This window comes from Cornus florida, unplaced genomic scaffold (assembly GCF_030987335.1).
Source record: "Cornus florida cultivar Cherokee Brave unplaced genomic scaffold, ASM3098733v1 CherokeeBrave_3.0.0_Hap2_Chr04, whole genome shotgun sequence".
Taxonomy (NCBI): Eukaryota; Viridiplantae; Streptophyta; class Magnoliopsida; order Cornales; family Cornaceae; genus Cornus; species Cornus florida.
Window position 1 is genome coordinate 105,154,428 of NW_026775574.1, and position 60,948 is coordinate 105,215,375.

At 36.3% G+C, this 60,948-nt stretch overlaps 2 protein-coding genes across 2 annotated transcripts; both read right to left on the reverse strand.

Annotated features, from left to right (window-relative positions):
- Positions 1–35,662: 35,662 nt before the first annotated feature.
- LOC132304482 (probable LRR receptor-like serine/threonine-protein kinase At1g56140) lies at positions 35,663–45,165 on the reverse strand. The gene is made up of 19 exons (XM_059802173.1): positions 44,341–45,165; positions 44,083–44,242; positions 43,922–43,993; positions 43,752–43,823; positions 43,512–43,583; positions 43,350–43,421; positions 43,033–43,104; positions 42,854–42,925; positions 42,691–42,762; positions 42,070–42,141; positions 41,905–41,976; positions 41,605–41,676; positions 40,824–40,892; positions 39,980–40,045; positions 39,834–39,878; positions 38,913–38,977; positions 37,003–37,379; positions 36,277–36,472; positions 35,663–36,174 (listed from the first exon to the last, which is right to left on the reverse strand). The coding sequence occupies exons 1-19, from the start codon at positions 44,420–44,422 to the stop codon at positions 35,996–35,998; spliced, it is 1,959 nt and encodes a 652-aa protein (XP_059658156.1). The 5' UTR covers positions 44,423–45,165; the 3' UTR covers positions 35,663–35,995.
- A 756-nt stretch (positions 45,166–45,921) lies between these two features.
- Positions 45,922–59,742, reverse strand: LOC132305507 (probable LRR receptor-like serine/threonine-protein kinase At1g56130). The gene is made up of 23 exons (XM_059803142.1): positions 59,278–59,742; positions 57,900–58,162; positions 57,658–57,748; positions 56,788–56,830; positions 54,457–54,541; positions 54,202–54,361; positions 54,039–54,110; positions 53,887–53,958; positions 53,631–53,702; positions 53,469–53,540; positions 53,006–53,077; positions 52,826–52,897; positions 52,661–52,732; positions 52,072–52,143; positions 51,905–51,976; positions 51,623–51,694; positions 50,597–50,665; positions 49,952–50,017; positions 49,758–49,802; positions 49,079–49,143; positions 47,018–47,394; positions 46,424–46,619; positions 45,922–46,324 (listed from the first exon to the last, which is right to left on the reverse strand). Exons 1-23 carry the CDS (start codon positions 59,502–59,504, stop codon positions 46,149–46,151), a joined length of 2,583 nt encoding a protein of 860 aa, XP_059659125.1. The 5' UTR covers positions 59,505–59,742; the 3' UTR covers positions 45,922–46,148.
- Positions 59,743–60,948: the final 1,206 nt, after the last annotated feature.

A 60,948-nucleotide genomic window follows, 5' to 3' on the forward strand; every position in this document is an offset into this window, starting at 1 on the left:
TGATGCACACTCAAATGAAAATCAAGTATATCCAGAAACCAACATAATAGAAATCAGATATAGATAAGATCCTATCATGCATCCAGTATATGATTATAATCATAGATCCTTTTTTTAAATTGTTAAAATAATAATAAACAATTTAAACCGTCCAATTCCATATAATTGACAGAACATAAATTATAACAGTTCAGCAATTAACATCCATAGCATGATATAATGATTATCAGAATTATAAACCGAGCAACAGTATACTAGAATTCCCAACCAATTCTTTCATACTGGTTCATTCACATTGATAAAACGAATACTAGCATTTAAAACCTTCTCAATTTTTGACGGCATGTAAATCAATCTTCAAATCCTATGACGTCCATTTAATCCCCAATAATAAAACCTGTGCATGGTATAATGATACTCAGAAGTCTAAATTGCACATTATATGAAATCCCAACAGTATTTTATACTAATCCATTTAAATTGGTTAAAACACAACCAGCGAGGGAAACTTCCTCAACTCCTGACAGCACGCAATTTAGTACCTAAAGTTCATGATGTCTATAACCACATCCTAAATCAACCTTTCTGGCCTTCATTAAATTATATATATCATTTATATAACATCCCAGAAATAATTTAACACCAGTCCATTTAAGTTGCTAAAACAAACTAGCAATTTACACCTTCTCCTTCTTTCTTTGACAATATGCCTATTATTTGTTTCTGTTTCACGATGCCCCTTAGGATTAGCACCCTAGCATAAACCAACTATTTTAAGGCTTTAACAAGTTAATTTTAAACATTTAAAACCCCACAACATTTTTCAGAAATTCCATTTAAGCCCCTGGACTCAGAAAATTACTCGAAAACAAATTATGGGCAATTACAAAAGGTAGAGCCGGCTCCAATTTTAGGTTGAGCCGGCTCCACCCACCTTGGAGCCACCTTAACACCTTATGGTGCCAGCTCCACTTCAATGGAGCCCCCTCCATTGGCTCCATTGAAGGGTGGAGCCGCCTCTACTCACCAAGCCTCCGTTTTTCCTTCTCCGCTTCCTCTGTTTGCTTTCTTCGTTTCCTGCAAAGTTTCAGTCCTCTGTCCTACTTTTGTTAAAGATTTTTAAGGTTCAATTTAAGTCCTAAAAATCCTAGAAACTTCTCCAATTCTAATATGAATTAATTGACAAAAACATTAACCATAATCGAAACAGTTTAGGCTTCATCTGTTTGTCTTCTTCGCTTCCGGCGAAGTTCAACCCTCTACTCCAGAGTGTTTTTCTTAAAGTTCTTAGGGTTCAATTAAGTCCCAACCATTCTAAAGACTTCTCAAATATCAACAAGCATTGCTTGACAAAAATTTAAAACCGAACAAAACAGTTTATGCAAGAAACACAATTTCAGTTCAACTAAACATACGAACAGTTTAAAGTCTGTTAACATGAATCAAAATTCCGTTTTAAAGTTTAATTAACTTCTTGGAGACTATATAGAATGCACAGAACACAAGTTTACAGGAAGGAGATAGAATGAAACTTGCCTTTAAGTTTCGTTTTGAAACCTTTCAACGCCGTCTCTAAGTTCTCCGACGAACTGACGACTACTAGCAACCCTCCTACTGCTCCTGTTTCATCTCACAGTCAACCTCTTCCTTCCTCCGTGGTACACCTTCAGTCCATAGCTGAAAGCCTAATTGGCTCTCCCAGTATCCCTCTAGATTATACAGTGTATATATATAGGCTTCCACGAAACCCTAATTCTAAACCTCAAATAAAAATACAAGTCGGCGATCACAATTACATAAAACAATAAAACCCTACGACACAAATAAATTATATAAGTTACCAAATATAATCTACCAAATATAAGCTACCAAATACACATCAATTAAAACATCACTAATCAAATAACAATTAAATTAAAATAAATTCAATTAAACCATTAAACTAAAATAAATACACCCTTAATCAATTAAGCAAATAATAAAATAAATTCACCATTAATCAATTAAGAAACCAAAGCACATAAGTCACATAATTAAATAAAAATGCAATAAAAATCAAAATTAAATTCCCATTTTATCCTTTTGAAAACTAGGGGTATTACACAATCCTTATCCCCGCCATCGCGGTGTGGCTGTGGTCACGTATTATGATGAGCTAGAAGAAACCAATCCCATGCAGCCAAAGACTCAAGCACAACACAGTGAAAAAGAATTCTGCACAGTCGCTTCGCTAAGTCAGCGCACCTCCTAACATGCCCCTTTGACTATTTCCTTTTTCGAATTTGACAAAAGGGTGTCTACTCATCAAAATCGTCCTCTCTATGTCACTGCGAAGGACAACGGTAGGGAGTTCTGGCGCGCTTTTCTAGATAATGGATCCTCCATTAACATTATGTCATGGGCAACTTTTCAGAAAGCCGGTTTGCCCCAAGATTGCCTTGTCAAGGAGGTCATCGAAGTTTATGGTTTCGGCAATAAATCCCACTAGACCCTCGGTTATGTAAATGTCGATCTAGCAGTCTGCAGATTTTGCGCTCCCACCAAGCTTCATGTCATTAAGGCCGATACTTCTTACAATGTACTCCTCGGACAAGCATGGATGCACCGTTTCGGCATAGTGGCCTCGACCTACCACCAATGTTTCAAAGGTATTTTGGGCAACAAAGTCATCACGTCCCATGCTCAGATAAACCCTTTACCAAGCTCGAGCCGCACTTTACTGAGGCCTTCTTCTTTGATGAGTTAGACGATGAGGATAAAGAAGAGGAGACGCGTATCATTCGTACTCCGCTACCCAAGTGGGAAGAGGTACAACAAGGAATATTTTACCCTTCACAACCATATGTTCCCCATCGCAGCACAAAGGTCATTATTCCTCGGGAATGTAAACGGGTTTGGCTGCTAGATGGGCGATATGTCTACTGTCTATGACGGTGTACGGGCTTAGCTTCGGTGAGCCCTGTTAACGAACCCATACTTACGGACGCAGAGTCACTGCAATCGCTAGATCTTAAGGAAGTTAATCTCGCACCTGTTGGACGAAAGCCACGGACGACTTTTATCTCTTCGCAATTGGACTCATCGTTGCGTTACATCCTCATCTGCCTCTTGAAGGAGTTTTCAGACATCTTTGCTTGGACTTATAATGAGATGCCAGGCTTAAACCCTCAGCTCATAACACACTATCTCAGTAACATCCCAGGCTCGTGCCCCGTCAAGCAAGCGCCTCGAGTTTATCGTCCAAAGCTCGAGCTACTATTCAAAGCAGAGGTCGAAAACTTACTCCTCGCGGGTTTCATCAAACCAATCCTGCACCCTACATGGCTGGCAAATATCGTTCCTATGAGAAGAAGAATGGGCAAATATGCATTTGTGTTGACTTTCGTGATCTCAACAAAGCATGCCACAAGAATGATTTCCCTCTCCAAATCATTGACACACTAGTCGATTCAACGGTCGGGTATTCGCTGTTTTCCTTTATGGATGGTTACAGTGGCTACAATCAGATACGGATGGCCGAAGAGGATACTTACAAAATTACATTTCGAACACCACTTGGCAACTTCCACTACACGGTCATGCCTTTCGGGTTGAAGAATGCCGGTGCCACATATCAAAGAGCCATGACTGCTATTTTTCATGATATGTTGTATCACACAATAGAGGATTATGTCGATGACTTAGTGGTCAAGTCCAAATAACGGGAAGATCGCCTTCAAGATCTACGTCAAGTATTCGAAAGATGCCGCATGTACGACCTACGCATGAATGAAATCGAGGCAACTTTCTGGGTTTCTCAGTGCATCGTCAGGGGATCGACCTAGACCCTACTAAAGCTCGCGCAATTGAAGACATGCCCCGCCCTTGCTCTTTCAAGTAATTCAAGAGTTTTTTGGGCAAAGTTTCATATTTGCGTCAGTTCATACCGGCACTTGCGGAAGTCTCTCACCCTTTCAGCTCACTGATCTTTGGGTAGCGCCAAATTTGTATGGACAGCAACGCATCAAGCAGACTTCGAGAAGATCAAAGCCATCCTTAGCTCCTCGACTATAATGCACCCACCAGTCAAGGAGCAGCCACTGCTGCTTTACCTCACCTCGACGGACAAGTCTGTTGGCGCTCTCATCCCGCAAGTAGTAGTAGGGCAAGAACGCCCAATTTATTATCTCAGTCGACTTGTTCGAGAGGCTGAAACTCGCTACTCGGCCATTGAATGCCACTGTCTAGCGCTTGTCTTTACTGCACAAAAATTCAGACATTATTTCATGGCCCACCCCGTCCATTTGATCACATGATGTGACTCGTATAAACACTTTCTCTCCAAACCCATCATCTCTGGAAAGGCGTAGCGATGGCTCCTGGCCATCTCGGAGTTCGATATTACATACTATGCACTGCGAGGTATCAAGAGCCAGGCTTTGGCTGTAATACCCCTAGTTTTGAAAGGGATATAATCAGAATTTATTGTTTATTTTATTATTTTCAGTATTTATTTTATTATTTTTTGGTGCTTATGTGGTTATGTGTTAAATTTGATTTACGTGATGTGTGAATTGACTGGTTGGTTTAATTTAATTATATATTTAATTGGTTTACTTGTTTATTTGTTTTATTTTGATCTCACTGTTTTGTTTTATTTTAATCTCACTGTTGTAAGGAATTGTTTAATTAGGTAATTAAGTTAAATGAGTTTTTTTTTAATAACCTTCAGTACTTAGGGTTCTTTGAGAAGTCACGTATGTTGGCCGACGTAGATTTTAAATAGGGTTTTCTATGGACCGACTAGGATTTAGCGTAGGGTTTGAATTAAACCTAGGTCTTGTGTAAACCTATAAATATAGTTATGAAGTTTTACCTAAGGATTTAGAACCCTATTCACGACAGTGGAGGCAGGGAATGAACAGATGAGGATTTCCTAGTTCGCCGGAGAAACTTAGAAGATGACGTTGAGATTTTTGAACCGAAATCTCAAAGGCAAGTTCTAATACTAACTCTATCCCGTTGACTTGTGTTCTTTGCATGTCTAATTCAACTCCAGGATTAAATAAGAATCAAACTTAAACTGGATTACATGTCTCTGTTATTTTCCACTGAAAGTAGCCATGAGTTATACTGCTTGTTTTATGGTTTTTCGTATTTCAACACATAAAATAATTCACGTAACGGGATGTATAATGCATGTGAATTGATATACAAGGAATTAAATTAGCTTGTAACACTGGAAAACATTAATTTTAAACTGGTTTGCATGTTTTGGATCGTTTACAACTGTATACATTTTTCATATTTCGTATTGCCTTGTTTTACTTCTTTTTTGAATTTTTCTATTCTAATTAGAATGGATTTAAGATTAAAGGTTTTAAAATATTTGGGGCATTGGAACTTAATTTTTAATCAGCAGAAATCATTGGAGTTAAGGACTGATCAAACAAGACGTCACCGGAGAAGATGTAGTTGAAGAGAAGAAGCAGGAGGAGGGGAAAAAGTTGGAGGCCTCTCCAAAATATTTTGGAGCCGGCTCAAAGTGACTTGGAGGGGGCTCCAAGTGGTTTGGAGCCGGCTCCATCTTGGTTGGAGGCGGCTCCAACTTGTTTGGAGCAGCCTCTCTTCAGTTTTTCAGTTTTCTGGGTTTTTGGGCGACTGTTTGGGCTGTGATGCTCGGATTTTGGGATTTTTAAGTTCTGGCAGAAGTTGTATTGAAGTGTTTTGAGATGATCTAAGTTCATATTATAACTTTCAAGAGTTAATTACTGTGTATTAAAACACCATTGTTCAGGGTGATACAGAACCTAGGTCGGTTTATGAAAATCCGGATACTGTCATTGGAGATGAAGAGTTTAATTGCTTAAAAACTAATTTAGTAGATTACTGTGGATAGTTATTCTATGTTAATCATGGAACTATGGTAGGAACAAGTATGCTTAAGCTTTAATTACTGCTAGCTACGGATTAACTAACGTATAGAATTTAACTTGTCACAGTTAGTGTTGGGTTGGCATAAAAGGAAGCATGTGAATTGGTATATTCTGTTGTGCTATCTTGGAGTTAAATTGATGGTTATATGTATGACATGTATGATCAATTACTGGAACTTAGTTACTCTGTTATGCTTAATGGGAACCTAGTTGCTAAATATACAGTATTGTGTTTTATAAACTTACTGAATATCTTGGAATGGTTTAAAGTGAGCATGTAAATTCTGATAATATTATTAATATGCTCATAGTGAATTACAGAATATATTATACATGTTCTTCGTGTTTTAATCTTATTGGAGAATCATGTATTGGTAGAATAGAACAAGCATGTTATACATATATACTGGTTATACATGTGATGGACTCTTGTTATTTTTGTTATGGATTAGTTGGTATTTATATATATATTTGTATTATCATCTACTGGATGGATGGATTGTATGCACCGGTATGGGACGGTGGCATACTAGGGATGGATTAGTAAAACACTAAATCCTACCTATTTTGGAATGAGTTGGATTAACTATAAAAAGTTAAGTCCAACTTATATGGATGTCTATGCACCGGTATGGGACGGTGGCATACATTGGATGGCTCAGTACAAAACACTGAGACCTACCTATATTGGGGATGGATTAGTTCAAATACTAAGTCCTACCTATATTGAAATAAGATGGATTAACTACAAAAGTTAAGTCCTACTTATAACTAGGTGTCAGGTCAATAAACTTTTTGAATGACACACTTGGAAACGGACTTTATATATTTATGTTACGGTGCCACGATATGAGCCTGAGTCTCAGAGTCGTTGGCTAGGGAGCGTATATGCATTGGGATGCATAGTGTGTACCCTGCTAGGTCTAGGTAGTCATGCCCACCTCAGGTGCGTTTTGCATGGTGCCTATTAGTCAGGTTGAGACGGGCCTGTAGTCCAGTAAGAGTCCTGTAGTGTGAATATATATATATATATATATATATATATATATATATATATATATATCTCTACAGACTATTTAGTTATTATTGAGTTGGTTAGAATGTATATGCGTGTCGAGTCTCTGCTTGGATTGTAGTAGGTTAGAACTTGTTCGTGGGCCTGACCCACTTCTATTTTTCAGGTACTCGTAAGTTCCAGACTTAGACTTGGTCGTGTTGAGCAGAGACTACTACTCACTCTTCCGACGACGTAGGACTTTTCTCCATGATTTACTCTGATGTTCTTTAAGTAGCTTTCATTTCAGTTTGGATTATTATTAGGGGTCCATTAGAGATGGATTCCCGAGTTGTATTAGAATTGGAGAAGTTGGATGTATCAGAATAATTCTTTATTTATTAAATTTTATTCTGAGGGTTTTTTCTATAAAGGATTTTCATTTTAGTTTCTTTCCAGCAGTTTTTATTTAATCCTGTTTATCTTAATTGTATTCTGTGTTCATTTATTACTAATTGGTTTGATATCCTCGGGTAATCGGGCGTGGGCTTGGCCAACCCGCATCCGGAATCCGGGGGTATCACATTGGCTGATCTACTTGCCCAATTCCTAAAGCAGAAGCACAAACCCCTCGATGATGCATTACCTTTTGACGAGCTCCAGGTGGCTGCCATACACAACACTCTTGGTGAATGGTAACTCGCCTTTGACGAGTCTTCCACTAGCAAGGGGGGAGGAGCAGGGATCGTCCTCACATCTCCAACTCAGCAAGTCATCGCGGCCTTCAAGCTCACTTTTCATTGCTCGAACAACGAAGCTGAGTATGAAACGCTAATTCTTGGCCTCCTCGCAGCCTTAGACAAGGGCATCTCGAGGTTCTGCATCTGTGGGGACTCCAAGCTAGCTATTAAATAGGTGACCGGTGAGTATGCCATTCGCGAACCATCGCTCGCATCTTATCGTACCATCATTCAAGGGCTCCTCGCCAAATTCTCTTTCGTCCGGTTCGCACATGTACCTCGCTCTTGTAATAGATATCCGGACGCTCTTGCAACATTGGCCTCTAAACTAGCCATCATAGATGACACGACTCAGGTCCACATTACCAAGCGCATCGGTCCGGCCACCATCACCGAGCTTTTTCCAGCCATGACTGTTTCAAACGATGACAGGCAAACCCCAATCATTAATCAACTCAAACAAATAGTAGGACCATTGCCAACCATGCAATTGAAGTTATTCCAACTTTTGCAGGGGCTGTTATATTTTTGCCTACCATGCGGAACATTGGCCCGATGTTTAGACACCCAAGAAGCTGAAGCAGCCCTCAGAGCGACTCATGAACAGCACTGTGCTACACCCCTTACGCTGTATCGACGACTCCAGCGTCAGGGTTACTATTGGTTAGATATAGTAGTATAGGACAATGCCCTACAGCGCAACTGTCCACAATGTCAAGCCATGATGGATAAGACATAGTCTTGTATTCTCCAGGTGGCTAATTGGTGTCGCCCATTCATTGAGTTCCTCTCGCATGGCACCCTTCCAGACGATAAACAAGTTGTTACAAGGATAAAGGGGAAGTCTGCACGATTCGAGCTTAAGAAGGGTGAGCTTTTTTGTCGTACCCTCAATGGTACGTACTTGCGATGTTTATCTCACAGCGAAGCCGTGGAAGTTCTCAAGAAGGCTCACTAATTAGAGTATCAGGGCTCGCGCAAACTCTTCGCTCACTTATTAAACAAGGAAGTTTATTAGTCCACTATGGAGCGCGACGCCAAGTCCCATATACAAAAGTGCGGGTTTTGCAAACATCACCATCATCAGATTCATACTCTAGTTATGCCCCTCCATCCCAATGAAGTCCCTTGGCCATTCCACACATGGGGACTAGATCTTCTTGGACCAATCCATCCACCAGTGCGAGGTCATATGTGGATCCTCGTTGTAACAGAACTCTTCACTAAGTGGATTGAGGCAGTCCCCCTCAAGCATGCCACCGGTAAGGCCGTTGCTGCTTTCATATAGAAGAATATCATCTGTCGCTTTGGGATCCCTCAGTGCCTTCTCACCGACAATGGTACTCCTTTCATCAATCGTAGAGTTAAACGGCTGCTCGCGCAATACAATGTTAAGCATAAATGTTCATCGCCATACTACCCACAAGGTAATAGCCAGGCCGAAGCCTCAAAGAAGAACATCATCCGAATCTTAAGTCGAACCTTCGAAGAAAACCCTACCACATGGGTAGAGCAATTGCCCCTAGCACTCTGCGCTTATCGCACTTCCAGCAAACGCTCTACTGGTTAAACTCCGTTCTCCCTTATCTATAGAACCGAGGCTATCTTGCCAGTAGATATTGCAATCCCTGCGGCACAGCTCGCATCGCGAAGCGGGATTCATATGTCTCGAGATAACGAATTGGAAGCCCTCGATGAACGACGAGAGGCAGCCCTGCAGTATCTCCAGTAGTATCAGCGCAGCATAGCGCGAGAATACAACAAGCATGTCTAGCCTCGACAGTTCAAGCCAGGCGAGCTCTTCCTTAAAGCCGCCCCACAAGTTATGCGAGGTCTTTCAGCCCCCAAGTTCTCACCTAATTGGGAGGGCCCCTACATTGTCAGAACATCTAGTGATAGTGGTTATTGTACACTCGGGGGCTTTGATCACAGCCCCTTTAACAATGTCTGGCTGAAGTCCTACTTTTGTTAAGCTTGGTTATCCCAAATGAAAATTTGTCTTTCTTATTTACATGCCTCACGTTTTTTTTTACTAAATTAAATCATGGCAATGGGGGGAGAGAACAAACAAAAAGAAAGAAAATCACAACTTTTCTCATTCAATGTTTTAAATTACAATTGATGAGTCCTCGACTCTTACATACATCAATAACAAAAGAGCGACCTATGAGTTTAGTCCGTATACGAAGACATTAGTGAGTAATCATCGTCGAGCTCCTGTGAGTATGCCACCATTATCGCCAAACTTTCTCGCTCCTGTGCCAGTTCCCCCTCCAACCTTTCAATGCGAGCTCGTGTTTCCTGAAGGCGTGGTTCGAGCAGTCGCTGCTGGAGGCATTTCTTAGCCACATATAGTCATTTTTGCAACCATGAAACAGAAACCTCGAGCCTCTGAACATCATCCAATAGGAGTGTGGCTTCCCTGACGAGGTCTTCATTGGTCGAGCCCTATTCGATCTCCACAAAATTTTTCAAAATCTTGCCAAGGCATAAATACATGGATTGTCGTACATATGGATGGTGCGATGATATAAATTGTGACACCTCAGGGTGGTGCGCGAAAGCTTTTTCAAGAAGCTGTACATAGGCCCGAGGGAGTTACATGTCCATCCATTCCACCTCCGCACCAGCAGCATGTGTTCTCACGCTAATATCAGCGACTTGCTCACTTACCAAAGTTAGCTCACCGAGTGGGCGTGAGGCCTGTTCTGTTAGAGCAACAACTTGTTCACCACCCGAGCCTATCGCAGTTTGCTCAACAATGGGAGGTGTGGACTGTCTCGATTGGGTACCCACGGCATCCATTATATGGGTCTCAGTTTGAGACTTGGGGAGGTCTCTCAAGGTATGCAATTCTGTCGAGAGAGAAAATGCGGACCCCCCTCTGTCAAAGCTTCACCATGTGTGAGGGAGTTTTGCTCTGCCCCTTGTGTTTCTAAGGGCAAAGTTTGACCCTCGCTATCAGGAGAGCCATTTCTCTCGGAGGCAATCTGTTCAACCATGTTTTCATCGCCAGATGGCGAAGGCTCTCGCACCTCCATGGAAGAGCTCGGAGTTATTTATGCACTTTCTCGAGAAAGCACCTCCACATTTTCGCCCCTGGGTAACTCATTTGTAGACTTGTCTCGAGAAATTGTCACCTTAGGAATTGGGGACTTAGATAGGTGCTCGCCCTGTGTTTGGATATTATCGCGAGCAGTGCTACCCCCCTCTCGTGGTAGTTCCGGCTCCTCAGTAATGTTAACATTGTCTTGAGGTAGCTCTGACGTACCAGCATAATCTCGCATCATCTCCGCCACCTCAGCAGCGTAAGTGCGCACAGGCATTTCTCGCATGATAACGAGGGGCGAGACATCCAGTGCACATATTGTCTCTGTCCCTGTCCTTGTCCTGCTTTAGGACACTGCCTGGTAATATGACCATACTCTCCACAAGTGTAACAACTACCCTGGAAAGTACCAAATGGCCTCCTCTGTTGGTTAGCCTGTGGCTGACCCTGTCCTGCCTGTGGTCCCCCATTCTGTTGCCTCTGAATAGGTGCCCCATTCCGGTGAGCATCTGAACCACCTTTGTGCTTCTTCTAAGGCTGTTGTCCTTGGAACTTGCCTTTGTCATTCTGCCGGTGACCATTGCCATTCCCCTTTTCAGCTGACTGATTAGTAGAGTCTTTATCTCCCCGCTTCTCACCACGAGCCTGTCTGATGTCCACAGTCAACTGATACTGTTGTAGAGCGGCGTCTACCACCTGAGCATAGGTAGTATAGGCTGGACTACCTGTAATATCTCTCTTGATAGACCACATCAGTATCTTGACAAAACTGTTGCGCTTCTTCTCCTCTGTATCCACCTCCTCTGGTGCAAAGAGAGACAAGCGTGTGAACTGCTGCTCATACTCCGCCACTGTCATGTTTCCCTGCTGCAGACTTAGAAACTCGGTCTTCGTAGCTGCCCTGACTGCATAGGGAAAATATTTCTTATCAAAGCGAGCACTGAACTCATCATAAGACAATGTCATCCTCTCCTCTGAGGTGGTAACTGACTCCCACCACTGTAGTACATCCCCAACTAGCTTGAAAGTAGCAAACATCTGCTTCTGAACCTCCGTGCACTGAACCAAACGAAGATGACGCTCAATGTCCTGTTTCCACTGATGAGCTGTTCTCGCATCGGTTGAGCCTGAGAACACAGGTGGACTCTCCTTTGTGAAAGAGCTCCTAGCCTTTCCCCAAGAATCCGTCTGAACCACTGGTGCTAGTACAGGTGCCGGCTGTACCTAAGGCTGATTCCGAAGTGCAGCTATTACCCCAGCCTCTATAGCCCGAGCAATGAGGTCATTGAGGTGAGGAGGAATCTCTGGATCTCTGACCTGGTCCAGAGTCTGTTGAACATTCTCCTGTTCCTCCTGAAACTGATCCATGTCATCTTGAAACCCAAGCCTTTGCTGCTCTTCCTCCATTTGCTGACGCCGTAGGAGATATTGTTGCCTACGTGCCGTTCTCCTTTCCTTCCTAGTTCCTTGCATGTTCTGTCCATTTCTAGCGTTAACCATCTGTTAACACGAAAAGACAGACGTCAGTACCCTTTCTATACGAACCATAAGGAATACAATGAATCCTAACTTAAGCTCTATTCAAGAGAAAACGCTACGCGGAAGACTTAATACGAAAACATCCTAGAGACACTTGAACCTGGAGTGCTCTGATACCAACTGTGATACCCCTCGGATCCGAGACACGGGTTGATCAGGCCCAGGCCCAAACCCGAGGGAATATCAAACAATTAATATTTTATAATGAACACGGAATACAAAATAAATTAAGAAATGAAATTAAAGCTGGAAGGAACTAAAAATAGAATCCGCAAAATATTATAATTATTAAAATCCATCAAACCCAAACTCCAAAACTCCATTAATTTACAACTTGGGAATCTATCTCTAGTGGACCCCTATTGAACATCCAAACGGAAGATAGAACAAATGTAATAAACGTCCAGAAATAAAACTATAAAGAGAGCCCTACATCGTCGGAAGAGTGAATAGAGACCTCTGCTCAACACGAACACGTCTAAGCCTGGAACTGTCGTGTACCTGAAAAATAGAAGTGGGTCAGGCCCACGCGCAAGTTCTATACTACTACAATCCAAACAGAGGCCCGATACGCATGTACATCCTAAACAATTCAACAATAGCTAATAGTCCGTAAATATATATATATATAGTCACACTAAAGGACTCTCACTGGACTACAGGCCGGTCTCAACCTGAATAGAGGTAACATGCTAAAACGCACACGAAGTGGGCATATGTACCTATACCTAAACAGGGTACACCTCCAACCATCGTAGCCAGCTACACATCTCGATACATATACGCTCCCTAGCCATCGGTCCTGAGGCTCAAGCTCATACCGAGGCACCATAACAGTACATATATAAAATCCATTCAAAATCCCTGGTATTGCCGCTCAACAAGTAGTTGCCATGACAATACAAATCCACGGGACTTTTAATCTCCTGTGATACCCCTCGGATCCGAGACACGGGTTGATCAGGCCCAGGCCTAAACCCGAGGGAATATCAGACAATTAATATTTTATAATGAACACGGAATACAAAATAAATTAAGAAATGAAATTAAAGCTGGAAGGAACTAAAAATAGAATCCGCAAAATATTATAATTATTAAAATCCATCAAACCCAAACTCCAAAACTCCATTAATTTACAACTTGGGAATCCATCTCTAGTGGACCCCTATTGAACATCTAAACGGAAGATAGAACAAATATAATAAACGTCCAGAAATAAAACTATGGAGAGAGCCCAACATCGTCGGAAGAGTGAATAGAGACCTCTGCTCAACACGAACACGTCTAAGCCTGGAACTGTCGTATACCTGAAAAATAGAAGTGGGTCAGGCCCACGCGCAAGTTCTATACTACTACAATCCAAACAGAGGCTCGATACGCATGTACTTCCTAAACAATTCAACAATAGCTAATAGTCCGTAAATATATATATATAGTCACACTAAAGAACTCTCACTGGACTACAGGCTGGTCTCAACCTGAATAGAGGTAACATGCTATAACGCACACGAAGTGGGCATATGTACCTATACCTAAACAGGGTACACCTCCAACCATCGTAGCCAGCTACACATCCCGATGCATATACGCTCCCTAGCCATCAGTCCTGAGGCTCAAGCTCATACCGAGGCACCATAACAGTACATATATAAAATCCATCCAAAATCCCTGGTATTGCCGCTCAACAAGTAGTTGCCATGACAATACAAATCCACGGGACTTAACTTTTAGTTAATCCCATCCTTATTCCAAGTATTTGGGTAATGGTATTGTTTTAAAAACCAAACCCATCCTTAATATGCCACCGTCCCATACCGGTGCCTACTTTCCAATCATCCAGTAGTCAATAATACCAATAAATCAAATATATATCAACTAAATTCCAACATCCAACATTCAATGTTAGCAGTGATAAAATAAGCATTGATAAACAGGGTCACAACAACAACATATACATGCCCAATTTAAGTTGTTCCCTTTAGTCTGATATAAAGACAGAATTAATTAAAACTTCCATTTAACACCTTATAAATGACATACAGATATGTAGGGTATGTATCACAAAATCCTAACCTCCACAGTTGATACTAACTGTGATAATGTAAGCATCAAAACAATATTCACAGTATGTATGTAAACATGCTCAAATTATAGTGTTCCACAAAACCGATCTAGTGTTAAACTCAAATCCTCCTAGTATTTAAGTTCCAACAATTGCTATTACAGAAGTTAAGATAGCTATCATCTAAACCCATCCTTCCAATAATTTATACTAGCAGTGGTAAGGAAAAACGTGAACCACAGAACCACAATGCATCCACAAACATGCTTAGTCTAGGTTGAACAAGCATACAACACTACTGTAACTACCAGTTTCATAGCAAAACAGATATCATTTTAGTTTGGTTTAATCTTCATTAATCCTGAAATCATTTAAGAGTGCAAAGAGTATGAAGCCTAAGGGAAAGAGTAAGGATAGAATATTGCCTCAGAAACTTTTGTTCGAAGTTTCAACGTCGTCTTCTTAAAAAATCTCGGCGAGTTCCAAAACCCGATTACTGTTCATGGGTACGAAATACTATTCCTAAACTCAAAATCTGATCTCCACCGTTCAGATTGTGCGACACTGAGTCATGAACCTATCCTCCAAATTTCAGCTCGATCGGACCACGGACGAAGCGGGATCGGATGCTTGATGAAATCTGGGCAGAATGGAAAAAAAACTTGTGCGACCCAGTTACTGTTCACGAGTACGAATCACTGTTCCCGAGGTCAAACTCTGATCTTCACCGTTCAGATTGTGCATCACTGAGTCGGGAACCTCTCTTCCAAAATTCAGCTCGATCGGACCACGGACGAAGCGGGATCGGATGTTTGATGAAACCTTGGCAAAATGTGAAAAACTGCGTTTTTCCTTCTCCACTTCCACAAAACGTGTGCTTTGTTTAAAAAAACCCTACACAGACGTCTACCTTATACTTATAGAGTTTTCCTAAACCCTAGGTTCATTTAAGTCCAACTCACAATCCTAACCGGCCCATCCAATTAACGTAGAAACCTACGACAGCTATAATATAAAACCCTAATTTATACTGTAATTAAAACCCTAGTTAGATGTATTTACCTAATTACCCTATTCACCATTAAATACTTAACAAATAATCTAATTGAATAAAATAATAATTAGTAAACCAAATTAAACCAAATAAGACGTACATAAAATAAGACACACATAGAATAATTAAACCAATTACACTTAAACCATTAATGCCAATTAAATAATTAAAACACTAACAAGTAATTCCAATTAAATAACTAAAATAAATATCATTTAAATAAATTAAATCACCACAAAAGAAATAATTAAGCACCTAATAAAAAAATAATGACACATAATCAAATAAAATGCACTAAAATAATAAATTAAATACCATTAAATACCAGGAATATCCTTTTTAAAATTAGGGGTATTACAACACCCCTATCAAAGGTTGTAGGGGGCCTCAGTGAGTAGTCCTCCACATAAATCACTAACGCCTTTGCGCATTGGGCAAGACTTGAGTAAAAATCTTTCCAGCCCGCTAGCTCTATAGCCCAGAGCGAGCGAGAAACCCCGTACACCTAGGGACTCTACCTTTCCCTGGCAAGAAGAGAGCGTCAACCCCTACACGAAGCAGCCCAATGTGATCCATAACAAACCTCGCAAAGCTGCCCTTATAGGAGTCCTCACTCCCGACAAAGATGTATTGCGAAGGCACCCCTTTATCATAGCCAAATTGCAGAGGTACTCTGCGAGGGTTGTACGTCTTTAATATTTGACCACCCTCCCAAATGGTAGGCAAATAGCCAGGGTTGGTGACTAGCAGGAATACTAGAACCTCGCTCGCATTTAATCGATGAGCACCTGCTGAAATATGCTCATCATCATCAAAATACATGGGCATGGTCAATGCCCCAGGCAGGATCACAGCGTAAGGGCGAGCAACAAATTGGAAGTTTTGATCTAAAGCGTACCCCAGCCACCCTCGCGGAGAGTGTCCATACCACCTCATGCCTTGCACCACCTCTTCATCCAAAGCCAAGTATGCCGGGATGGGAGCATAAGATTGAAATCTCTCGTATAAAAACATCTGTAAGAAGAGGGTAGATGCATAAGAGCAATGGACATAGCGCCCCACAGACCGTACCATGTCCTCTCCCACCATATCGAGGCGATGGTACAATGTCCCCAAAAATAGAGGCACGAGGGCCACTTTCACACTGCTCGCTAGCTTTATTGCGAGGTCTACAAGCCGCGGTAGCGGAGCATCTTCAAGGGTGCCCTCAAAGTACGTCTTAATAGCCAGCATAGTAAGTAGGCTGTGAGACCGGAAGAGTGGTCAATCCAAGGACATGGAATTCCTTTTATTCCCTCGTCTGAGAGATTTTTCCTCGACATTGGAAAATCTCTAAAGTAGTACCGCACCAAAGCCGTGAGAGTGGCTTTGCGCGTACCCTTACTTCGATCAGCATGGCGAACACCCTGTGTGCCCCACAATGACCTGAAGTCCTTGGTTTTCTCCAAGGCTTCCTCGAGGTCCTGCGCTAAAGTCTCTTCAGTTGGCGAGAATTCCCAAGAGCCAGGATTCTCCACCCCCTGAAAAGGTAGACCCAATAGCTAGCTCACATCCTCAATAGTGGGTGTAAACTCTCCCCACGTAGTAACAAAAGTGTGCGAGCTCGAGTTCCACTGTAAGGTCAATTCCCATAAACCGGCAGTGTCGTGAGGAATTTGTATTTGGCAAAACAGCTTAATATAAGGTGTCAAGCTAATCGTATCCAAAATTGCCTTGTACACAGGGTTAGCGAGGATTGTATCAGTCCATTTTTCCCAACTATGGGTAGGACTAATGTGATTATTGAAATTCATATAAGACCATGGATATTGCCCTTGCTCGACCCCAAATCGTAAAATGGTATCAGCAGGGATGCGAGGAGCTAGGTTCATCTCAACCTCCTCCTCCATTAACTCAACCACTTCAAGTGGTTCGCATGCAACCATAGTCTTGCTTGCCCGACGCCAAAACAAGTCATTCTTCCCAAAGAATGGTGCCCACCACCATTCTGAATCTTCTGGCACTTTAGGGGGAGGACAATCCTTCTTAGCTAGTTCTTGTTTCTTGCTAACCATGATGGTAATCCTATAAACCGAGTAAATAAGGGCAAAAATTTTAAGTTTTTGTAAGCACTTTTCGCCGGCGACAATGGACACAAAGGCAAGAACAACAATTTTTAGTTCTTTTTTTTTTCACGAATAACCCTTTACATCGGTGCCCCCCCTTTTTAATAACTCCCTCACCTCGAGAACCCCCAAAAAAGAAACGACAACACACGGCGCATTAATGACTGGAGGCGACCTTTCAAGGTCCCGTTCTTTCAATCTCCTCGAGAAAATAAATGACCTAGCCTTGCACGTGCAATAATTCATTCTGAATCGTCGCATGTGCAGGGGGGCAAAATGTGGGCGTCACTTATTAGAAGCTGACATGGCTTGTTGACAAGTCAATACGACCCTAGCCAAATCCTCAGTGGCAATTTGAAAAGTCAAAAGTCTCGAAAGATCAAACTTCGAATACCTCAATCCCTGGTATCGCTCCAGGCCCATCAAGCCTCGAAAGATCAAACTTCGAGCACCCTAAACCCTAGCATCGCTCCAGGCCCATCAAGCTTCGAAAGATCAAACTTCGAGCACCCTAAGCCCTGGCATCGCTCCAGGATCATCAAGCCTCAAAAGATCAAACTTCGAGCACCCTAAGCCCTGGCATCGCTCCAGGCCCATCAAGCCTCGAAAGATCAAACTTTGAGCACCCTAAACCCTGGCATCACTCCAGGCCCGACAAGCCTCAAAAGATCAAACTTCGAGCACTCAAAACCCTAGCATCAGGCCCAACAAGCCTCGAGAGATCAAACTTCGAGCACCCAAAGCCCTAGCATTGCTCCAGGCCCATCAAGCCTCGAGGAGCCAATCCTCGAGCACCCTAAGCCCTGGCATCGCGCTAGGCCCATCAAGTCTCGAGAGACCAACTCTCGAATACCTTGAGTCCAGGTGTTATGCTAGGCGATATCACTTTGAAGGATTGGAGCCCTAGGGGGTTCGCCATCAGGGGATTGCGTATAGTACGAGACGAATGTAGGGTCTTCGCGACTATAAGGAATCTATGTTTGGGAAACTTAGGAGGATCTTGAATTGGTGGATGAGAAGTCAAGAAATGACTTCGCTCTTAGCGAGGCCCGATTAACAAGATGATGGGATTATATGTGATACCCTCGGATTCCCGAATGCAGGTTGGCCAGACCCATGCTCGAATACCCGAGGATATCAAAAACAAAATCGGCAATAAATGAACACAGAGTACAAAAGAATAAATAAAATACTAACAAGAAACTAAAATGATAATCTAATAATAAACCTCAGAATATATTTCCATTAATTAATAAACTCTTCTGATACAACTGATCCTCCAAAATACAACTCGGGAATCCATACTGTGTGGACCCCTAGAAAATCCAAACTAAACAAATAACAGCAATAACTGTCTAAATCAGGAAACTGAATCATAAAGGAACTCCTATGTAACATCGGAAGAATGAAGTAGACTGATCCCCGCTCAGCACGAACAACCTCTACTCCTGACAAACACCTGAAAAATAATGGTGGGTCAGGCCCACAAACAATTTCTACTCTACTACAGTCCAAGTAAAAATCCGATACACGTATACATCCTAGTCAATCCAACAGTAACTAGTAGTCCATATATATATATATATACACACTAAAGGAACCTCACTAAACTATAGGGTTGTCTCAACCTGAATAGTAGGCAACATGCAAAATGCATATATAGTCGGCATGAGTACCTAGACCTATCGAGGTACACAACTACACTATATTTAGCTACACATCCTTGGCGATATACGCACCCTAACCACTGATCCTAAGACTCAAGCTCATATCATGGCACCATACTTATATATATATAATCTAGTAACCATCCTATTCAGTATAAATTAATCCTCCATAAGTCATTCAACTTGTTCAGCTGACCTGACTTGAATATAAGTAGGACTTAACATTTTAGTTAATCCATTTCCTTATATAATAAATTAATCCTCCATAAGTCATTCAACTTGTTCAGCTGACCTGACTTGAATATAAGTAAGACTTAACATTTTAGTTAATCAATTCCCATATATAAAATAGGTAAGACTTAACTGATAAGTTAATCCGTCCTTAGAATGCCACCGTCCCATACCAGTGCATTAAACCACACAATCCAACAATTGATGTAACGATTAAGGAAATACATCAAACAATCCAGAAATAACTATGATAATATGATATCAAGTTATCACAAAATAAGAATGACTTATTATTTATTTAAGCTTCCTATATCATATGTCCTACATAAACTGAATCTTATACATATGATGATATTTTATTATACCGTCAAATAAGCATTCTCCATATCCAATTCATCCTACACATTTAATCTCAATTGCTAAAATATATTAAAAGATTAAATCCATTCGTTTGTTTAAGAAATTCAAATAGCAAGTATCATTATGATTGAGTCTATTTAAATTTATTTAAACCCAAACCTAGTTCCTATTTAATGTTCAGGAATCCTAGGCATCTTTCTACGTTCCATCATTCCACAGATATGAAAAATACATAATTTAAACATGTAAAAATTCACACCGGAAATTGTGATACCCCTCGAATCCGAGACACGGGTTAATCAGGCCCAGGCCCAAACCCGAGGGAATATCAAACAATTAAAGTATTTTAAAGCGAACACAGATGACAAAATGAAATAATAAAGGAGTGGGTCAGACCCACGAGCAAGTTCTAATCTAACTGCAATCCATACAGTGATCCGATACGCAGATACACCGTAGACACCTCACAATATCTATCTAGTCCATACGTATAAATATATCTACATTAAGGGACATTCACTAGTCTATAATAGGGGTCTCAACCTGAATAGAAGGCAACATGCGAATACACACCCAAATGTGGGCATGAGTACCTAGACCAAACAGGGTACACCTCAACCTATTATAACCAGCTACGCATCCACCGCATATACGCACCCTAACCAACGAGTGTGAGACTCAAGCTCAGCTTGTGGTACTATAAACATATATATAAAATCCATCCAAATCCAGGGTATGTAGTTCAACTATTTGTTAAACTGACATACAATAAACCAACCAGTTAGTCACTCAACTTATTCAGTTGATATAACTTAACTACAATCTATTAATCCAGGAAGTCATCCAACTTGGTTACAGTTGATCTGACTTAGTCACAATTAGGATTCGATATCTTTCAATCCATTCCATTAATCCATTAGGTTAGGTTTAGGCGTTTTGAGCTAAACCGTCCTTAGTATGTCACCGTCCCATACCGGTGCATACAATCCTCCATATCCTTGTAAATTACATCATATATAACATTTTAGTAATTTACAATCCAAAACTAATAACCAAATAATTGCAGAAAGAAGTTTAACAATCTAGCAATTAAAATCCCATATTAATCCATGTACTGCATTGAATAATATCATATTCTAACAATTAACATCCAAAAACATGCATAGTTTAAATTTGATATAACAATGACCCTATCATGTTTTTTTTTTAAAATCAGTTCAATAATAATATTATAGTCCAATAAATCGCTAAATTAATTTAAGCGATTTAGTTCCTTCTACCCGGTAACAGCGTACTAAGTTGTATACTTATTTTCTGTTTTACCCTTTAGCACCGGGCCACACACTAAGCCACAAGTCCAAAATATTAAATAAAAGACTTCATCATACATCTAAAATTTAATTTAGATTCATATTATAGCCCCTTAAATTGTCAAATCAAAATTAGACAATAAATTTCCTTCCAGCCGTTAACCGTACACAAAGTTGATAAATAATGCACTATTAATTCCACTAATACCAAGAGAGTACTTGATGCAATTCAAGACCTTTATTACATCATAAATTATTTATTTAAAAGCCCATTAAATTCTTAAAACTGTTCAAGAACCACAAGTGCCCAAACAATAGCCAAAAAACACTGTACGCATAAAAAATGAAAGAGCCTGCTCTAGAAAAATAGAACAGGCTCTAAATCAGCATAGAGCCGGCTCTACCACCACCTTGGAGCCGGCTCTAAGCAGGTGGGAGCCGGCTCTTGGCATTCCAGAGCCGGCTCTCTCTCCCCCTGCGAGCTTCTCCTCTGTTTCAGCTTCGTTCTGACCTCTGTTCCAACTCCGGCCAGTTGCAATCTTTCTGTTGGGTTTTAAAACTAATTTAAGAGTCATATTTAAGCCTAATAGCATCCCCAAAAATTTAATACAACAATTTGAAACCAATTACAGAGATTAAACGAAGCCATTAAATTAGTATGCTTGAAGAACAACACTGAAAATTAATTTAAGAAAATTTCAGTTATCTTCCAAACCCTCTATTCCCCTTTACCACTGAACCTAAGGATCTTATTTCAATCCCAATAACATCCCCATGGTTCATTTACAGAGATTAAAAGCAATTCCAAAGACTAAAGTTACAATAGAGCAACATGCTTAAAGAACAGAAAACTGAAACGAGACATGCATGAACTGTAACAGATTGATTTTCAACATAACAGATCATTCACATGACATATATTAAACATATATATTCCAATTATTGATTGGTTAAACCCTAGAGATTATCTAGGTGCACAGAACACGAGCTAAAGAGAAGGAGAAAGAGAAGAACTTGCTTGTGATTTCAGTTATGAAATCTCGGCGTCGTCTTTAAGTTTTCCGGCAATTACTGCAACACTGTCTAGCCTCCTATAACTCCGTCTTTAAACCTTACACAACCTCCTTGATCTTCTCTGTAAAATTCCCCTCAAGCCTTGCTCTGTTTCTCTCACAACTGCTCTCTATTTCTCCCTCTGTATCTTGGGTACGTGACAATGTTTTTGTATTCTAGAACCCTAAATCCATACACTGTTCTATTTATATATAGAGACGTAAAATAAACCCTATTGCCTGTACGTGTAGAGACAGAGCCCTAATTATAATCCCCGTTGGCCCATAACAAAACCTACGTCGTAAAACAGTGTCGGCTACATACGAACTCCATTATACAATTAACACTATAACCTAATGCAATAAATAAAACCTTAAACTTTATCCAATTAAAATAACCCACGAAATTGAAATAATTAAACAAAAATAATTAACTAAAACAACCAACCAAACTAACACAAAACAAATAACAAATAATTAAACAAACAATCAAAATACAACAATTAAAATCATTAAATAAAACAAACAAAACAAAACAATTAACAAATAATTCAAATTCTAATTAACACAATTAAACAAATAATTAAATAAAATGCAACCAATAATAAAATAAATTCCAAGAATATCCTTTAAAAATTAAGGGTATTACAGAAATCAAATCAAAATCATGCATTTATCAATTCATAACATAAGAACAGATATGAACCAAATTCATAAAACCTATGTTCTAATCCAATTAAACATGCATAATTATTTAATTTTACATGTTTAATAAATCCTAGAATTTCCTAGGTATGTACAGAAACACGAATCAAAGGGAAAGAGATAGAAGAAGAACTTGCCTTAAACTTTTGGATCAAAAGTTAAACTTCTTCTTTCTTGATCTTCTCTCTACAGGGTTTTTTTCCTCCTTCCTTCATTTTCCTCCTTTCCTCTCTAACTCTCTAGAATATATCACGTGAATATATCTAACCCCCTTTTACAACCTATAACTATATATTTATAGGCTAAATAAAATAATCCTAACCCTTTTTCCAATCCAAGTCAACTTAAAAAAAAAAAAAATATTAAAATATTAAAAAGGTAAGTAAAATATGTTACGTATATAATTTATGTATATCTTTATTAAATAAATAAATTATATATATCCCATTATTTATTAATGGATTATCCAATAATACTTAAATTACTGAAATATTATAAAGTAACTTAAAACATAACACGTATCAAATCTATGTGTATTTTTATTATTTAAATATAAAACATATAAATTAAATATTACTACCCAAGTTACCATAAAAGTAATTAAAAAATTACTTTCCCTTTTATATATATTAAAAAGGTAAGTAAAATATGTTACGTATATAATTTATGTATATATATATATTAAATAATTAAATTATACACATTCCATTATTTATTAATGGATTATCCAATAATACTTAAGTTACCATAATATTATAAAGTAACTTAAAACATAACACGTATCAAATCTATGTATATTTTTATTATTTAAATATAAAACATATACACCAGATTAAATATTACTACCCAAGTTTTCATAAAAGTAATTAATAAATTATTTTCCTTTTTATACATGTATATAATATATATCTATATATATACATACACAACTATCCATGGGTAATAATCCATACACATCCAACCTCCTATCCAAGTAGTCCATGGAATCCAATTGGTTGGCCCATTACTACTAACCATAACCATAAAAGAAAAATAAAATAAAATAAAATAATAAAAGAAAAGAAAACATTTAATTTACAATTAATCAAAACATCATTTAAGTACATAATCTAATTAAACAATTAACACATAGACAAATACAAATAATACATAGACACATAATCAAATAATCAAATAATACATAATTCAATTAAACACATAAGCAATTAGTCAAATAATCAATTAAATAATTAAAAATATAATTAAAACAAACAAATAAATACTGAGACTATCCTTTTAAAATTAGGGGTATTACATTCTTTCCCCCTAACAAAAGGAATTCCGTCCTCGGAATTCGCCCTTACTTTCTTTCATTATGCTTGGAAACTGTGAGCGAAAAACATCCTCATATTCCCAAGTAGACGCAACCTCACTATAAGAGCTTCACTTAACTCCAATATACCAAGTGGTATACAGGGTTCCTATATTTTAAGAAACACAATAATCATACGATGCGTAGGTTGTATCAACGTAATCCTCCCATGTCGACAAGGGAATGATTTACATGCCTCCAAGTGCCATAAAATATGGGCACAAACTCCTATGCACCCAGCGCTAATAATTTGGTAATGCTAATTAAGAGGCGACTGCCTTAATTGCGAAACACAATCCTTTAAAAGTCAATGTAATAAGTAAAATTGACCTTTCTCCAAAAATCGCCTATCTTCCTACATGGAAAACAGAACGAGCAAACTACTCCCTGATAGAAAAACTCTAGTATACGAGTTCAACTATTTACAACATCCCACTGTCGCCTCCCAACCGCGCGCAGTTCAATACAAAGGAAGGTATCTCTTTTCGGCATATTTTTAAATAAAGTCGAGGTCTGATTGTACAACCCTTACTTCCATTTCCAACCAACAAATGAGAGGTATGCATTGTGAAAGATAGAAAACCTCCAAAGTTATCACACTAACCCTCCTTGTGCCAACAATATCACAGACAAAATTCCGACAAGTGAAGTAAACACTTCCAACTGTCCATGAAATCTAGGATACACACCTCAAACATATCCTGTATGGTCTAATTTAATCTCTCGATTAATTCCTCCGTTTATAGATATGAAGTAGAGCTGTTGTTCCAAAATCTTCATAAAGCTTATTCGAAATAGCACTTTGCATCCACTAATATGGACATCCACATGCTATAACACCACTATCACTGAACTATAGAACTACTATGAAGTTCTAAAATAAGCATTACTTAAATTTATGTCCTCAAGCGATTTTTCTCAATCCACCACTCGGATTCCATATGAAAAATTAAAATTCCAAATCAATGTCGATCCTTCCCACCGACCGTCACTCCTGTTTAGTTCAACTTCTATATTTGTTATAGGAAGTGGCTAAAGATTCTTATGATATCCGATGATCAACTTTCCGCCTTTGTAACAGGTTTTACACTTAGGGTAATTATATACATGTCCCTATCCATACCTGTTCACCAAAACTGACATTTAATGTCGTGATGTACCTTCTAACCATTTGGGTGTACCAAGAAAAATTATAAATTTCCATCTCAATCGCCCGACCGTCATATCACTATTTATAGAAACTACTAACTCTCCTCCAGTACCTTAAACTCCTTCTCTAGGGTCAGCTCCAATATTTAAAATTGACCCTCTGAACTACCTTGGTAATAACAAGTGTTATTATTACACCTGCTATACATTCAACTGATAACTCATCAACGTACCGAAAGATTTAAATATCTTATCGGTTGTTAAGAGCATCCACTTCCATAATTGCTTCCACCAGACGGAACTTGATATAAAGTGCGAATCACCACTTCTATCTATCTAAACCGTCTCGTGATCCATTCTATTTGTATGAACTAAAGTCTTACCAGTTCGAAATAAACAAGAACTAAGCTGACCTAACTTATCAGTCAACCAATATCCCATCCAGAATCATGACCCTTGTGCAAAGTCAGCAATCCTTTAACTAAATTCGTGGAAAATGCTTTCTCATTTCCACTTCAATATAGGGAATAACTGTAAATGATCTAATGATCTCTGATGGTCCATCTTGACTATCTAATAAAAATTACAATGGGAGACAAAATCACTATGTCCCCCCTCCTGCCTGTCCTCTAAACGTCTGCTTCATACCGTGAAGCATCATGTTTCCACTAGGATAAATAAAGAACTAAGAGTTGTGAATTTCATTCCTTGCACCCTCCATCCAATTTGTCTGCAGAAAGTATCGTTAATCCGGCACCTCCTGCTTTCGTCTGTACCCATTGTTTAAATTGGAGCATCTTCAAAAGCGAATTCTGCAACTAAATCTATCTACCACTGATCTGTGATAAACTTACCGATATTGAAAATCATTCGGTAATTCCATTTATCAATAGTCAACTATGACTTTAACTCAACAAAAGTCAACAAATTACGACATTTCCATACATACCATGCACCTCATCTTTATATAAGTGTTTGGTCTCACCAACTTGTCTTTGACACACCCTGCTCCTTTAAGACAAGTTAATGACAATCCGACTTCTTTGTCTAACTTCAAAAGAATATGAAATCTTTCCATCCTCTACATAAATCATCAATTTCCTAGCAACAACTAATTGTTGTAAATTGTGACTAAAAAAATAATTCCATATTATTTATGGAAATGAGGAGACTTAGTTTCCTCCTCCATGTGCAACATCGGCAAATTCCTCCTAATGACACACCCTTGTGAATAAATTCTTGATTAAGAATTTACAGATGAATATTTATTCAGTCTCTTATCCTCACTCGGTGTCATTCCAATAAGTACTTAATTCAGTACTAAATCCTCCTTCCGACTTGGTAACAACTTCTGAAATTTTCAAGAAGATATTCAGCAAATCCAGCACCTCTGATAAATCATCATGGTGTTACAGTGATCTTTATTTACCACCACTTCACGTATACCGAAACATTAACAACCACCAATATCATGGCGTTGTAATATGATACGAATCCATACTTAACGTAAAGTATATCAAACTAATCGTTCTAGATTGTTTGACTCGTAGTGATGGTTTAACTATCCCATCCCAAAATACACCATAATGACACATGTCCAGGTCCAATAGATTGGCTATATTTATGTATATTTACCAAATCCTACGACTGTATGCTCACAAATCTAGTGTAAATAGTGCTATTACTCTATGTTATTAAAACAACAGTTGGTTGATCACATACTTGTGTCCCCAACTAAACCACATACCAAATCCCAAGTAATTAACAAAAAAAATAAAACAAGTATGATAAACACAATAAAAGAAAATATACTCCTACTTAGGATATCGTTCTTTCTAAAAAAAAAAAGTCCCTTTTGAAATCCACCTTATTAGATTGTTTCAAAATTTCCTTTTATAGTTTCGTAAACAATCATCCAAACACGAAACATGTCCTTTAAAACATAGCTTAAAAACACAAATGTTTGCCTAAGCAAATACCAAGGGCTTAACCCTCATCCTTCTTATATGCGAAATGTAAACTGTCTGACTTGGCTTTATAAAGCGAATTAGAATGTCACAACATAAAACCAATGCCCTCTTGTATGTGATTTAAAAATTATGTATTTCGTTCTGATATGAACACATCCGATCCCCAAACTCCTGAACAATACTTCTTATATACCTCTTTTAGAGATGATAAGAAAGCTTAATTATTTGTAGATTGATCAACCCCAATTCTACTAATAACATTCGCTATACTGCTAGCAATTCAGATCACCTCGCGCGATTATCCTTCTTCAAGATTTAGTACCCTCTCTATTGGATGCACATAAATCTCCTCCATTAGGATCCTCTTCGGTTCCTACTCCTTGCTTGTCTCCTTTTTGAGATCAACTGAAGTCGTATTGGCCCCGATATATGGTGACCTATCACGTACACCTAAATCCTTCCTTGACTTATACTTTTAAAGTAACACCAAATGAACCTAAACCATCGATCCCTAACTCTACCTTCTGGCAACGAAATCAATAACGTACTCCTTTACTCCTTTGGGTTTTTATCGCTTTCGCCTTGAACCCATCCTTTTCCTAGTGCCAACCATTCTATGACTACAGAATATAATTGACATCAGTTCCTCCTAACAAACTGTAAATAGAGTACAACGAATCCTAATACGGGCTCTAAGTTTTAAGAGACGCAACGCGGAAGTCACATAACGAAGACACTCCTGAGGACACTTGAACCTGGAGTGCACTGATACCAACTGTGATACCCTCGGATTCCTAAATGCGGGTTGGCCAGACCCACGCTCGAATACCCGAGGATATCAAAAACAAAATCAGCAATAAACGAACACAGAGTACAAAAAAATAAATAAAATGCTGACAAGAAACTAAAATGATAATCTAATAATAAACCTCAGAATATATTTCCATTAATTAATAAACTATTCTGATACAACTGATCCTCCAAAATACAACTCGGGAATCCATACTGTGTGGACCCCTAGAAAATCCAAACTAAACAAATGACAACAATAACTGTCTAAATCAGGAAACTGAATCATAAAGGAACTCCTATGTAGCATCGGAAGAATGAAGTAGACTGATCCCCGCTCAGCACGAACAACCTCTACTCCTGACGAACACCTGAAAAATAATGGTGGGTCAGGCCCACAAACAAGTTCTACTCTACTATAGTCCAAGCAAATATCCGATACACGTATACATCCTAGCCAATCCAACAGTAACTAGTAGTCCGTATATATATATATACACACACTAAAGGAACCTCACTAGACTATAGTGTTGTCTCAACCTGAATAGTAGGCAACATGCAAAACGCATATATAGTAGGCATGAGTACCTAGACCTACCAGGGTACACAACTACACTATATTTAGCTACACATCCCTAGCGATATACACACCCTAACCACTGATCCTGAGACTCAAGCTCATATCATGGCACCATACTTATACATATAAAATCTAGTAACCATCCTATTCAGTATAAATTAATCCTCCATAAGTCATTCAACTTGTTCAGCTGACCTGACTTGAATATAAGTAGGACTTAACATTTTAGTTAATCCATTCCCTTATATAAAATAGGTAGGACTTAACTGATAAGTTAATCCGTCCCTAGAATGCCACCGTCCCATACCGGTACATTAAATCACACAATCCAACAATTGATGTAACAATTAAGGAAATACATCAAACAATCCAGAAATAACCATGATAATATGATATCAAGTTATCACAAAATAGGAATGACTTATTATTTATTTAAGCTTTCTATATCATATGTCTTACATAAACTGAATCTTATACATATGATGATATTTTATTATACCGTCAAATAAGCATTCTCCATATCCAATTCATCTTACACATTTAATCTCAATTGCTAAAACATATTAAAAGATTAAATCCATTTGTTTGTTTAAAAAATTCAAATAGCAAGCATCATTATGATTGAGTCTATTTAAATTTATTTAAACCCAAACCTAGTTCCTATTTAATGTTCAGGAATCCTAGGCATCTTTCTACGTTCCATCATTCCACAGATATGAAAAATACATAATTTAAACATATAAAAATTCACACCGGAAATCAAATCAAAATCATGCATTTATCAATTCATAACACAAGAACAGATATGAACCAAATTCATAAAACCTATGTTCTAATCCAATTAAACATGCATAATTATTTAATTTTATGTGTTTAATAAATTCTGGAATTTCCTAGGCATGTACAGAAACACGAATCAAAGGGAAAGAGATAGAAGAAGAACTTACCTTAAACTTTCGGATCGAAAGTTAAACTTCTTCTTTCTTGATCTTCTCTCTACAGGGTTTTTTTCCTCCTTCATTTATTTTTCTCCTTCCCTCTCTAACTCTCTAGAATATATCACGTGAATATTTCTAACCCCCTTTTACAACCTATAATTATATATTCATAGGTTAAATAAAATAACCCTAACCCTTTTCCCAATCCAAGTCAATTTAAAAAAAAAAAAAAAAATTAAAATTAAAATATTAAAAAGGTAAGTGAAATATGTTACGTATATAATTTATGTATATCTTTATTAAATAAATAATTTATATATATCCCATTATTTATTAGTGGATTACCTAATAATACTTAAGTTACCGTAATATTATAAAGTAACTTAAAGCATAACACGTATCAAATCTATGTGTATTTTTATTATTTAAATATAAAATATATATATCAGATTAAATATTACTACCCAAGTTACCATAAAAGTAATTAAAAAATTACTTTCCCTTTTATATATATTAAAAAGGTAAGTAAAATATGTTACGTATATAATTTATGTATATGTTTATTAAATAATTAAATTATACACATTCCATTATTTATTAATGGATTATCCAATAATACTTAAGTTATCATAATATTATAAAAGTAACTTAAAACATAACACGTATCAAATCTATGTATATTTTTATTATTTAAATATAAAACATATACATCAGATTAAATATTACTACCCAAGTTTCCATAAAAGTAATTAATAAATTATTTTCCTTTTTATACATGTATATAATATATATCTATATATATACATATACAACTATATATGGGTAATAATCCATACACATCCAACCTCTTATCCAAGTAGTCCATGGGATCTAATTGGTTGGCCCATTACTACTAACCATAACCATAAAAGAAAAATAAAATAAAATAATAAAAGATAAGAAAACATTTAATTTACAATTAATCAAAACACCATTTAAGTACATAATCTAATTAAACAATTAACACATAAATAAATACAAATAATACATAGACACATAATCAAATAATCAAGTAATACGTAATTCAATTAAACACATAAGCAATTAGTCAAATAATCAATTAAATAATTAAAAATACAATTAAAATAAATAAATAAATACGGAGACTATCCTTTTAAAATTAGGAGTATTACATTATACATGTCATGACAGCAAACCTTAAAATCACAATTAATGCTGTGTCAGACTTGACCAACCGACGGCCAAGCAACATTTAATGCCCCTGATTAAGGGAGATCTTTCAGACTCCTAAATCTCCAGGATTATTAGGAGTAATGCATGCGAGGAACCATGTACGGAAGGGACCATTGGATAATAACCAATGGAATCCGGATATATAAATAGTACTATCCTATGAAGGAATAACCAACCCCGGAAGAGGATGCTGTCATAAGATATTTTATATTTGCCCTACCACCATCTTTGTTTTGATAGTTGGTCTTCTTCTCCTCTTCCTACACTGAGCATATCTTCTGTCTTTCCTTTGTAATTGTATTTCTGATATCACCATTATATTATTGTTTATTACTTGATTAAAAAAGAACCCCTACAAAGGTCAACAGAAATTGTTTCAAGATACTTCATTTTTGAGGCAACCTGTTCGCTAGCTCTAGCTTCAATCTATCATCTCAAACCATTTTCAATTCCATGAGCCATAAGTCAAAGAGCAAAATCTGGTAAGTCAGTTAACTCCTTTTTTTGAATTGAATCCATTTCTTCATTCAATTCCAAACCGATACAAAGACATATACACACAGGCATATATATATACCAAGGTTGTTAAAATCGGGATTCTATGTAGAATCGTTTTGAGTTTCGTAAAATCGGAATCGTAGAATCGGATCGTGAATCGTAAGATTCTACCAAATTGTAAAAAAAATAATTGAAACTAACTTCCTAAACAATAAGATATCTAAAATATAACCAAAATAAGGCCAAAACACACCATATTACATATCCATGACTTCAAATCTCAAATCTTAACAATATTCTAAAGTCCGAATATAAATAAAAGTAAAAGAAAATATTTCAAAGTCTGAATATAAATAAAAGAAGATGTAACACAAAATTGATCACATCATTCATTGTTTGTCCTAGAGTTAAGGTTCTATTTGATATTCATTTCCCTCAAAATATGATACACATCACTAGCTGAGGTTAGCTTCCAAATCATGACCTTGCTTCTCTTTAATTTTTGTTTCCAATTTAAAGATGCCCAAATTAAAAAAATCTTTCCAAAGAGTTAGGGCATATGTAGAATCCGCATTTGTGGTGGAGTCCACTTCGTATGATTTTGGAATATTCACACTGATGAAACAAATGCCTATATTACAAATCAAATTCATTTTGTCACATACTTTTAAGTATTGCAATGTTACACTGTTCCTTCTTACTCACTTTTTTTTTTTGCTTATTTTTCCCTTTCTATTAATTTTTTTCATAAATAGTGATTTGCGCACTCATCCTCTGCACTCATCCTCCGCATTATTAAATTTTTTAGTTTCACAAAATCACTATTTCAGTTTCATAAATAGTGCTAAAAAATAGTGATAAAAATTTAAATGGCCAGGTAAAATTAAAACAAAAACTAAAGAAATTGGAAAATATAGTCAGAAGACTCAGAACTTAAAATTAAAACTAAAATTAGACCATTAATGCAAAAGATTATCAAAACATGATGAATAATTTCTAAGAACAAGTAGATAAAAGGTTAGAATAATCAAGGAATAATCAAGGTTAGAACAATCTTAGAATAATCAAACTACGAAGGGTTATAGAGATTAGAAAAAACTCTAGAAATTTCTTGATCAAGGAAGAACATACCTAGCCGAACCTGCAAGCTGCTGTATAGATTCGATGATTCCGATCTACTCGTTATAAGCCTCTGCACTGCCGCCTCCTTTCAGTCCTCGTTCCTCTCCTCTCTGAGATAGGGTCCCCGTTTCTAATATTATAATAGAGTAGGTTTTGTATTTTATGATTTATAGAATAAATAATTAAATATATAATTTAGTAAATTTCTACACAAAATTTGGGCCAGGCTTTGGCCCAAACAACTAAAAGAATAAAGGCCCAAAGACCAAATAGTATAAAAGCCCGCCCAAACACACATTTTGGTAGAATCGGTAGAATCGTATAGAATCGTACAATTCTACGATTCTACCAACGATTCTACCGATTCTACCCCCGATTCTACCAATTGGGCGATTCTGATCCGATTTGAGTCGATTTTAAGAGCTAAGTCGTAGAATCGTGCGATTCTACGACTCAGAATCGCGATTTTGATAACCATGATACACACACACACACACACACACACACACATACACACACATACATTACACAGATATATATTTAGATATAAATACACAGACATCCGCCGCCGTTGCCACACACACAAACATCAGCCATCGTCGCCGCCACCCACACACACAAACATCAGCCATCGTCGCCGCCACCCACACACACAAACATCAGCCATCGCCGTTTGTCGGGAATCTGATACCAGAGGTCCGAGGTGATGATGGCGTGGGAGAAGAGATGTCATTCCATCACAACCTCTAGGTTTGGTAGTGGCCGGTGGTTGTTTGTGGATGAGAGAGGGAAATTTTGCCTGCCGACTGTGGGGGTTGGGGATGGTGGTGGTAGTAGCACCGGTGTGGGGGGTGGTAGTGGCCCGTCGACTGCGATTTTGACGGTGTTAATGTCGATTTGGGTTTGTTTGTGGGAATGATTGTTTCAGATAAAACCCAATCGGAATCGTTGCTGGTTTTCGTCATCTTTGGAATAGTTCTGTCGCCGTCGCCGTCGCAGTCGTTGATGCAAAGGCCACCGGGCTTATTTGTATGTGTATATATATATGCACACACATATTTTAGAGAGAGAAACTGTTGGGGGCAATGTTGTCTTTTTCATTTTTTTTTTTTTTAATATTTTAGCTAAAAATGAATTTTAAAAATAAGGGTAAATTTGTTTTTTCGCATGTTTTTAACGGTGTTAGTGACAAAAAAATAAAATTGGACCTAAGTGATAATAATTTTTAAAAGTTATTTTAGAGTAATATTTGGTCAAACTTAAGTGGTTGTTAGTGAAATTAATCCAAAGATTAAATATTGTTGTTGAACTCTTGTCGGCAGTGGTTAGAGGTTTTGAATCCAAAGGAATTTGTTCAATATTCAACTCTCTGTGTCCTATTACCATTCTATTTAATCAAAATCAATAAAGCCTTGTAAAAGAAACAATAAATATGATTGTTGGAGAGTTATTTTATTTTATTTTTTTCCGAGGTTGGAGAGTTTATTAATACACAACAAGTAGGTTAATGTGGGTGGAGTGCTTGGTCTTGAAAGAGTGATCCACGTCACTTCTCGCTTAATTTCATTTCATTTCACTCTATTTTATTATCAAATGAAACGTGGTAGTTAAAATTTATAATTATTATCATTAAAAACAATGAGCAACAAAGGGTTATGATTTATATATATATATATATATATTTCACAGCCTACAAGACATATTTAGATTTTTTATTTTCTTTTTAAATCTGTTCCTAATTAATGCTTTGTTGGGTAATAAAGAAAAAAAAAATTAAATGCAATGGAGAGAAGAAGCAATGTATGATACATCTTTGTAGAAGAGATTGCGTATTTTTTGTTTTCTTTTTATTCGGTTGAATAGATTAAAAGAGAATACATTCATAATATTTATTATTTTGTAATAGTGTAATTTAAAACTTGTATAATTTAAGATATTTTTAAACTTAAATTTTTTATAATAGTTCATTTATCTACCCTCCTTCTTGTAAAGGAGTCATCCTTCCCATTTTTCTTTATTTCATTGTTTTATCTCTATCGATCAAAAGAAGTCCGTTTCTTTCTTTCTATTTTCTCTTCACACATCTTATTTCTTTTTTTCCCATCGAACACAGCATAAAACTTACTCAAATTTTATTTAATTAGAGATAGAATGCTCAACGTTTCGCCAACATGAGTTAATTTGACATTTCTTGTTAAGGATCACAAATCAAATAAAATTGAGTTGTTTAGATACTAACTCTTTTATTTTTTGAACTAGGTTTGAAGTTATGAGAAGCTCAAATGGACTTGTAAACCAACTCACTTAGACTCATGGAAGAAAATTTATTCTGAAGGTTTTCTTTTTCGGTTAACGGTAAATAATTTCACAAGCACTGCAATAAATGAAATTATGGTTGAAAGGGACTGAGTCATTTATTTACGGGTTAACAAAACTCGGACTTCTAATTTTGGTTCAGTTAACCAACTCTAAAATACTTCTCTAAATATTAACGGTTTCTTTTTGATGTGTGCTTAAGATAATACAAAATTTATCAAATATGATATAACTAAATAGTACTTTCTTACCTGTCAAAATAATAAATGTGTAAACCGTGTTTGAGTACTCGTCAAGGAAATGACAGAGTTTGTAAGGTTTTTTTTTTTTTTTTTGGTGGCTAAGGTAAAATAATAAATTTATTTTTATTTTAACGATGTGATATATATATATTTATGTATTTATTTATTTATTTGGTAAGGAAGTTAATGTGTGTCTCACAAAAGCTTTTTGAAGAGGGGACAAATATCAAAATATTCCCATATCCACCAAACCAATAAAATAGAACCAGAACTCCTATGAACAGTTGCGAAAAGCGCAATGATAGGCTAAGAATCTGAGTATTTAAGCTTTCAAGATCATAGGGCAAAGGAAGGGTAACATCATTCGTTCCAAAATGGCAACCAAAAAATAAATAAATAGCCATGGGTTGACTAGCATGATCAACTAGTAGAATGAATACAACAACAGAAGTGACTCTAGGAACAAAAAGTACCACAATTCATAGCATATTTGGACAGTGTTAACCGCCAACCGGCTTTGAGAGGCACAATATTTTATGAGATTCTAAGCGAATGTGAGGTCCAAAATTTTGAGAGACATCAGTAATACAAAATTTTGAGAGGCATTAGTAATACAAATTTTGGGGCCCAAATTGGAGGCCGTCGCCTACGGCCAGGGCCAGCCCTGGTGTTAACTGGAAACACAAAAAAATCATAGAAATTTATGATTTCATCAATCAATTAAGTATCAAAAACACACTTGGATGAATGACATATAAAATCTTCAAAATCAAAATTTTGAACATTTGCTTTGACATTCTAAATGGTTTCACTGAAAATCATGTCAACTAATACTTTTAAGAAATAGTCTCATGAACACGAGTGCAGTCGATGTGGGATAAAGAGAGCAAGAAAAGCAAAACAAACCGAGAATATCACATGAAGAACCTTGAATTGGCACCTTATTAACCCTGCAACTGTTGATGGTGAAGGAGATACCATAATAAGTCTATTATCACACCCGCAGAAGGGGCCATCATAAGAATTATCCTTCCCGGGGTGAGTTCGTATCAACTTGCTGCTTGTGTCCTCGAGTATACTTCTTCCACCATAAGTAACTTACAGCAGACATTATTATCACCCCAGCTGAACATCCAACTGATATTCCAACAATTTTTCCAACGTCTTTTTTGTCGCGGTTGGAAGAACCAAAATCATTGGACTCTACAAAAAGATCAAAAGGCAGGGCATGAAAAACAGTAAAAAGTTAGTTAAACTAATTATGGAAGATGAGAGACTGATGGACTGTGTGGTTTGATTTAGAACCTTGAGAAACATGGATAGCTGACACTAAAGGTCCATATGTGCTATAAAATGGAATGCAGCATGTGCCTCTCCCAGCCCAAAAGAAATGGATGTCCATGACTGTGTTCGTCACGTTTGCCTCAAATGTTCTTACCAATGCTCGATGGGATCCACCTGCTTCTTTTTGAATGTTGAAATCTTGAAGAACCCTTTCGCCCTTCACGTAGCAAGATCATACCGAAGAAAATAGGCACAAAAGATATGAAATTAATCAGTTGAAAAAACAAGAGTGCGACAACAAAATCACTAGAGAAAAACTACAAAAAGTCTTTTTGTAGTGTTATATATGCTGCCGTTTCATAAATTTATCTCATTTTCCTTTGGATTCCTAATACAAGAACACAGAAATCAAATGGCTTATGGTTTGTGGGAAAAAGTGGGAGCGGCTGCCATTTCATTAAGGTGTCTCACTGATTCAAAAAGCTATTGAAGCAAGAATAGTGTGAAGTTTAAGAATTGCATAGCAAAGATCATCCATAAGTAAGGAAAAGTTGAAGAAGCAAACCAGGTGGGTAAAACACGGCACATGCTGTACAAAGGAAGCAAAACATTTCAAATATATATAGTAGAGGACTCAGGAGAGTCTTTCTGCTTTTGTAATCAGTTTGGGCCCGAATTTGAGTGTCTTTTTGACATTTGGATAAACAAGGCTATTTAGTACTATTGTGCGCTGTGATTTCAAAGTACCTGAATGTAAACATCAAATAAGCGCCTCCCCAGACCTTTCCAAGACCGAGAGTCATCCATTTGGATCTCTGCAAAGTGAAGCTCAATGCTGTATTTCCCATTCTTCAAACCAAGTCCATAGTACCTCAACGAGGTAGGTGAAATCCTGGCTGTTTTATATAGTTCAGACTCTGAAGTCTCTGTTATATGGAAACCTGTCTTTGCTATATATTGAAGTTCATTTGGGTTCTTAATGAAGATCCCGGTGTTGCTTACTGCCCACTGATTATCAGAGCTAGCATACAATGAGGCAGCTCCCAGTGTTTCTGAATCATCACCAAATATGATGCTAGATACAGATACTTGTTCCGTGCCTCCACATTTGATAGAAAATGAAGCTACAAAGAAAATAAACAAACCCAATGGAATTTCAACATCAATTTAAAGTAAGAAAGGTACACCAGGAAAACATTTATCTTACATAAACATTATCAACAAGATAACATCCTTTCGTGCATGTTGTTTGCCGATGACATACTACTACTGGACACTTCTAAAGAAAACTTAGCAATTAATTAAACTAGGAAGGTGGAGAAACATGTTAAAATCAAAAGGGTTAAGGGTTAGTATAACTAAAACCCTAAAATGGTTATTGGGAAGATGGATCACTCCCCATCCCATCGAGGACTTCCAAAATTGTCTGCAGAAAGAATAAAATGTGGATTTATCCTACAAGGGTATTAATATAGAGAATGAAAATTTAGTGCAGAATCGGATATTAACGAGGTAATGATTACACTTCAAAATCAAAGAATTATCCAAAGTGCACACTTTCGGTATTTAGGGTCATTAATACAAAAAAGATGGTGAGATAGATAGTGATATAACTAGTAGAATTGGCCCAGGTTGGACAAAATGGAGGCAAGCTAGTTGCGTTTTGTGTGATAAACCAAGCCATATAGACTAAAAGGAAAATTTTATAGAACAATTATTAGGCCAACTAACTTATATGGCACAGAGTGTTGGACTTTAAAACAGAAGCTAGAAAAATGAATTCATGTAGCTGAAATAAGGAGGTTAAGATGCATGATAGGACCCACTAGAAGAGAAGGGGTTAGTGGGTTACAAACCAAAATGTGAGGGAGAAATTAGGTGTGGCACCTTTTAGTGATAACTGATAAGATTTGAGATAGTAGACTTAGGTGGTATGGACACATACATGGAAGATCTATAGATTCGCCAATGAGAAGAGGAAGGTTAATTTGCATAGAGGGTAGGAGGTGGACAGGGCGCCCGAAATTAACATGGGATGAAATCATTAGAAATGATTTTACAAAGTTCAATATTAGAGGAGAGATGGCTTGTAATAGAAAGAATGGAAAAAGAGAATTCATGTGGCCGACCCCATTCATAAGGGATTAAGACAAGGATGATGATGATGAAAATTATCAACCATTCTTTCCCCTTCTTCAATTACAGATATGAATCTTGCTAGTCTCTCACAAAAACAGGAGAAGCTGCAATTTGGAAGACTAACTTAGAGCAGCAGAATGACTTGCAAGAACAAGACCTACAAACTTTTATTAATTTATGGGTTGTTTTCAGGACATCCTATAGGAACTGAATGGAAGTCAAATCAGTTTGTCATGTTACATAGCATTTGAAATTAGATGAATCCGTTATTCATATGGACGTCCTAGGGTCTTGAGAAATGTCTCCGTTTCAAATGCTAAAAATCATCTGTGGTACTCCATTTTAGAAATAATTCTGTTTCAAATGCTATGCAACATACATTGAAGTGATTCAGTTTATGCAAAAAATAAGTTAGAAGTCATTCTTCCTGAAGCTGTCACTTAACATAATTAAAAATTTACAGTATTGGGTAAGTTCAAGTCCGAGGAATCCTTCTTTTCAGAAAGGCATGTACTTACTGGCCGGAACTCTGTTGCTGCACTTGTTATTGTCTTGGAGGCAATTCAACATCATGGATGTTTTCCTGCACCAATCATTGTTAAGGAAGTTAGGAAATTCACAAAAAAGAAGCGCCGAGAGAAACCACTACTTTACCGATATGACTATTTTTAGGACAACTTTTTATTTAGTCCTTACTCTACCCTAATTACATGAAAACTTCCAACAAGGCACCCCAAAGGGAAGTTATGGCTAGAAGATTCTCATCATACTTGCCAATACATGAAATCAAGTAAATAATTCAATATTATTATAATGTTTGCTACACGGTACATACTAAAGGAAAAAATTAGTTAAAAACTTCAAAATCGTGTAATTTAAAGCTTTTTTTTTTTTTTTTTTAGCATGAAACTTCTATATAAAGTACCGTAACACTTTGAACTTTGAAGTGCAAAAAGCCAATAACTATTATAGTGCCACAGTAATCTCTGCAGTTGAGGTCATGGCTGCTAGGATTATGAGGTAACTTGCTCGTCATTTGCAAACAACCAAAGAAAATTTTGGAACAGATTTCCAGTAGAAAAGATACATATTCCATCTGTTGCAACTAAGAAATCAAATACAACTAGTTCAAAGCTTTCACTTGTAGACCTTGGCATCATTAGAATTATTTTATTTCACTTCTGTCAATTTCAAAATTACAATACAAGAAATCAAGAAAATAATTCAATATTATTCTAATGTTCACTACACGGTAAATAATAAAGGACAAAATTAGTTAAAAACTTCAAAATCATGTAATGTATAGCTATTTTTTAGCATGGAACTTCTATATGAAGTAACACTTTGAACTTTGAAGTGCAAAAGGCCAATAACTATTAAAGTGCCACAGTAATCTCAGCAGTTGAGGTCATGGCTGCTAGGATTATGAAGTATCTTACTCGTCCAGTAAACCGTCTGCATTGATGGAAGTTCCGACTACATTGCTGAAAGAAAGAGTAGTTAGTTTTTCAGAACAATGGCACCACGAACGGGTTCCAAGGTGGCATGACCAAATTAATTATTACTTAATAATACTAATACTTACACAGATAATCCTGCTTTGGAAGAATGTTGTGGTAAATTTCCAGAGATGGAATTGAAGGAGACATCTCTGCCGCATAGTGACACAGAATAATGGATGAAGTTAGAAGCATGAGTGAACTTCTAAAAGAAGCAGAAATGGGAATGCATAACATTATGCTGGCTCTATAGAGTCCCCATCATTTTTATAGTCATGTTTTAACTTTTTAAAGAAATTCAAGCGGGTTTCTTGTAGCTGAATTGTGTCATGCTTGCTTTATAGTCCCCATCATTTTTATTCTCACATTACCAACTTTTCAAAGAATTTTGGGTGGGTTTCTTGTAGCTCATTGGAGCAGATATTGTCATACTAAACTTATCACCCACCAAAAATTCTGCACAGGTATTATGAAATTCATTAAGAAGTATCTTCATGCTAACGTCCAAAACACATTCTGATATTTAACTTTATTAACCAGAATACCAGTGCCTTGGTCATGATTTACATGCGTTAGCGAGGCCTGTTTAGGTCCACCAAGGAAGAAAGAAAGTTGCCGCTATTTTTCTGCATATTCCCAAATCTTTTGGGCATATATATGTTTTGCCTACAATAGTTTCTCATGCAATTTTTGTTTTCATTAAATGAAGTCCAAGGGTAATGCATAGCAGAAAAGAAAAAAAGTTGGGAAATTTGAGGCTATTTTGTCTTGGAGTTGAATTTCTTATTCTCATCCTTTGCTCGATTTGGGATCATGTTCCGCAAAATGCAACTATCCCTTTAATCATTCAAATTGACAAGATAATTTCCATCAACTTTGTCCATATAATCTAGAAAGAAGAGCAATCCAAATTCAGAGGTCATGACTTACAATGCAACAAGCTTCTGATTTATAATATTTGGAGGTAGCTCGCCGCTCAAGTCATTGCTTCCGAGAAATCTGTGATATAAAAAGAGCATCTTTCATGGAGGATAATCACACAGCTCGATAACAGAACGGAACTAAATAAATCATCAGTCCACACACGAACACATGCATGTTGTAGCTATGCCTATGCAAAAGCTTGGGTAGACAAGCATAAGAACATGTGTTTGAGCATGAAAGTCGATATTTTGTGCAAAATAATACAAATGCTAGGCCAGTCTATATTCCGTTTCTCCCAGCATTTGGTGTAGGTATGATCAACATAGGGTGTTGAAGCTTACTATACATATAAGTTTTTGGCCAGCGAATGTATATATGTACCAGACAGATAAACATTTTTAATGGTGCACTTAAGAAGGGGAAAGGCGATTGAAAATTGCCATTCGAGGGCATGAGAATCCAGATGCACTAATTCTAATATTGAAAATTTTCACTCTCTGCCAATTATCTTTATACTTGTTTGATTGGTTATTCCCCTCTGTTCATATCTCTTTTTCCAATTTCAGTCTCGATTAGTTCACAAGATTGAATGGCCTATTCTCCTCCAGACCCCCGACTGGATTGTTTTCAAGAATGTTGAGCCACGTATGTAAGCCATGTATATGGGCTAGTGTAGTAGATTATATTATAGGTCATTCGGAAGGGCTCCGTATAGTTCTATTTTGGGGCTGATTTTGTGACTTTATCAGAAAACTGTATAAAAATTACCAAAAATTGAATAACTCACAAATATTGTAGTGAAGCAAAGTCTTGGAATGAGTTTGGTATTTGACCTGTCAACTTGTTGAAGCTCAAATCCCTGTCATCATAATGGTATTCCAACAACAGGCAGAGTCAGAAGCTTAATATTGAAAAGCTAAAAAGATGATGACTAATGAAAATGAAAATATAAGCCAATCTCCATGGAGGCCTTCTTCTGAATGACAAGAAGAATGAAACAAACTATGACTAACAGAAATGACATAGAGCAACTCCAAGGATATCAACATATATAATATAGAGCTGATTCAATGTTGAGGTAACACACAGGAGTCGCAAGTTCGAGAAGGTGCTAAGTTTTTCCGGGAGTTGGCCAGCCACTCGACAGTTTCTCAAGGATCTATAGCAAATATAAATTGTTATGTCAGTTGTACACTAAAACTGAAAATGAACAGAAATTATGAGAGAGAGAGAGAGTTGTACAAAATCTTACAGTATTGACAAATTTGTCAGGTTCTCCAAGAAATTAAGCGAAGAATCTTCCTCACCAAGATCACCTATTCTCCTGTACAAGAACATAAAAAGATAAGAAGCCTTGACTTGTTATTGAAAAAGTTAATCGGATTTCCTGTGAATTGGATCCTATAGTCATTTTTCATGAGCAAGAGAAAATTCAGAGAATATCAGCCTGACATAGCTATAAGAATATACCACTCAGTTCAATTCATATGTGAAGATTAAATTAAAAATTACAGCAAAAAATTTCTGTTTAATTATAAAATTATGCTGGTGCCAATCACGGACAACAGTAGTTGCAGTACACACAGCAACATGGCAGTTTAAGAACTGAAGATTCCACTTAATTGGAACATGTAGCATGGTTTGTGTAGTTTTTTCTCACTGGATGTTCACTCATGAAGGCATCAATTTGAAGTACAATAATTTAAAATATTTCCACAATTCAATATGTCTATTAGCTTTCTTAGTACAATTACTTGAGAGTGTGGAATCATTCATATGAAGCAAAGAAGGAATTAAAAGCCATGCCCTTCGGTGATGCGCTTGTCTTATAAAAGATTAGTAAAATGTTAAGAAAGCTACTACATGACCTTACAGATTCTCCAGTTTTGTTAGAGCACCATAGCTATTCGGAATTGGGCCTTCGAGCTTTGTTCCTTGAACTCTCCTGTTGATGACACAAGGGCAATGGCCAACATATGTTTCAATACAACAACAAAATTATCATGAAATGTAAAACTGAACATAGTGTTGCATACAGGTCCTTGAGAGCTGTAAAAGTTCCAAAGAATTCAGGAAGCTTTCCAGTTAAAAGATTATCAAATGCCCACCTGAAACAAGAATAACAAATTTGAGCCAAATGACCTGTATAAACCATCAAACCTAAGATACTAAGAGATCACCATATATTTAATTAAAGGTAGTGACAAAGAAGTACAGAATCTGGAGGGATTTCAGATTTGATAGTTCTAATGGGATCGGTCCACTCACTCCACTGCTACCGATGTACCTGAATGAACAACACGTCATTAATCAGAATTAATGACCACGAAAATGGTCTGAACTTGTTGTGGTTCATTAGTCCCCCTAGAATTTTCTGGAACAAAAATCCAAGCCAATTAACCTATCTTGGCCATCCACCAACCTTATCATGTTTATCTAAATTAGAAAGCTTGGCTAGTTTTCCAAGAAGTGTCTTTTTGAACAGTTATGATGGAATGAAAATATGCAATTTAATTTCGATCAACTACTTACAGCTGCTCTAAGAAGGTTAAATTTCCCAGCTCAGTGGGTAAGGGTCCATGGAAATTGTTCTTGCTAAAACTTCTGTAACAAGAAAGAAACTCAAACTAATGGACCTAAAAGGGAAAAATTAGGCAATGATTGAATATGTGAAGGATAAAGATATTTTCTTACAGAGAAATCAACTTGGTGAGATTGCCTAGCTCAGGGGGAATGCGACCAGTCAGATTATTTGTGTTTAGGCCCCTGTTGCAATTCTCAATAATAGAACACAATCGTGAAAATGTGTTGACTCCAAATCTTCAAATTAAGTAATGTGGATAAAAGATTGTAACAACTGGTTCAATGACCAAAAAAAACAAACTAGAAGTGAAAAAGAAGATCACGGATTCAATCATCAAAGATTTGAGTTACAGGTATTGCAAATTAGAAAACTGCCCAATTTCAGCAGGGATAGGGCCACTTAAAAAATTCTGACCAATATTCCTGCATCATGATTGAAGATCACGGATTCAATCATCAAAACTAGAAGTGAAAAATAGTTCTTACAAGTCCTTCAGCACAAATAGATGTTGATGTCTTACAAGTCCTTCAGTTCCTTCAGCACAAATAGTTCTTTGGGTATTTCACCAGAAATGTCCAAAGCATTTACCCACCTGAAGAAAATTAGAATCAGAAATTTTCTTAGAGTATAACAAGAATGATACAATTAAGAGAATGGCGGCGATGATGATGATAAACTGACAGAAGGGTAATATGGCAGGTGGTTTCTGTGCAGTTATCACAAACGATTCGGGGATTTGCATTCTCGGCTGCCCATGGTGCATTCTGGGTGCAGGGGTCAACGTTGAAATTTGAACTTATTCTCAAACTCCAGGAATCTAACGTCTTATTGAGAGCAGCCACTGAACAAAACAAACAAGCAAACAATGAATCTAACCTACTTTTATAAACATAATTACATGTATAAAAAAACATAAATGCATAGATATAAGAGAGAGACCTTCATCTGGAGGAGTGACTGGTTGTGCAGCTACAATTTCAAACATACAGAGAACAAAGAAAGAGAAGCTCAAAATCCCCATAACTCACCAGCAAAACACACACACAAAGACACACACACACACATACACAGAGAGAGTCTTGACTACAAGGAATTGACGGACTAGGCCAACAACAAAACAAAGATGGAAGTTGGATTTTTCTATGTTGTATCACATGACACAGTACAACTTTTCTATGCATGTTGCAAAGTCTTCTATTTTTGACAGTTTCAGTTGAAAGCAAACTACAATTGTCTTCATTTATCATAAACTGTGACAATAAAAGTCATAACAAATTTTTACCCAATCAACAGATGGACCAAATTAGCGCAACAAAGACAAAAAGGGTAAGAAAATAATAACATCCCAACATCATTATTAGTCAGTCAATGCTTGGCATTGAGTTCTGAATGACTAAACTTCTCTGGGTAATTATATCAAACAGTTTGAAGCTTCAACCCCAATATTGTGAAGCTTTATAGGATGACTAAACTTCTCTGGTGTGGCTTTAATCGATCAAGAATTTCCAAATTAAAGTACATGGGGGCATACATACATACATACATACATATATATACACACACACACACACACAATCGTTGCATAATAGACCAAGCCCTCTTTAAACATCCAGACTTTGTTGTTCCTGGATTGAAGTTGACAATGACATTCTCAGCCATATATATAGATGATTATAGAGAGAGGCTGAACTGAATGACCAATATATATAGTTCACATATGGTTGCCAAACTTATTCCAACAGCTAGCAAAGCAAAGATGAATAAGCAACTTTTTGTGACAGCTAGCGAAAATTACGTTTTTTTATCGTTACAAGTGATTCACTCAAGAATCACTTTAACTTCTCCCCCTTTCCCTCCCAAAATTTTTAAAAAATAAATAAATCTTGAAATCTAACAGCTCAATGGTTATTATTATTATAATTTTAATGATTTTTTAGAACTCTAATTTTTAGTTCTTTGAAAACAAAAAATTGTTATAGATAACTGAATCAAGTGCAAATTTCCTCCAATTTCAATTTTAAGAGGCTAATTCAGTTCTAAAAAATGGAACATAAATATTTTCATGAAATTTAGCATTTCATAGTAATCATGAATTCTTGTCAAGTTGTCGGTGCAAGTGGGAGGGGGACTGAACACCCACTCGAGGAGTTGAGCGCTCTACCAACCAGGCCACTGGGTAATAACCGTTGGACATTGAGATTTGATAGAGCTGAAGGGAGAGTTATACAGCGAACAGATGAGGCAAGGAAGAGCCAGGAATGGAGTCTAAGAATATGGTTAAAGCACTAAATTGGGTTTAGGGGGAAAAAAAAAAAAAAAAAACACGGTTAAAAACTGACTTGGATGAATGACATATAGAACTTAAATCTTAAAAACCAAAATATTGAAAAGGATGTTTTGACATTTTGAATGGTTTCACTGAAAATCATTTCAACATATACTTAAAGAAAACATTTCCATGAATATGAGTGCAGTCGACGTGGTATAAAGAGAGCAAGAAAAAAAGCAACAAACCAAGAATATCACAAGAGAACCTTGAATTACTACCTTATTAACTATACAATTGTTAATACATCAGGCCAATGTGGTATTCGGATCTGATTCAACTACAGTACAGGGAGTACAGACCAATGGCATACACTTTCAAAACAAGACCACTTCAAGCAGACATTGTTTTTAATTCTGATGAAGGAGATAACATAATAAGTTTATAATCACCATAAATTTATAAGGGATCATCGTAAGAATCATCCTTTCTTCGGTGAGTCTGTCTCAACTCGCGTGTGTCCTTGAGAATACTTCGTCCACCATAAGTAGAATACAGAAGACAATATCATCACCCCAGCTGCACATCCAACTGCTATTCCAACAAATCTTCCTATGCGTTTCTTGTCGCGATTGGAAGAACCCAAACCATCGGAGACTATAAAAATAATCAAAAGGCAGGGCATGAGAATCAGTAAAAAGTTTGTTAAAACATTGAAGATGAAAGTCTGATGAAGTATGTGATGTGAGTTAGGACCTTGAGAAACATGGATGGCTGACACTAAAGGTCCGTATGTGCTTTGAAATGGAATGCAGCAACTGCCTCTCCCAGCCCAAAAGAAATGGATGTCCATGATCGTGTTTGTCACGTTTGCCTCAAATGTTTTTACCAACGCTCGCTTGGATCCACCTGCTTCTTCTTGAATGTTGAAATCTTGAAGAACCTTTTCGCCCTTTATGTTGGAAGATCATACCAAAGAAATTCATGAACTCAAAAATGATACAGGAACAATACAAATGGTATGAAAATTATTAGCAGCATTAAGGAAATTCATGAACTCCAAATTACTGAATCCAAATATTTAGGCATTTTTGGCACTTTGTAATTGCATAGTTATAACAATCGCGGCTCAAGTGGTTCCAGGCTAGATGGGGAGAACCGAGAACTTGATAATCAATTTGGGCGTGTCTTTCTGATACTTAGATAAACAAAGATACCCAGACCTATTTTTAAACTCAATTTGACAATAAAGCTTTGTCCAAACTAGTAGAGATCGGCTACGTGAATCTTGTTTTATCATTTTGTTCAATACCATTCATTTCTATATTGTGCGTTGTAACTTCAAAGTACCTGAATGTAAACATCAAATAAGCGCCTCCCCAGACCTTTCCAAGATCGAGTGTCTTCCATTTGGATCTCTGCAAAGTGAAGGTCAATGCTGTATTTCCCATTCTTCAAACCAAGTCCATAGTACCTCAATGAGCTCGGCGAAATCCTGGCTGTTTTATATAGTTCAGACTCTAAAGTCTCTGTTATTTGGGAATCTGTATTTGTTATATATCGAGGTCCATTTGGGTTAGAAATGAAAATCCCAGTGTTGCTTACTGCCCACTGATTATCAGAGCTAGCATAAAATGAGGCAGCCCCCAGTGTTTCTGAATCATCATCAAATCTGATGCCAGATGCAGATACTTGTTCTGTGCCTCCACATTTGATAGAAAATGAAGCTACAAAGAAAATAAATAAACCCAATGGAATTTCAACATCAATTTAAAGTTAGAAAGAAACACCACAAAAACATTCATCTTATATAGAACATTATCACACTTCTTCCCCCTTCCTTTTTTTTTTTTTTTTTCTGTATTATTTATTATTTTTGTTTGCTACTTATTAGCTATTAACTTGTATGGTTCCCTTAATCTGGGGGTGCTGGGAGACATAAATTGGGTACAACCCTAACTTTTGGCATTATTTGCACAAAATGGCCATCATTAGGCTCGAACCGGCATTATCAGGTTTGGCCTGCTTGATAGCCCAGTGTTTACCACTGCACAAGCAATCATGGATTGTACCTCTTTCCTTTTAGCTGCTTATCAGCTCATGATATATATATATATATATATATATATATATATATATTTTCTCTTTTTGGTAGGTTATCAACTCATGAATTGAATTACCATACCTTGTTTTTATAAATAAATTTTGAGTACTTAGAAATTTCAGCATCTAAATTCCCATATTAGCAGTTGAACTCATTCATCAAACTAACTCCTATACATTTTTTCATGCCACTTTTGCTTTTGAAAGTATTGGGAACAACTCAAACAATTAATCCCCACTTATAATTAACCGCCCATAATAAAAACTATCCTTCTTTCATCCTTTCAGTTCTAGACAGTTGAAAAATAAGATAAACATAAAACACATATTTCAAACATGGTTCAGCAAGTTAGGAATACAAATTGCATTGTTCACCGTAATAAAAGAAAACATGAAAATACAACAGATGAAAAATGCCATTTTCAGCCAAAATGAGAAAAATGGTGCTACTAGCTGTCTAAAATAAGAATACCTGTTGAAAGAGTTGCCAATTCCAGTTAAGAAGGAAATCTTAGTAAGAAAATTAGGGAATGACATAAATTAATTTATTGGAAAGACTAATATGTGAATTAAAACAATAGCAAGCACAAGATGACATTCGTTGGAAAAAAGATAAAAACATCACGCATAATTGCGTAAACTTTTTTTACGATACAATTTGCTCATCACAAGTTTCTTTCTACCATATATTAATTACCATGCTAAGGGAGGGCAAGTGGGTGAGTGGGTGTGCTTTTTGCTGCGGGGTGGAAAGAAAGAAAGAAAAAGAAAAAAAAAAAGAAGAAGAGTGACTTATTCAGGAATCAGTTTCCACACAGAAATATTTTTTCAATTACAGATATGAACCTTGCTAGTCTCTCACAAAAACAGAAGCTGCAATTTGGAAGACTAACTTGGAGCAGCAAAATGACTTTCAAGAACAAGACCTAGAAACTCTTATTAATATATATAGTACTTTCTGGACATCCCATAGGCACTGAACGGGAGTCGAGTCAGTTTATCATGTTACATAGCATTTGAAATTAGATGAATATGTTTTTTTGGTACAGATGTCTTAGGGTCTTGACATGTGCCTTTGTTTCAAATGCTAAAAATCAACTGTGGTACTCCATTCCACATTATGGCTCCATTATAGATAACGAAATTCTGTTTCAAATGGTATGCAACAGAAATTGAAGTGATTCAGTTTATGCAAAAAATAAGGTAGAAGTCATTCTTCTGAAGTTATCACTTAAAATAACTTTAAAAATTACAGTATGGGGTGAGTTGGTCTGAGGAAGCCTTCTTTTTAGAAGGGCATGTACTTACTGGCTGGAACTTTGTTACTGCACTTGTTATTGTCTAGAAGGCAATGCAACATCCCGGATGTCTTCCTGCACCAATCAATGTTAAGTAAGGAATTTTACAAAAGAAGTGCCGGGATTAGTTAACTGATTTGACTATTTTTCGATAAACAACTTCTTATTTAGTCCTAACTCTACCCTTATTACATGAAAACTTCCAATAGCGCACCCCAAAAGGGAAATTAAGGCCAGTAGATTCTCATGATACTTGAGGGAAAAACATTTGTAAACAACCAAAGAATATTTTGGAACATATTTTCGGTAGAGAAGGTACAGATTCCACCTGTTGCAACTAAGAAACAAATAAAATTAGTTCAAAACTTTCACTTGCAGACCTTGGCGATTGTTATATGTTCATTAGAATTATTTTATTTCACTTCTGTCAATTTCAAAAATTCAATACATGAAACCAAGAACATACTCTGATTTTCACCACACAATAAATAACAAAGGACAAAATTAGTTAAAAACGTCAAAATCATGTAACCTACAGCTATAAAGCCTATAATTTCTAGCATGAAACTTCTATATGAAGTAACACTTTGAACTTTGAAGTGCATAAAGTCATAACTATTATAGTGCCAGTGTGCCACAGTAATCTCTGTAGTTGAGGTCATGGCTAGTAGGATTATGAGGTAACTTACCCGTCCAGTAAACTGTCTGCATTGATGGAAGTTCCAACTACATTGCTGAAAGAAAGAGTAGTTAGTTTTTGGCACCATGAAAACTTACAAGGTAAGCTAACTACAGTTTCCAAGAGTGGCATCACCAAATTAATTATTTACTTGATAATACTAATGCAAGGGTGAGCTTGTAAAGCTTGAAGAGATTAACTTACACAGATAATCCTGCTTTGGCAGAATGTTGTGGTAAATTTCCGGAGATGGAATTGAAGGAGACATCTCTGCCACATGGTGACATAGATAATGGATGGAGTTAGAAGCATGAGTGAAATGCGAAAAGAACCAGAAACGGGAATGAAATTTTTTTATGATGGCTTTATAGAGTCGCCATCAGATATTGGTCTACTACACTTGCCACCCACCAAAAATTCTTCACAGGTATTATGAAATTCATCAAGAAGTATCATCACGCGCATGTCCAAACAACATTCTGATTTTTAAATTTATTAACCCGAACATCAGTCCTATGGTGATATTTTGCAGTCATTAGCGAGGCCTGTTTAGGTGCACCAAGGAAGATAAAAAGTTGCCACTATTTTTCTACATATTCTGAACCCTTTTGGGCATATATATGTTTTGCCTATAATAGTTTGCTCGTGCAATTTCTGTTTTTATTAAATGAAATCCGACGGTAATGCATAGCAAAAAGAATTGGGAAGTTTGAGGCAAATTTGTCTTGGATTTGATTTTCTTATTCTCATCCTATGCTCCATTTGGGATCATGTTCAGCACATTGCAACTATCCCTTTTAACTATTTCAAAAAAGGAGCAGAATCCAAAATTCAGAGATCAGGACTTACAAGGCAACAAGCTTCTGAGTTACAATATTTGGAGGTAGCTCGCCACTCAAGTTATTACTTCCGAGATATCTGCAATATATAAAAAGCATCTTTCATGGAGGATAATCGCACAGCTTGATAACAATATAATGAAACTAAATAAATCATGAGTCCAGACAGGAACACATGCATGTTGTTTATATGCATATGCAAAAACATTTTTAATGGGGTGCTTAAGAAGGGGAAAGGCAGTTAAAAAAATGCTATTTGAGAGCGTAAGAATCCAGAAGCAATAATTCTCTTTATCAATCGAAAATGAAACTTTGGAAAGGAGTTTCTCATTATTCAATGCATTGTATGTCATTTTATTGTGATATTGGCAGATAAAAGGTTCCTACAAAATTTTCTTTTTTCTATGGATATCAATCCAATAAATCATCAGTCCGCACAGGAAATATGGATATCAATCCAATAACCCAGAAAGCTGCCTCCTACAAAATTTATTTTTTCTATGATATTGGAAGATAACAGGTTCTAATATTGCAAATTTTCACTCTTTGAGAGCTGTTACATCAGTTGTCAATCATACCAATTTTCTGGATCTAGTCTCCTAAATGGAGCAAAACCTAAAAGTCGGTTTAATCATGATTTTTATCTAATACAATGCTTCAATCCTCATTGATTAAGAAAATCTCTGCCAATTATTGATCCTCCCAAAGTGTTGTCTTGTTTAGTCAAGAAAAAAGCCAACTATATACCGAAATTACATGACTGGTGGTTGCTGAAGTGTTGAGGAACTGCAGTAATTTTGAAAAAGGGTATTATTTTTAAATTTTCAATTATTATTCAACCGTGCATTCTGGCTAACTTTATGCCTCAGAGACCAGTGGACCATTTACTAACTCATTACAATTCTTTCGAAAAATTGGATGTATTCAAGTTTATGTTGTAATCTTATACTCATGTTTAGGGTAGTACTATTATATTACTGATTTTGTAACTTTATCAGAAAACTGTATAGAAACTACCAAATAATGAATAACTTACAAATATTGTAGTGAAGCAAAGTCTTGGAATGAGTTTGGTATTTGACCTGTCAACTTGTTGAAGCTCAAGTCCCTTTCGTCATAAATATATTGCAACAAGAAGCATAATCAATAGCTTGTATTGAAAAACAAAAAAGATGATGACTAATAAAAACGAAAATATAAGCCAAACTCCATTGGGGGGACAAGAAGAATGAAACAAACTAAGACTAAAAGAAATGACATAAAGCAACTCCAAGGATATCAACATGAATAGAGCTGCTTCAATGTTGAGGTAACATACAGGGATTGCAAATTCGAGAAGGTGCCAAGTTTTTCTGGGAGTTGGCCAGCCACTCGAGAGTTTCTCAAGGATCTATAGCAAATATAAATTGGTATGTCAGTTGTAATAAATAACTGAAAATGAACAGAAACTATGAGAGAGAGAGGGAGAGAGTTGCAAAATCTTACAGTGTTGACAAACTTGTCAAGTTCTCCAAGAAGTTAAGCGAAGAATCTTCCTCACTAAGATCACCTATTCTCCTGTATAAGAACATGAGAAGATCAGAAGCAACTTGTAATTAAAAAAGTTAATCGGATTTCCACAAATTGGGTCCTAAATTCATTTTACATGTGCAAGAGAAAAATTAAAGAATATCAGTTGATACAACCAGTGCCTGATATATCTATAAGAACAGACCACTCAGTTCAATTCATGTGTGAAGATTAAATAAAAATTACCGCAAAATTTTTCTGTTTAACCATAAAATTATGCTGTTGCTGGTAATCACGGTCAACAATAGTTTCATTGATTGGAACATGTAGCATGGTTTGTGTACTTTTTTCTCATTGGATGTTCACTCTTGGACACATCAATTTGAAGTACAATAATCCAAAATATTTCCACAGTTCAATAAGCCTATTTGCTTTCTTAGTCCAATCACTGGAGAGTGTGGAATTACTCATATGAAGCCAATAAGGAAAAGCCATGCCCTTCGGTGATGCGCTTGTTTTATATAAAATTAGTAAAAATGTTAAGAAAGCTACTCCAGGTCCTTACAGGTCAGCCAGTTTTGTTAGAGCACCATAACTATTCGGAATTGGGCCTTGAAGCATTGTTCCATGTATTCTCCTGTTGATGACACAAAGGCAACGGCCAACATATGTTACAATACAACCACAAAATCATCATCAAATGTAAAACAGAACATAGTGTCATGCATACAGGTCCTTAAGAGCTGTAAGAGTTCCAAAGAATTCAGGAAGCTTTCCAGTAAAACGATTATCGAATGCCCACCTGAAACAAGAAAAACACATTTGAGCCAAATTTCCTGTACAAACCATCACCCCTAAGATACTAAGAGATCACCATATTATTTATTTAAAGATAGTGACAGAGAAGTACATAATCTCGAGGGATTTCAAATTTGCTAGTTCTAATGGGATCGGTCCACTCACTCCGCTGCTATCAATGTACCTGAATGAACAACACATGATTAATCAGAATAATGACCAAGAAAATGAGAAACAGAATAGTCAAACAATACATATTCAGAAGGCCCGTCCCCTTTTACTGATGAGCTGAATGATAAAAATTGGTCTGAACCTGTTGTGGTTCATTAGTCCCCCTAGAATTTTTCGGAACCAAATTTCAAGCCAATTAACCTATCTTAGCCATTCACCAACCTTATCATGTTTCTCTAAATTAGAAAGATTGGATAGTTTTCCTAGAAGTGTCTTTTAAACACTTCCGATGGAATAAACATACAGCAACAACAACAACCATGTTTCCATTATGCTCTATTTAAGGTCATAGCCTCAATCAATTAACATGAACTTATGCAATATAATTTTGACAAACTACTTACAACTGCTGTAACAAGGTTAACTTTCCCAGCTCAGTGGGTAAGGGTCCATTCAAATTGTTCGAGCCAAAACTTCTGTAATAGGAAAGAAAATCAAATTAATGACCCTAAAAGGGAAAAATTACAAAATGATCAAATGTGTGAAGGAGAAAGATATTTGCTTACAGAGACAACAACTTGGTGAGATTGCCTAGCTCGGGGGGTACTCGACCAGTCAGATTGTTTATGCCTAGGCTCCTGTTTCAATCCCCAACATATAGAACACAATGGTGAAAATGGGTTAACTCCAAATATTCAAAATAACTAATGTGGATCAAAGATTGTAACAACTTGTTCATTGCAAAAAAAAAAAAAAAAAAAAAAAAAAAAAAAAAAAAAAACCAAGAATAGTAGGGTTTCAAAAGGTTTAAGTGGTAATTACAGGTATTGCATATTAGATAACTGTCCAATTTCAGCAGGGATGGGCCCACTTAGTACATTTTGACCAAGATTCCTGCATCATGATTCAAGATCATTAATTCAATCATCAAAAGTAGAAGTGACAAGTAAAAGCTTAAGATGTTGTTCTCTTACAAGTCCCTCAGTTCCTTTAGCACAAATAGTTCTGTGGGTATTAGACCAGAAATGTCCAAAGCATATATCTTCCTGAACAACACTAGAATCAGAAAATTTCTTGTAGTATATAACAAGAATGATACAATTGAGAAAGTGTTGGTGATGATGATGATAAACTGACAGATGGGTAACATGGCAGGTGTTTGCTGTGCAGTAGTCACACATGATTTGGGGATTCGCATTCTCGGCTGCCCATGTTGCATTCTTGGTGCAGGGGTCAATTGTGAAATTTAACTTTGTACTCAAATTCCAGTCAGCTATCATCTTATTAAGAGCAGCCACTGAACAATACAAACAAGCAAACAATGAAACTATACACCAGCCTCAATTAATATACATAAATACAAACATGAATGCATAGATATATGAGAGAGACCTTCATCTGGAGCAGTGGCTGGTTGTGCAGCTACAATTTCAAAAATAGAGATAACAAAGAAAGAGAAGCTCAAAATCCCCATAACTCACCTGCAAAACACACACACACACACACACACACACAGAGTCTTGACTATAAGTAATTGAAGTACTAGGCCGGCTACTAGTAATAAAAATACATGAAGATTCGTATCATCCAAAAAACAAAAAAACAAAGCCAGGAAAGTTAGATTTTTCTTGGCAACAAATATATGTATTATCCAAAAAACAATAAAACAAAGCCAGGAAAGTTAGATTTTTCTTGGCAACAAATATATGTATTATTTTTAAATTCTTTTTCTGGGTAGTGCTCAATGCACTTCTTTGACTATACTGTTCATATTGCAATTGAATATGTGGACCATATAGATAATAGACCTACACATGTTGCACACTTTTCTATATTTGAGTTATTAGACAGTTTCAGTTTAAACTCTAAAGTAAACGACCATTCTCTTATGTTTTTTTATAGACCTTGACAATAACAGGGATAGCAACCTTTTGTCCTTTCTGTTTGTCTCTCTCTCCCATATTTGCTTTCATCAAAAAAGAAATACCAATGGTCAGATGGACCAACATCTAGATTTCTGATCAGACAATGGGATAAACCCAAATTAGTGCAACAAAGACAAAAAGGGTAAATTTGTTTTTTGTTTTTCGCAATGGAAGGAAATTTAGTTCAAATTAACCGAAAAATAAATTGGATTGAATTGGACTAATAAGCTACGTAGGATTCATATGCTCATTGTGGAATTTTCTTTTTTCTTTGGCTGTGTGGTCCGAATAGAACTTAATTAATCAAGTCCATTATTGTTTGATCTAAGAACATGTGCAATTGATTCATAGCCACCATGGACTAGCCTTGACACCACCAAGTGTTGAATACAAAACCTCTATATAATGTTCTGAGAGATCTTATGTCAACTCAGCTATTCCGTGTGAATTTTAAAATTGAAAAAAAAGAGTACAACACGAGGTCTTACCTCGGAGTCACCCAAAAAAATAAGAACATCCCAACAAGCATGACAGAATTCCAAGCTCCCATACCATCCAAAGTTGAACTCCCACAACCAAATTTTCAAACAAACATCGAATTCTGAATGACTAAACTTCTCTGGGTAAATTTATCAAATAGTTTGAAAGCAGCATCGACACCAATATATAAATATCTCTGACCTCTCTGGGTAATTTTATCGAACAGTTTGAAAGCAGCATCAACACCAATATATAAATTTCAAGTTTAAGCATTAAAAATAGACAATTTGGAATGAAATGACACAATCCCAATTGCTTCAACAATCAAGAAGGTGAAGAAGAAATGCAATGTAGTGGTAAGGTTTGTTTCCAGTGACTAGAGAGTAAAGTGGCAATGATAATTGGTGAAGTCTCGGGATATTGATAGCTGCTGATTTTTAAAGTCATGTACACTCAAACCCCGTTTTTCATGCGTTTTTTTTTTTTTTTTTTGGACAACTACAGTGTCTATTTTGACAATAAAAGTATATTTGGTGCGGCTTGTTTTATTTTACGTGCTAAAATACTTCGTGAATAGTTGACAATAATCAAAACACCAAAAAAATATTTTTTCTTATTTTGATAACTGTTCATGGCCCAAAACTATAACTATGCATGTTTCTATTTCCGATATTTCCACAGAAAAACATTGTTCTCAATCATGCTTCCTATTTTTTTTTTTAAAACACTCTTACAACAAAAATATTGTTTCTGTTTTAATCAAAAACAAAATGCCTAAAATAAAGCGCATGTCAAACGGGTCCAAAGGAATAATTGTACCCTATGAGTACTTCTTCGCCTTCCAAATTATAAATATATATATATGATAAATAGTCCAACTTTCATACTAACAGAGTCAACAGACTATTTGATGTGAGTGGGGATTAATCATAATAAAGTCATTCTATACATTACATGCCTCAACTTTCGGACTCCTATCACAACTCCGAAATACTCCATAGGTATTAAAGTTTCCATAGTCTAAGGAAAATAAATTTTTGTATACTTATTATGTATAAGAGATGCTATTTGGTACTTGCCAAACATGATTATATATAAATTCAGTTTAAAATACATTCCACAAACTCTAGTCTGTAAGGATAATAACAAGCTGGTGCAAATTTTTTTTGTTTCCTCCCTAATACCACAAGCATTTAAGCTACTCTGCACACAACTTATTTTTTACAATCACTCATACATGCTAATTACTATCAATTAACTCCTGCTAAAAGTAGTAAATAAGTAGATCGAATTATGATCTGCAACTCCATCATCCTGCACTCCTGAGTATCTCCATACGCTGCACGGACTCGATGAATGTTCTGCCAAAAAAATCATCATTTTAGCATCAATTTTAGATACCATCTTCGGTAAGCAAACTACTAAGTATATGTATGCATGTGTATATATTTAAATGGCATGTTCTTGAGATATAAGTCTCCTATTATGACAGTTTGAACATATATATATATATATATATATATATAAGGAATTATTACATATAAATGGTGTTAATAACCCATATTTACTATTTGATGAAATCAAAGTCTTATAGTTTGGAAAAAAAAATAAAATTAACCAAAATATTAATGTGGACATGAAAAATCATTATTCATTTACCAAAAGGTACAACTTCTAGGCACATGCGTACCATTTTTGGTGCACACGGGTAACAATTTTTTGTCATCAGATATCACTTTTATTTTAGGTATAGAGGTATCATTTTTTGTGCACATAGGTACTACTTTTGTGCACACATATACTAATTTTTTGTGCAGCACAAAAAGTAGTACCTATATGCCTAAAAGTAATCTTTTTTGACAAATAAATATTGTTTTTTTTATGTTCACGTCAATATTTTGATCAATTTTATTTTTTCAAAATTACGAGATTTTGACTCATAAATATGAGTCATTAACATCATTTATATGTACTAATTCCTATATTTCAATTGTTGTTCAATATTTCCATATGCTTAAACGCAAATTAGATAACCCACCAATTGGTATATGGTCTCATGCAATCCCATATACATATTGGCGTCATGGTGTGTATATATCTATATATATATATGATTGTATCAACTAAAAGTAGTGTATCAACATGTAAGTAGTGACTGGAGAATATATATATATATATATACACGTACTGCCATGGAACATCTCCTGCAAGCAGCCAATCTCCGTCTTTATCTTGATAAGTGAGTGTATAACGGACACCATCTTTGTCACTTTTTTGGTCTATGCACACACAAAAACAGAGCCAACCCTGTTAAACTCTGTTTCAAAACTTCCTAGAATATATATATTGACAATAGTGTTTAGATGGGTTTATGAAATTCACTCATTAGTGTGTGCGTGTGTGTGTGAATAATTGAATCAATGGACTTACATCTAGCAAACATGGTGATCAAGGTGTTTGTAAGTGTCCCATAAGAGTGATAAAGCCTTAGATCAACTTTTCTCCCAATTGCCACTCCCTCCATTTTCACCTTCACATACATAGAGTTTGATCCACCTCTTCCCCTCTCAGCCGTCCGATTATTATTGATCATGATCCGACCAACTTGATGGTCATGATCAGATAACAGCTTCTTCCTCCATGATTTTATTGGTGGCCATCCCACTACCTGATTTTCCTCTCCCTTAATACTACTGCAATTTCAATATTCAACGAGTTAGATGGGGTAGCCAATATGGTATGGGATTGAATTATGCATAATCAAATACATGTATATATGTATATATACATAATTTTCTCTATGTAATAATGTGTTTCATGTCATAAATTATCACTTCTTTAGTGTAAATTTCTATTTTTACTCGTTAATTTAATAAAAACTCTAAATTATTAAGCTTTTAATGAAAACGACGACTTAAATGTATTAAATTATTTTTAAAAATTTACCAAAAATACTAAAATTCATTAAAAGTTGATATTTATTGAATTATGCAGTAAAAATTATGTATCAGTCCATTTTTTATTTATGTGAGAGTACAAAAATGTCCTTGTCTGATGTAGTACAATTGGATGGTAGGACGAACTTTTAATGTCTCCACAAAACATATTCAGTATATTGAGTGTAAACCCCGTGCCCAAGTGTTAATAGGACTGATACCAGTGGAGTCCCACTAGGTCATTAACAAATAAAATTAATGCTCTGTTTTTGTTTTTGTTTTTGTTTTTTTTTTAAAAAAAAATTAATACTTGAGAAAGAATTTGGTGACTTGGAGCTAGAAGAAAGAGGTCTAAAATGGGCTGGGCCGACCCCAAAATACTCAGGCTGGGACCGACCGGAACAGCTAAATCTTCGGGCTTATACCTTCAAGGCCCATCATCAAGGATATTTAAGCATTGGGCTTAAACAGGTTGGGTTTGGGCCTTTGAAAAAATAAAATTTGAAAATTAAAATTGATTTCCAGACTCTGAACTTTATTCTAGAGGGACACATTGAACATGATAAGAAGAGAGAAAAATTAGTTAGATTTGATAGAAATTCATTAGGAGAAGAAAAAAAAAATAGAATTCGATCGAAGAAGGTAATGTAAAAATTGTGTGTGTGTGTGTGTGTGTTTTTTTTTTTTCCTAGAAACATCTACGATCTTGGTGTTTAGTTAAAACTTGTATAAATATCCAATTCGCTTTTATCATAAATATATATATATATATATATAGCTTTGTAATCTTGGTGATTATATAGTGTATATATATATATATATTTTGAAATTATATTTATAAATAAATCCAAATAACTACTACGAGTACTTACTTGTCAGAGTTGACAACAGTAGTGACTCTTTTGTTTGGTCCATTGGGATCATCATCTTCTTCTTCCTCGTTTGGCTGGCCATTCCACAGCAATAAAGGCAGCAACACTTTGTCAGAGGCGTTGTCATGTGATCCAAACGCCTCATACACACTGCGTTTCTTTTTCACGTAGTAGACGTCCTTCATTGGATTTTGGGTTGGAAGTGCCAAACTCAATTGAAGCTCCATATCCAACAATACACAACAAACAAATTAATATATATATGTGTGTGTGTGTGTGTATATATATATATATGATGGATCAAAAGAAAAGAAAATTAATGGGCCAAGACTAGACGAGAGCTTTCTTAAAGTACACACTAGTTTATATGGAGCTACCACTAGTGCTTGTTTGTTTGAAGTTGATTTATAATATTACACATATACATATATGTGTGTGTGTATATATAGTGAGAGAGAGAGAGAGAGAGAAGGGGGGGAGATGTAGAGAGAGAAAGTTAAAATTTAAGGAACATTAATGTCGGGTATAGAAAAGGATGAAGTCAGGGACAAGATTGTAGTTGGGTCGGGAAAAAGTGTGGCAGGGATGAGGACAGGTGAGGAACTGATGCTTTACCGTGTTAGGACCGCTTGACCCATTCCCTTCTTTCACTCCTAACCCCAACACCTATTTTCTCTGTGTCCCCACTTCCATTTTTTACCAACCTCTCTTTCACACTCACACACACACACACACACACACACACACACACACACACAAAACAAATCCTGGTGTAGTTAATTTAATTCTTTGGTGTGAAGAAAAAATATTTAATTCTTCATATAAATATTGACCAACTTTACCTATTCTTTTTAATTCTGAGTTGAAATGTATACTTTGTCGAAGTGATAAAATGTAAGGTTTTTAGTGTCCCAGATCTTAAATTCGATTTTTTCTCTCTCAATTTGTTACTTACTAGTCATTGTCATGCAAATATAAACCTTGCCTGTTTCAATACGATTGGGTCATATGGAAGTAAATTAACTAAATTAATTGGGATCAGTTTTTTTCTCTCTTTTTTTTTATAGATTTTTTCACTTGCGTATTAGGGGATGGTTGCTAGTTATAATATATATATATATATATATATTCTTAGCAAGAAACTCACACGCGTTGATGAGATATTATTGAATTAACTACCATCCTTGGTGATTCACAATATGATTGAATAATGTGAAAATGAATTAACTACCATCCTTGGTGATTCACAATATGATTGTATAATGTGAAAATGAATTAACTAGTGTTGCTTCAATACTTCAAGTATAAATCCATTAACTAATAATTAAAAGAAAATTTGAATTTGATAAAAATTGAAAGTTTTATTTTAAATTTGTGAAGTGCGACCACTTAGCTAGACTAAACGTACTTTGACAATTTGTAACACTAATTAAGTGCGGCCGGTGAAAAATAGGACCAACTGGAGTAAAATAGGTCAATTCTATTATTTGAATCGGTTTGTATTAGGTCTTATCTCAACTAGGCTCGTCCCAATTTATTACATTTACAATTTACAATTAGGGGCGGAGCAGGCGTATGCCAGGGGAACACATGCCCCTTGGCCTGCGGTCAATATTGAGTGCGTCGGCATACCACGTCAATGGTATACCTAACCAATGAAAATTTATATAT

Excerpts from the sequence above, each read along its gene's own strand:
- LOC132304482 (XM_059802173.1), bottom strand. The coding sequence starts at position 44,422 with ATGGGGATTTTGAGCTTCTCTTTCTTTGTTCTCTGTATGTTTGAAATT. Across the intron at positions 42,142-42,690 it reads CTAACAAAACTGGAGAATCT|GAGAATAGGTGATCTTGGTG; the intron begins GTAAGGTCATGT and ends GTTCTTGTACAG. Across the intron at positions 40,046-40,823 it reads AATCAGAAGCTTGTTGCATT|AGATGTCTCCTTCAATTCCA; the intron begins GTAAGTCATGAC and ends ACTATGCGGCAG.
- LOC132305507 (XM_059803142.1), bottom strand. The coding sequence starts at position 59,504 with ATGGAGCTTCAATTGAGTTTGGCACTTCCAACCCAAAATCCAATGAAG. Across the intron at positions 58,163-59,277 it reads ACTGTTGTCAACTCTGACAA|TAGTATTAAGGGAGAGGAAA; the intron begins GTAAGTACTCGT and ends TTGAAATTGCAG. Across the intron at positions 51,695-51,904 it reads TTCTCGAATTTGCAATCCCT|GGACTTGAGCTTCAACAAGT; the intron begins GTATGTTACCTC and ends TTATGACGAAAG.